General features: G+C 37.7%; 3 protein-coding genes and 4 pseudogenes across 3 annotated transcripts; 3 read left to right on the top strand and 4 right to left on the bottom strand.

Annotated features, from left to right (window-relative positions):
- LOC122143689 overlaps positions 1-7,479 on the top strand; it is a 12,783-nt pseudogene extending 5,304 nt beyond the window's left edge.
- Positions 7,480-19,054: 11,575 nt separating this feature from the next.
- Positions 19,055-20,448, top strand: LOC122143686 (annotated as a pseudogene).
- Positions 20,449-25,979: 5,531 nt separating this feature from the next.
- Positions 25,980-27,750, bottom strand: LOC122143688 (annotated as a pseudogene).
- A 74-nt stretch (positions 27,751-27,824) lies between these two features.
- On the bottom strand, positions 27,825-30,887 carry LOC109099799. The gene is made up of 3 exons (XM_042754275.1): positions 30,739-30,887; positions 29,360-29,563; positions 27,825-28,444 (listed from the first exon to the last, which is right to left on the bottom strand). Exons 1-3 carry the CDS (start codon positions 30,776-30,778, stop codon positions 27,825-27,827), a joined length of 864 nt encoding a protein of 287 aa, XP_042610209.1. The 5' UTR covers positions 30,779-30,887.
- Positions 30,888-31,706: 819 nt separating this feature from the next.
- LOC109099810 (proteasome subunit alpha type-7) lies at positions 31,707-40,519 on the top strand. Its single transcript, XM_042754273.1, is given in 12 exon segments — positions 31,707-31,724; positions 37,326-37,442; positions 38,198-38,293; positions 38,296-38,314; positions 38,522-38,646; positions 39,764-39,802; positions 39,804-39,821; positions 39,823-39,849; positions 39,851-39,894; positions 39,981-40,109; positions 40,223-40,286; positions 40,406-40,519. Coding segments are annotated over 12 exon segments (810 nt in total).
- A 6,384-nt stretch (positions 40,520-46,903) lies between these two features.
- Positions 46,904-56,809, bottom strand: LOC122143687 (annotated as a pseudogene).
- A 1,537-nt stretch (positions 56,810-58,346) lies between these two features.
- On the bottom strand, positions 58,347-71,125 carry LOC109099821. Its single transcript, XM_042754272.1, has 5 exons — positions 69,467-71,125; positions 63,891-64,081; positions 61,249-61,393; positions 60,584-60,891; positions 58,347-58,644 (listed from the first exon to the last, which is right to left on the bottom strand). Exons 1-5 carry the CDS (start codon positions 70,979-70,981, stop codon positions 58,479-58,481), a joined length of 2,325 nt encoding a protein of 774 aa, XP_042610206.1. The 5' UTR covers positions 70,982-71,125; the 3' UTR covers positions 58,347-58,478.
- Between the last annotated feature and the right edge of the window lie 964 nt (positions 71,126-72,089).

Genomic DNA, 72,089 nt, shown 5'->3' with positions numbered 1-72,089 from the left:
TATGCTGTTTTTAATAAATTGTATATTATCAGGAAACACTCATCAAGGGGCCGAAACGAGGGAGCGTATGGGGAAGAAAGAAACCGAGGATGATATAGGACTGTGACGTTCTTGTATAACCCAATTTGGACCAGTATCATGATTCGTCACGGACCGGTGAAAATGTCTCATATGAGCAGTAGATCGGTGACAGAGACTTTGGGGGTTTAAAGCCAAAACAGAGGGCACTTCTATTATTATATCATTTCTCTTTCTCTGCCTCACCGTTCTGCATTTAAACCAGCCTTTAAATATTCATGTTTTAACTTCGATGTTTCCACAAAGATAATCTAGTTCATCTTATCACCTGGAGAAAAAAAGAAAGCAACAAAAAGGGCAGACTTTACATAGAGATAAGTGTTTTTAATAAAAATAACAAAGGAGAACAGCACACCGCTACAGCGATTCATAGGATTTCAGTAGTTCCTCTTAAGCTGCTACTGCGGCTTTGTGTGCGTCTATATAATAATAAAAGTTTAAAAAATATATAATGTGATAAGGTTATCTCTCCATAGCCCATGCTCTGGAATTCTGTTTTATTATGTGTGACAACAAGGCGAGCACCGTTTGTGCGACCATCACTGTTGAAGACATGCTTAAGATCCGCATAGCAGTATCCAATTAATCTACTCAAGTGTGCCTTCAGTGCCAACTTGTTATAACCAACTGTCCTGCTAAAGCATGTTCAGTGTTTTCGACCGAGGCTGAGTGGGGTTAATGATATTATGTTGTCCCCTAGGCGCCCTTCTGAAACACTGTAAGACACTTGCCCACTTTTTTAGTCTAAAGGAAATGATTTTGTGTGAATGGTTTTTCCTGTACGCTCCGTTTCTCCTCATTCTTCAACTTGGTCTGCTTCTTCAGATGGAAGTTATTCCTCAGAACACTACTGCTTTTTACGTTAAAAGAAAGAAAAAAAAAAATGAATCACAGGTTGAAATCTTTGTAATTATGGACTTGTTAGCCACATAAATTTGAACAAACAATAAAAGAGTACCCTGTTGTGCTTTTTTGGGGAGTTTGTTGTGTTTTGAGAAAATCAGTTCTTAATCATTCAGTTAACATGGAAGTCAGAATTATTCATTAATTACTAATTTTTTTTTGGTCATTTTGAGTCAAAGTTAAAGGTTGTTTACACTCTTCTCATATAGAATACCGTACTGACACTTTAGGTAAAATTTACATTGTTTTGACAGTTTTTATTGATTGTGGGGGGGGTTTTTTGTTTTACGTGGTCTTGACTACATCTAATTTTAAGGAACCGACTGTTTATTTTTTGCATACTCCTAAAAATTTAATAAACCTTTCAGAGTCAATTAAATTTTTTGAAGAGTTTCTATTTTAAATGTAACTAATTTGTGTAAGTCCCTCAAATTAAATAAGAATCGATCAGAGATATCACATCGCTGTACCACAAAGTAATCACCACTGGGCATTTTTCGCCTTTCTTTTTTTATTGTTTTTTGTTTGTTTGTTTTTTTTTAAATCTTGTGGACTGCAGAACTGCTTCTGCTGGCTCTTTATTTTCTAATTGATGTCACATTATTATTGGTCAAGAACCGCAGCTTATTATTTTACTATTATCAACACATGTTTGTATGTTGCTTTATATTGCAATTACAAAAATCTTTGGTGATTTTTATTAATCTCCAAGGGGGTAATTTAGATTTTAAGTATAACAAAACAGTGGGAAACTGTACATAGCTTAAAAGGTAAAGGACTCTCTCTCTCTCTATATATTTTTTTCTTGAAAAACATAACAATTTAATTTTAAAGTGAGAGCATGAATTTATTTAGGGAAAAAAAGCTAACAATAATGCCTGAAAAACAATATTGCCATGGAAAATTATCCCTGTAAATTTGTTTAGAAAAAGTTGAGTTTTACATTAAATACCAATATTATCGATATATATTATATATATATATATATATATATAGATATATATATCTTATTATATATATATATATATATATAAGACAGGTCCTGCTCAAAAAATAGCATATTTTGAAAAAAGTTCATTATTTTTTTCCATAATGTAAATATAAAAATTAAACTTTCATTATTTTTAGATTAGTTGCACACCATGAAATATTTTTTTTCAGGTTCTTTTATTGTTTAATTTATACGTGATGATTTTTGGGCATTAACAGCTCATGAAAACTCGGGCAAATCCTTATCTCAAACTATATATTAAGCATATCATGAAATAACGGGTTCTTGCTCCTGTCTAAACGAGGGGTTTGCTGATTCAAGGCTGTGAAACAGATATGAATTGTCAAGATCTTAATGGAACTCCTAAAATACACCTGCAAAAAGGATTCCTGAGGCTTGTTTTTAAACTCCCAGCCTTGTTCAGTACGCAAAAACCGCAATCATGGGTAATACTGCGCCCGACCTGACTGCTTTCCCAGAAGGCCAGCATTGACTAACCCTCAAAGCTAGAGTGTAGAGCACACAGAAGAAATTTCTGACTAAAAGTCTGGTTCCCGACTGCTGTTATCAAGGCACCTCATTGGTAAGGTCTGGTGGAAAAAAAGTGTTGCAAACAAAAAACGCTGCACAAACGAGAAGAGGTGACCGGACCCTGAGGAAGATTGTGGAGAAGAGCGCGATTCCAGACCTTGCGTGGGGCCCTGCGGACGCCTGGACTGTAGTCCTGGAGTATAACCTCCAGAGGCACCGTGCACAGGCTTGTGTCTTTTAAACCAGAAACAGCCGCAGAAGCGCCTGACCTGGGCTACAGCGAAGCAACACTGGACTGTTTGCTCATGTCCCAAAGTACTTTATTTCGGAGGAAAGCAATTTTGGGCATGTCATTCGGAAATCAAGGTGCCAGAGTCTGGAGGACGACTGGGGAGAAGGAAATGCCAAAATGCCTGAAGGTCCCGTGTCAAGTACCCACAGTCAAGTGATGGCGCTGGGTGTGCCATGTCAGCTGCTGGTGTTGGGGTCCACTGGTTTTATCAAGGGCGAGGGTCAATGCAGCTAGCTATCAGAGAGATTTGGAGGCACTTCATGCTTACATCTGGCTGAAAAGCTTTATGGGAGATGAGAGATTTCGTTTTTCAGCACGACCTGGCACCTGCTCACAGTGCCAAAACCACTGGTAAATGGGTTTACTGACCATGGTATTACTGTGCGCAATTTGGCCCTGCCACTCTCCTGAACCCTGCAACACCATAGGAGAAATCTGTGGGATATTGTGAAGAGAAAGTTTGAGCGACGCAAGACCAACACTCAGGATGAGCTTAAAGGCTGCTATCGAAGCACTCCTGGGCCTCCATAACACCTCAGCAGTGCCACAGGCTTGATTGCCCCCATGCCACGCGCATTGAAGCAGTCATTTCTGCAAAAGGATTCCCGACCAAGTATGAGTGGCATAACTGCACAATTATTTGAAGGTTTGACTTTTTTGTATTAAAACACTTTTCTTTGTATTGGTCGATGAAATATGCCAATTTTTTTGAGATTTTTGGGTTTTCATGGCTTTATGGCCAAATCAATCAGTATTAATACAATAAAAGACCTGAAATATTTCAGTTGGTGTGCAATGAATCTAAAATACATGAAAGCTTAATTTTTTATCATTACATTATGGAAAATAATGAACTTTTTCACAATATGCTATGGTATCATTTTTGAAGGACCGATGTATATATATAACATATATTACATTTAAATAGAAAATTATATATACGCACATGTATATATAATTAGTTATAATAATATATATATTTTATAACTAATTATCTATAAACTATTTGTTAATTATAAAATGCTAATATCTAAAATACAGCAGTACACACACACACGCGCAAACAAACTTCTGGGACTTTTATTTTGGCGACATTTTTAAACAAGGAACTAGTAGGAAAGAAAACTGACGTTTATTTCATGAGTCGATTTTCACTGTAAAATTTCGAAGGTAAGTCTGTTACATCGTTAACTATAAAATCAGATTGCCATTTTTTTTTTGTTTGTCATGGTCTAAGAAGGCAAATAATGAGATGCATATGCTTCTACAAATCTTAGCGAATCTCGAAATGCCACAGTGTCAGTTTACTAGATGACAGCAGCAATCATGGATAAACAGAGAATGAAGCTGCAGCTGCACCTGTGTGTGTGGGTGTGTGTTTTCAGATGACACGGGGCCAAACCAGAGGATGATGAGTACCTGGAAGCCGCTCCCAAATTTTAAAAGTGCGTTCACATTTGATGATGAAGACGATGAGTTTTTTCACAGGTCAGTTGATTGTAGCTTCCACTGCAGCCCTACGGAGTCCGAAGCCTGTTTACCACCTTATACATTCCATTCAGCCCCTAAACCGAGGGGCGTAGTTTTGTTTTGAAACATTGTGGGGGGTTGAGTGTGGTGTGTTTTTAAGTCGAATGCGGGTACCGCCCCCTCCATAAGCTCATATTTCTATGTATTTGTTTGTTTGTTTATATATGTTATAATGCGCTGTGAGGGCCTCTGCCTCAGGACCGTGTTTTATTGCTTTACAATGGACATTAGCATTTTTCTTATAATTGTATTATATTTCTTTAACTCCTTAATATTCATCATCATTCTTACGACATTCTGTTATAAAAAAAAATAAAATAAGGCCTAGCTTATTATCATACCAGGGGCCAAAAATCATTTTTAGAAGCTTTTAGCTGTGTTATTAACAACCCCATCTTTGCACATTAGAAGCATATGTACAACATGCACAGTTGTAATATAAATCTATAGGGAAAAAATCTATTCCTTCAACAGATTATCATATTTATCAATCTAGTTGAAGTAGAGAGAGAATTCACCACACATAAATAAGCTAGTACACAAACCGTGATCAATTCGAGTAAAGGGTGGTTCCTTAATATATGATTTTTAAAATATGTTTGTGAGTTGCTGATGCAAGATTATTTGTTCTTCTCCTCTTTTCATCAGCCTTTTTAGTTTATGTGCCTTTTTTTTTTTTTTTTTGTTTTTTGTTTGGCCTTTCTCCATAGACATTTTAAAGTGTCAGTGGTCCTCAATAGAAATTCAAATAGATCGCAGAACATGAAACTAAGTTGCTTGGAAAATATTGGCCTTTATATGTAATATAAACAATGTATTATATAATTTTGTATGTGAACATAACGAACATGGTTAGCAGAAACATGTTGAAGTGGGAAATTAAAGGAATTAAATTAAACAAGGTGACATAGAAATTGTTAAAAATCTGTTCTTACAAGTTAATATGTATTGTAGTAATACAGTTGTTTATATGTGCATTTTTTCTTCATCTTCATACATTTCCTCTTACAGAAAAAAAAAATACAACCCACCGCTGTGTGACCCTGGCATTGTTGTGTTGTTATTCTCGCGAGCTGAAAGAGTCAAAACGGGCCGTAAATAAAACATCACTGGTGGATGAGGAAGCGAGGATGAGGATGATGTTGAGAGAGTCAGCTTGGAGTGGGGAGCCTGTGGGAAGGTACGCAGTCCTGTCTCTGATCTCCGCCTCCTGTCTTCTACTTTCTGTCTGTCCTCCTTCATCTGGATGCTCATCAGTTTATGTGTTGTGTTTAGGCATTCTCTTGGTCCGTGAAGGAAACTGCTCTCACAGTATCCGGCTCCGCATTGAGCAGAGCTTTCCCAAAATAGACCACTCACCCCCTTCTTCACTGTCCAACAGGGGTCTGGATCCCTCCCTGAGCTCCCCCTGTTTAAAGGTAATCTACAGTGAATGGTACGTGAAATGTTTTTTAGTTCAATCGTTGTAGACTCACCAATCTGATTTGTGTTTATGTTCACTCAGCAAAGAGCAAAACCTGGTGCTTTCCATCCTTCTCTGATGTGTAAGTTCAAGTCATCTGAAGCATTTAGAAAAGATTCAGGCGTACTGGTATATAGAAGTGTGTGTTTATTCACTGCTTTCTAGCTTTTAGTGACACGTCTTTTTAGAACATACGCACCAGAACTGAGGAAGCCCAAGTCAGATGGAAAGGTAATCCATATGGACAATGTTTACATCAGCATTCAAACATCATTGGGGTCGGTGAGATTTTTACTGTTTTTGTGTTCATCATGGATACATTTATTTGCGATTAAAAACACAGTAAAAATACAGTACATTAGCGTACAGTACCAATACAGTAAAAATAGTGTAATATTGTGAAGTATTATTACAATTTAAAAATGACTGTTTTGTATTTGAATATATATTTTTGAATGAAATTTAATCCGGTGATGGTAAAGCTGAATTTCCAGCATCATTACTCCAGTCTTCAGGGGTCACATATTTAGCCGTCAAATCAGTCTAATTGTCTCCGGACTGTTTGATGGATAGAAAGATCAAAAGAATGGCATTTTATATTGGTTGAAAATGTAACATTATATATTTTTTACTGTCATTTTGATCAATTTAATGCATCCTTGCTGAATGAAAGTATTATTTTGAATGATAGTGTAAGCTTGTCCAGAAATTCTCACTGTGTAATTCATTTTTTTATATATATATAAGTTTCTAACATTGATTTGTTCTCTAAATGGTCATAGGATTTTGTCAGTGACCTGAGTCCTGAGGAAACCGTGAGGAGAATGCAGAAAGGACGGGTAGGGGGCAGCAAAGAGCTGTATATAGAAAGTATATTTACTGATAAAATTACCTGAAGATATACTGCACTAGAAAGTCAGTTTAAAGGTGAAGTCAGGAGGTCTGATATAACAGGATTAAGCCATTTTGTTTATTTCTCAATAGAAGTTGATAAGTAGGTGCAGGCCCAGTTATTTCCATTTCACATTTTTAAGAACCACACACTTGTAAAATATTTACTGTAATATAATAAAATAATTAGTCACGTATTTATATGTTGCTTGCAAAAAAAAAAAAGAAGGTATTTCATCAGAATATATGACCACTTTTGAATGCTTGTACATGGAAAAATATGCTTTTTGCATCTTATTAAAATGATTCTTTTACAGCCATTTTCCCTAGAAAAGTTCCGCTCTCTACAGGACAAACTTCTGCTGCTGGATGAAGCAGTCGCTGTTTATGATGGCAATGTCATCACTGCTGTGAGCCGCACATCTCTCACATACCCTATATGAAAGCACTGCTATGATTTTATAATGCTTCATATCAGTAGTGTGTTTATTCACTGATCATTTACATTTTCCTACTGCAGGTCTTGATATTTTTAAAAAAGTCATTAAGTAAAGGTGAGATGTTTTGTGATCTGTCATTGCTCACCAGTTCCTTCTCTTTTTTTTTTTTCACAATAAGTGAAAATATTTTATAGAAAGTCATGATTTTGTTTTTTTGTTTTTTGTCATTGTTGCAGAAAATCCTCTTTCGAGTGAGTATAATGCAGATAGATGTGGCTTCTTTGGCGTCCATTATGTGCACTATTTAAAAAGAGATGGGAGAACAAAAGCTTTTTTGGTCGAGTTACTGAAGTCAGTTTGATGATTAGATATTTAACTCTTCCCCCTCGTAGTGAGTGCAACATATTAAAAATAGTTGTGTCTAGTGCTTTTTGTGCTAGGAGACGGTTGACATCTTTCCATATTTTGCATTGGTTTTTTTGATTTTGAAGTGTTTTGTATTGCTGTGTGTTTTATTTGAATAACATTGATCACGTTGGTCAAGCATGAACTGTATTTTTAGGGCTCTTGGCAGACAGAAGATATGGCGTAGGTACCCAACTGCACTTTACGTTTAATTGTATGACACACACATCAGTACCATTAGATGGACTTCATATGTACTTAACCCGTCCCTACTCCAGGTCAAGGATGACTAAGTTTGACCAGCGCTTCAACAACATGCGGCCCCTCCCCACTTCATGGGGTGCTTTCTAAACTTGAGGGGAGAGCCCAGTATTAGTACTGAAATGCACACTTCCTCCTCTCATGTTTACACATGTACTTCAGTACCAAATTTCCCCTGAAACCAAGATTCCCCAAACTTTTTCTCTAGATTCAAAATGTTTGATTGTTAAGATAACATTATCTAGATAAGGAGTCCTACTAGACAGGTCAAAAAGTATTAGGTGCTAGTACATTGCATTTTTAAAAAACGGGGTCTTGTATTCCCCCATTTTTGATACCATTTCTCTGAAGGCAAACAACTATAAAACTGAAAATAGTTTTATTTCCGCTATTGGACGCTAGTTACCTGAAGACCAGATTAGAAATGATATATATATATAAAAAATGTTTGATTATATTAAAAGTCTTCTTTCCCCTTTTTACGCAGAAAAAAAGAGAAACTGGTACATACTTTTTACTACATCATAGTAGGGTTAATGTCAGCTGAAATAAGTTTTATTAACTTTACATTTCATGTAGAAGTGAGAAGAGAGAAACAGGAAGACAATTGCTCAAGTAGAATTAACATCGCTCTGCTTTTGACTGATTGATATTATTTGTCTAAAATGCAAAGTGTAAGAGAGGAAGTTGGACATTCTAATAAACTTTTTGGTAACCCTTTACAGGAAGTAGTAGGATTTACAATAAACAGTGTTTATTCATCTTTGTTCAATGCGAAGGCTAATATAAAATACACATTGTTCATTGTTAGTTCATTTTAGCGTCTGGACCATTAAATAATATTAACAGATGCAGCTTTTGGATTTTTAATAATGTATTAGTAAAAGTTTGAAACAACATTTACAATTATTTCACAAATGCTTTCTCAAAGTATTCCGCATTGTTTTCATTTTCAACTAATGTAGTTAACTAATGTTAACATGTGGAAACTTTTTTTTTTTTTTTCTTCAGTAATTTGTAGTCATGTTTCTGTTTAATCACACCCTATTAACTGGCTTCATTGTCTTTTAAAACAAGTTGATGCATTACAAAGAACACTTAAATATTAAGGATGAAAGGTCCGAAGAAGAGCGACTTCCTCAAAAAGAAGTTGCCTCAGGTAAAAAGATCTTTCAGAGGATGCAGCGGAGAGTTCAGAGTCATTTTCCTGCTGACCTTTTAATGATCTGTGTGCTCTCTGTTTTGTTCTCAGCCTGCCTTTTCTCTCAAGATGACGCCACTCATGTTCAAGACCACTATACACTCCTCGAGAGGCAACTACTCATTAGAGGTGAATTGTTTATTATTCCCTTATATTATATCATTATATTATTCCCTTATACACATTTTTATTCATTAAAATTATGAAAATAAAAAACTGAATGAAAGAATATGAATTTTTAATGTGATGTGATCAGTAAAGTCGTCCTCCATAAAAAAATATTAATTTTAGTTTCACTATTTTAAAGTATCCTGAGAAGTGTATGAAGTATTATGAGTAATGAAACAGGTTACTGGTTACTGTTAATACATGTACTATACTACAACACATAATAACTATGTAATCTATGAATAGTACAAATAATTTCTCTACTGTTTGCAAATGGAATTGGAAAAAAGAATGACGGACCCATCCCAAATGTACCCTAAGCCACCATGGACAGTGCGGTTCTTTTTTTTAAGGCGAAACGAAATGAAACCAAAAATAGTTTTTCTGCATTTCTATTTCTGCCTCACCTTACTATGCTGATAAAGGGAATATTTCCTCTGCCCCTCCCTCGCTCTGCCTCTTTCCTGAGTGTGGTGTGGTAGGTGTAGCGCGACAGATGTTTCGTAGATACGAAACCAAGTGATCGCGTGCTCACTTTGTTCTTATGGCATAATATGCTGCACATTATGAAAGAGTGAGATTCAGTTTGCATCAGTCAGTTAAAAAGTACTGTGAATATAGTCTGGTTAGATATTGCTAAATCACGTCATTGTCAGAATGTCTTGACATGTATTTTCTGTTTCACATCCTATGTCTGATTCTGGAGTTTACTGTATTGGGCATTTCTTTAATATATGGTAGACAATAAAGTGTACAGATTTACCTGATAGGAAATTATTTTGTAACTTGGCATGAAGCCCGGATTAGAACCTTTTTTTTCTAAAAATGGCAATATTAGGACCATTTTAGGTTTTTATTTAGATTTTTTTTTTTCATACGACACAGAGATGTATTGATAAAACATTGGTGTGCTTTTTTTTTTGTTGTTTGTACTGGTTCTGCTATATTCTTGCCTTGACTGTCATTGTTGCTTCTGAAAACAGCCCATCGTGCACACACTTGCCTGTGATTTCAAATCTGCTACTATGATCACTGATATGACATAGTGCCGCAGCTGCAGGATGTGTGAAGCAGCCTAAGTCTTGACAGACCTGAAAAATGCCCGAGCAGAACTCTCTCTATTATATTTTATGACTCTACTAAAGCATAAAAATACCGTACGATGTTTTCAATGTTAAGAAACATGCAAGTTAACATATTGTTTTATCTGAAAAACATTGCTACAGTCAGTTATATCTCCTTTGCAAATGTGGCGTATCCAGCCCAAAATGTCGGTCTCTGTTTTGGTTTGTGAAAACCCGCCCCCCAGGTTACCAGTTGGCAGAAACACAGCCTATTTCATTTCAGTCATGGAAACTGGCAAACGAAAGGGTCAGAGCTGTCAATCTGGCAACCTGCATGTGCTTCAGTCTGAGGAGGAGGGACAAGGTGGAAAAAAATAAACCGTACTGTAACAAAGTTTTATTAATTCATTACATTACACCACTGGTTCTGTTGCTTTTATATGAAAATAAATATTATAAGTGTATCAGTTTACAGCGGTCATATGATGCTTTTTTTAAACACCATTATTTTGATAGTGATTTGGTGTGTACGGAATATGTTAACATGCTTTTAATGTTAAAACACATTATTTTTTCAAATACTGGTTACATTAATTTGTAGGTCCTCTATGCCCCGCCTCTCAATGCGTCGTTTTCTACAAAGTACCCTCCTTCCTGACAAGCGCAGTCTGCTCTGATTGGCCAACTGACCCAGTGCATTGTGATTGGCCGAAGAACACCGCAAGCACTCACTGGAAATGTAACGCCCCTTTCCATAATCGCGAGTTTCATCTTTCAAAATAAATGTAAAACAGTTAATAATTTTTGTGTCCTTAGTTTTACCATCAGTTCAGCCTGCAAAGGTGAACAGGAGTCACGTGACAGACACAGTGATGAATGCTCATATGTGTGTTGCAGTACCTAAACAAGCCACTGACGGTTAAGAACATGCTGACTGTCACTGTGTGACCCTGTTCTCTCTCTCTCACACACCCACCCACCAAACAATGTTCAAAACTCCGCATTTGAACATCAATAAGCAAATACTTAACTTAATAACAAAACATACTTACAGTAGCTGATCAGACAGCGCCAGATTGTTGTAGCAAAGTCAGAATTACCTCCTCTCCCAGGTTTCACGAACACGGTCGTCCATAAAATGCATTGCTGTTCTGGGTTTGTGAAAGTAATCCGTAAAGATTCCTAAATGCATCTACTTTCGACCTGCCTGCTTCAACACTTTTGCTTTTGCCTACAAACACACAGCATCTCCCTGACCTGCCTGCTTCAACACTAACTGCGGTTACTGAAACCAGCCTTCTCTTCTTGGTGGCGTGAACATTTGGGCCGCATTACGCAAATATTTCCACATAGTGACCTAGACATGTGGGGGGGCGTGTTTGAATGAGTCTAACATGTGTTTCATGCTTTTGGGGTTTTTTTAAAAACGCATGTAATTTTTCACATATTTTTACCTTTATTCCACACTCGAACGTGTCCCTTCTCTGACAGGACACCTTCGATTTTCCTGTTTTTTAATGAACCCACTCCCTTAGAAATATGCAATGGGCTAGGATTGGTCCCAGCTGGACTCAGTGTGTTTGGGATTCGCTAAACCGCCTCTAGATCGTTGTCTAAACATCCCACCACTCAACTCAGAATGTGCCTCAGGTTGTATTTAAACAATGGACGTCCTCTATCATTGCTACATCAATTTGAGCCCGATTGAGATGCGACGAGAATAATATTAAATGAAGAGGATCGCACAGAACCTGTGCAAGCACGGCTCGAATGGTATTTGTGTTTGTTGTTGTTCTCATACTTTAGATACACTATTGTTTGTAAATGCACTGCTTCTGTTAGCTTTTAATATTCGGTCTTTATTATGTATTAATGCTTTAATAAAGCACAGCAACCGTCTACGGGCGTCAATGGATAACGCTTCTCATTGCTACGTGTGACATTAAGTAAGTGTGTATAAATGGAACGAACGTTTGTTTTGGAGCTAGACTTCTGACGATCTGAATGGCGAAGAGAGAGAGATGCAGATTCAGGCGGCTATGCGAAGGAACAGGAATTAAGAACTGGCTGCGTGAGAACATGGGTTTTGAAACCTTGTGAATCCGATTAGAATCCATTAGAATCATTAGAAGAGAGAATCGTCGATTTATATATGAAACAGACGTGCACTCGCTATTTTTCGCTTCCTCGTCTCTAAGAGCACCATCAACATGGCCGCGCCCCCGTGTGCAGTTCCTGGGGAGCGGGGTTATCTGGTGGTTGTGACGTAACGGGACACTGGGAAGAGGCTAGGGTGGTAGTCCCTACCAGCTGTTTTTGTAGGCATTTAAATTTAAACACGACAATCTCCGTTTGCATTGAAAGCTTTTTAGCGCTGAACGTTTGCAGATATTGTTTATATGCCAAAACAGCAATACATGACCACTAGACTAATGTTTTTAAAAAGGTGCAAATCGCAATCAACTCACCCCGTTTAACTTTGGATGAAGTATCATTTTCTTTGGGTTTGATGTGCACAATTCAGTTGTAACACGCCAACAAGGAAAACTTGAAAGAGCCTCATATGACCCCTTTAATTAGGGTGTATCGAGCTTCAATTGATACGGTGTGTTCACTGTATTTTATTTTATGTGTATGTATTTTTGGCAGGCCTAGGGACAATCAGGCCGATGCAGAAATCCTGAAGAGTTCCCTAGAAAAGCGTCCATCCTTTATACTCCTATCATCACCACCACTGTACGTACTACCGGCTTTTACATTCTGGAGGTCAAGAGGTGACACGCGCATGCTCCACTCGGTGTACTGGTGTTGTAAAATTTTATGCAGACAAACTGAATATATTCTGTAATATATCTAACTATAGTTTTAAGAAACTTAAATCCACACTTAAAAATAACCAATCATAGTCTATTGTTTTTCTGTTATCTGAAACCTAACAGTGTTCATTTTTGGGGGGGCATTGGTTGATAAAAAAGTGCTATGGTTAAATAAATGTCCCTGGTTTGATAATTTAGGGCATTTGTAAAGTGTTTTAGACTCTCCAGTGGCTTGTTGGGGCAACTGTAGTATCAAAGTCATTTTTGATCATTGTTCGTGTACGTTCTCAGGGAACTTTTTTCAGCAGCACCTTCGCAACATTCGAAAACCCCTTATCAGGGAAAATTGGTCATCAAATTACTTGGTAGTTTAAGATAAAATTGTACTGTAATTGTATTTAAACATTTACCATCTTACAGCACCATGAAAAGCTGACCACCACTAACTCATTCTGCACGAATACTTTTTCCAATAGTATGAGTCATCAAACTGGTAAGAGATGTGGGTGATGTCATAGTGAGCCAAAAAAACATTAAACACAGCAGGAGCTATTCTTCAAATCATCTTGATTACTATTCTGATAGTATAGTTTCATATTTGTCCCTAAATGAACACCTACACGTTTTAGAATGTTTCTACAGTCCATAAGAAACACAAATATTCAAGTGTGTCTAGACCACTTAGACTAGTCTTAGGTTATTAAATTTTAGGTTTTTTTCGCCCCAAACTGTTGGTCTAATTTGAATCTTAAGATTGGTCATAACGTTTTCAAGGGAGAATGGTCTAATTTGAATCCAAAACGCTGAGGCCTAGCCTGAATAGTGAATGGTGAAACTAGGATCCTCCAGAGCACTTTTAACATAGTGCCACTATGTTTACATGGCAGCTGGACCCCAGTAGTGTATAAACTGCACGACTGATAGAACGTTTAATAAAACAGTCTATGTAAAAAGTTTCCTTTCCCTTACTGACAATCTATAAGATACTGTAAAAACTGTTCTGTCATGTCTGCAGATTTCGAGAAAAGTCAGTTACTTCCCTCACAGCTCTTGGTGCAATGAGCGAAGTTGAAGTCGCTGGTTTGATGTGGGAGTAGTCTGGTTTCAACACCAAGGAAATGGCGTGGATACACCAAGCAAAAATCTCCCATTGGGCTTTCACAGAGTGGTGGACATCCTGCATAAGAACAGCGCCCCTGGTGACAGGTATCATCAGTTTCAATGTTGTAATAAACCTGCTCCGTTTCCTCGCGTGCACTTCATGGGCTTTCCGACATGAAATACGGCAGGTGCTGCAGGAGTATGTGAACCTCATCGTACGACCACAGACCTCGAAACTCAGCGGGCCCTGAAAAATATAAAATGGCCATGAACGTCGCATCAATGGTGGATGTTCAGTTCTTCGAGCACTTTGTCCAGCGGTATACGGCTTTCTCAGTGTAAACCACTGTGTTGTGGTTTTTGTTCATTCAGGACAGTACAGAGACTGCTGACCAGGACGGCTAGCAGCCTTATTGTTTACCGAGGAGAAGCTTAGAACGAGACTCGCACTGAATACAGGACGATCCAGGAACTCTTAATAATGTACATGGATAAGAGGAAGAGAGCCCTGTTACTCTTGAGTCATTTTCTGATTCACAGTGTGTAGTCTGAGTATGATTGAGGGAGAAATCTTGAGAAACATCTTACAGTAATTTCTCAAAGGTAACTACCGCATTTTGTGCACTGCATAAACTGATTGTATTGCCTGAAGTGATTTTTGTTCATTGTTTGCCTACTCCAGCACACATCAGATGGGAAAAACTGATCACTTGGCTCCTGACACCGACGGGCAGTGGTGGGCAGCATGCTCTTGAAACAGGACAATATTAACACACACAAACACTATGAAGCTTCTGTTAAGTTACTGAGTTAATCCTGACCAAAACGGAAGGGGATCCGCACAAGGAATTGAACACTGTTCAGAGAGAAACCAGTGGAGAATCAAGTGCAGTCATTGAGTGACTTCTTTTGCAGATTTATCTGTTTCAGTATGATTAAACCTGCCAAGGGTCACTTCTGCCATCTACAGGTTGACATTATAAAGAAATAAATCAGCGAGGCTGAGCAGTGGTTCTGATGTGAACAACAATACTCGTCCAACCCCTTACACCTTTTTGTGCTTGCGTGTATTGATGTGATGGCCTTATACAATATCTCCCCACTCTTTTTTATTGTTATTAAACATAAATCCAATACTGAACTGTTTATAACACGTTTTCTGGTAAATATCTGACTGAAGATTTGAATCTTGTTGAAGATGTATTTACTGTTTCGACAGTAGAACGAATTTGACTCGATTGCAGGGTAACGCACACAGTTTCTGTAAAACGGATGATGATTTTTAACCGAAACGTTGATTTGTGATACGTCGCAGTATGAGCCAGGAAGTTACCTGTGGCGTCATTTTGGTTCATTAACTAACCGGTGTGTCAATAACTTTTTCATTGGACTTTCCACACATTTTTTTTGGTCTACTTCGTTATTTTCGATATGATACCACAAATGTGAGTAAACTTGTATACAGCTTGCATTTCTAGTTTGTGGTATTTGTACCAAACCATAATAGCAGCCACAGGTACACTGGGTTTCCAAAGATAATAAAATAAACTGGTATTTTATGACGGACAGTAGTTCTGACAAATTGGATCTAAACCAAAATTCCCAGTACCTTTCAAAATATTCGACTCAGTTAATTCAAAAGTAAGCCCCTTTATAATGTTACAAATCGATTTGTTTCAGGATCGCGACAACTATTATCATTGTGGTCTTTCACAGAACTATTAGCCAGCACAAATGTTGTTTTTTAACATTTGCTAATGGCAAGAAAGGTTCGTTGAAGCCGCAACCACAGCATTCTTAGAATGATTTCTGAAGGATCATATGACACTAAAGACTGGGGGGATTAATGATGCGGCTGGGCCAGCACAAGGACATTTACCTTTATTATAAGTAAAAATTATTTAAAAAAATATATACAAGTATGAAAACAATTATTTTTACTCTTGTAAATTTTAACATTTGTACTGTATTTTTCTGATTAATAATTGTGAGAGTACAACCCCATCGTTGTCTTAAAAAAAATAAAAATAAAATAATGGTAGTGTATACTTCCACCAAATACCAAAACTAGGCCTACTAAAACCCAGCCCAAAACAAGGTCCAGGTCCAGCCCAAGACTTTTCAGTCCAGGATCAAACCTGTCTCAATATAGACAGTTTTGCCCGATTTATTGCAGAAACATTTATTTTAATTTCATCATATTTCATTTATTTGTAATCAAATAAAACTTAAATGTATTTAATCATTTATGTAAATGATTTAATAATGATGTGTTTTAAAATTGTCCTATTCTGCAATCATTTTAAACTCAAAATTATCATTGATAATAATAAATTTTTAGTTCTAGATTATAAACGTTGTAACAGGTAATGAAAACACATAACTCTTACAAATTATAGACCAGCACTCGCGCGCGTCGCTGGCACACAACCCAGAAACGCGCCGATGATGCTACTAGATTAGGCGGCTGCGTCCATGGAGGTTTCTTCCTTTTCATTTTCATTTGAAACAAAAATGTGGTAAGATGTGCGTGCGCACAAAACCAGAAGCGTGAGGATCATAGGATCATGTGATCGTGTGTTGTGGTAAGATGTGCGTGCGCGCGGCACTGCCCCTCATCAGTTCACACGGCGCGCTACATCACTGTAAGTTGTCAGTCGTTATGGAAATAAAGAAGCGGACACATTCTTAAACACCATTTAGAGGTAAGAGCCACGCGATTTTATACGCTACATTTAAAGAAAATTATAGTCGACTTGCTTTTACTATATGAGAAGTACCGCTTTTTGTGTGTTTTTTTTTGTTTGTTTGTTTGTTTGTTTGTTTGTTTGTTGGTTTTTTTGTGCAGGTCACCTAGAATCTGAAAACAGTATGTGCATGTGTGTTTTCACGTGTAACATGACTGGCTATGTGTTTTAATTGTTTAGAGCAGGGATCTTCAACATTTAACCTTAATAAAACACTCTATAGCTAAATATACCTTACAATAATAAGCAGGGCGATCAGCAGATCAATCATTAAGTAGAAAGTTGGTGATATTTGAAATTAAAATTTAATTTGGTTTCTTCTCGGGCGGACCCGATGGAGTACCATTTTCAGGCAATTTAGAGGTTTTAAAACAGAGGTCTAAAGTGTTAAATGTCATATTTCTAGCAAATAAATAATAATACTAAAAAAATACCTTGCGAGGTTTAGTATGGGTTTGGTTTTGGTGTCAGCATTATGACAAACAAAGGAGTCATACATTTTTAATAAGATGTCAGTTTTAAATTTAGACTCAGAACATATATTTTTCTGTTCTGATACATTAAAAGCACATTTGATTTTAAAATAAATACATTTTCAGATAATAAAAGCAATGGTATGTCTGGGCATCTCCTTGCTGTAGAGCATCATGTTTGAAACTTGCTTCCCCAAATCAGCTTGGAGAGTCTAAAATAAAGGTCTCATACACTTGACTGAGCATCGCCAGTGTCTTGACGCTAATGACATGTGACGAGGGAATAAAAGGTTTCATCTGAGCCAAAAATCACAGTGTCTGTCTTAACACCCGTACAGTGATTTAATGACTTTAAAGAGGTCACGGAACACAGTGAAGACTAGTGCTGTTGGTATTCTTCTCCTTCCTTTGTATCTGTGTCTTTCTTGACACTGACCATCAATGCAATTATTGCCAGTCCAACTGTCTTTTGTAATGTCACTAGGTCAAATACAGGACTTGCACTATTTACTTTTGCCCAATTCCTCTGTAGAGTTCATGTGCAAGGTCAGGTTTTTTCTCAGCGTGAAAAGCAGACGCAACAAAGAAAGGAAATGACTCTTAGCCAGCTATAGTCTGTAGTTGCATAAACCTATGGGTGGGTTAACTGTCATTACTCTCTGAACTTTAAAAACATCTTACTCAATTACTGTACCTATTCAGTTTGGTCTCAATAACCACTCAGTTTACCCTGCTCCAGATGTCTAGGGCTAGACCGTTACACTATGATTCATATAATTCATTTAGCAACTAATGTGTTTTCCCACTAGCATGTTTCTGATGGACTTGTTTTTTCCCCCCTCTCCCCGAGGAAGATGGGGTCTCTATGAATATTTCAGCGGCTGTCTTGTGTAGCTGGGGAAAAACGTAGGAGTTTGGTACAATGTGCTGTGTGGAGATGAAGGAATGTGGCGGTTTTACTATGAATGGACATGGCAGAAACACTACATACAGTACAGTGACATGCGGTTTTAGATTGGATAGTTTTTACCCTTTTGCTGCTCAATAAGCAGTGGTCAGGTAAAAGGGAAACTACTGTACTTTTATTACATATGCCCAAAATTTTAGTATAAAAATTCAAAGCACACCTATTCTGCTGTTTAACGTTTAGTGTTAGTGTAGAAATAGGCTTTTACCTTTTGGTGTCCTGTTGTTATTTTTATATTTATTTTTTCATTTTGAGGTCTTTGCCATTTTTTTTTTAAAAACTTTTTTTTAATATATATTTTTTTTTATTTCAAAATGTGTACAATTTCTACAGTTTTACCTGTACCTACTGCATTTTTTTAAATTAAAATTAGTACATTTTTAAACTTTTTTTTTTTCATTTAAATTCTACAGAGCCCTACACATGTTAGGGGGAAAAAAAACCAAGATATTGTATGTACACAAACTAAAAATTTGTTCACATTGCCTCATAGCAAAAAATTTAATTTATAACAATTAAGAGAAATGCCTAGTACAAATGTGGCAGCTATTTAAATAAATGAGGAAACAAAATAGTACAAGGTGGATACGATTTAACTAAAAAATTAGGGAAACGTATTTAAAAGTAAAACAGGGCCACAAAATAAGGAATCATGGGACTTTTAATTTTTTTTCTTCCATTTCCATTTTTCTCGTCCAATGTGAAGTGCAGGGCTCCCACATTGTTGTGTTTTACCCCTCGTTCTCATTTCTCTCTTTATCCCCCCCAGATATGATGCAAGAATCCACTGTGACTCCAAGCATCTTGACGACCATGAACCAGACTGTGAAGGTGCACTGTGAAATATATCCTTGAAGATGACCGCGTTCCACTGATGGTGCTCTATATTATGGTTTTTAATCATCGGCCTGCCAGCCAACCTGGCAACGGTCTACCTCACCCTCCACCAGGTGTGTCATAAGAACGTCCTCGGCATCTACCTGCTCAGCCTGTCCGTGTGCGACCTCACTACCTCTTCACGCTGCCTTTGTGGACGGTTTAAAAAACTGTACGTCAATAAAAAACCACGAGTGGCCCTGGAAGCTCCATGGCCTGCAAAGTGACTGGCTTTGTGTTCTTCAACAACATGTACATCAGCATTCTTCCTGCTCTGCTGCGTGTCCATCGACCGTATATGTGGCAGTGGTTACGCCATCGAATCTCGCCGGTCTTCGCCAGAAAAAGATTGCAGCTCTTGTGGCATTTTCGATCTACATGGTGGTGGGCTTGAGTCACACGCCTGTCTTTTATCATGCCTGAAGGCAATGCTGCTCATGGAAATCGCCGTTGCTTTGGAGCCCAGCCAGGAGCTCAGCGGTAGTTACAGGATTCAGCTACGCTCGTGTTTGGTGCATCGCGCTTTTGCATCCCCCTTGCCATCCTGGTCTTCACCAATAGAGCCATTCTTGCCAACGTTCAGGCCAGAGTACAGGCCTCAAGCCTCATCAGAAAGAGAAGGTGCGCTACCTGGCTGTGGCAGTGGTGGTGCTGTTTTTGATCTGTTTCGCTCCGTACCACATTATCTTGCTCTTGCGTGCCATCACCTTCCACTTCCCCAAGCTGCAAGAGAAATGTCATTTTGAACAGTACATCTACACGCCTTACAAAATCTCCTTAGGACTGTCCGACTTTCAACAGCAGCGCCTTCAACCCCATTCTCTCTACGTGCTGGTCCAGCAACAATATCCGTCAGGAGATCAGAAGAGGCATGGCGTCGCTGTGCAACAAAGTCAACTTGAGGCACAGCAGCCAGCACAACATGAACAGCTCCAAAACCAATTCAGACCCCATCCCAACAAAGGGCGATCAAATGAGGACAACTTGTCCCACTGCATGCTAAAATTTTGGATGCACTGGACATTTTTTGCTTGATTTGCCATCACTTGGAAGACAGGAAAAAATCAGGGTTGTTACATCAGTACAATGATACCTTGAAGTTGGACAGATCTGGCAAAAAAAAAAAGTGAAATTCCTGTTATTATTGTGGGTTTTTTGACTGAAAGGATATCACAATAAGATTGTCTCTGTGTGTTTCACACCTTCTACATTCATATTTTTTCAATGTTTCCGTAACACCCCATTTCTGAGCTGCAGCTTCTGATTATCTTGGACTCATAATCTAGGCCAGAGCATTCTCCAGATCCTCAAGTATGCCGTACCATAGTAATATGTACCTTAATGTAGTAAATATGTACACTTATGGTACTATTATGAACCCTTTAGGGGTAAATAAGTTGGCAAGGTGCTGCATTTAGGGTACTGGCTCAGTGACAAGCTGTTGTACCACTAAAGGTACAATTTTTGTACGTTTTTTTCTCTGAAAGTATGGCAAGTGATTGCCTTATGTGTGCAATAAAGCTTCAAATGGTCGATGGATGGTGTGTTTGCTAATGTCTGAGACCGACTGTTTCAAACAACATACCTGCTTCACTTTTTTTGTTTTCACATAATTTACTGTAAATAGAAAAGTAGTGTTTTGTTTTGTAAATTAATGTTAAACTGTATATGTCTTTTTAGTGATGACTGTTGTTTGGCAAGTTTATAATGTACAAACTTAACATGTATATATTTCTTTGTTCTGTGTTTTTTATAATGGATATGTTTTGCATTATGACTTGTTTTTTTTATGTTATTTAATGAGTGTCACAGTTTCAGGACTCATAAACATTGTATTGTATGCCCTTTTTTTTTGCTTGATTTTTCATTTGTCCCATTTTCCCAGATTTCATTTATAAATTAGACCAAATAATCAAAAAAAAATTGCAGTCAAGGCTTTCTCATACAGTCACCAAATATGTATGGACAATTTGCACATATATTCTCGCTTCTTCTAAGAAACTGTAAATAAACTCAAGTGAGATTACAAGGGAAGCACCAACAATTTTCCTCTGAACTTGCCCATGGTTTTCAAGAGTATGATACTACATTGTCAGCATTAAAAATTTGAAAATTGTTTTTTCTGTGGTCTGATGATTAAAATTTGGGTCGCTGAACTTTCTCTCTGATGTGTTGACCCATGTGTGTGCTCTTTTAAGTGATGAGAGATGTGTAGCCTATAAATCACCACAAAAAGAGAAAAAGCCGACAACTACCTACCTCTATTTCTGATTTTACATCTTTGAGCAAGTGCAACAGTTTTTATTAATAATTTTTTTCTTCCCTCATTTTTTACAAATTTTGAGTGCAAATTATTTTTTTTTTTGCATATGACATTCTTGGCGTCTTTCATGATAAAAAGCCAAAAAGCCAGATTTATTTTTTTTTAAATTCATGGTCTCCATCTGGTATGTCTGCCCATTTCTTCACTCCTTCCACTGTAAACATCCTGAATAATTGACTCAGTTCCTAAAATTGATTTGTTTTTTCCCCTCCCCAAACAAAAACATCAATGAATACAATTAAGCAGCCAGCAGCTGTCCTCAGCATCAATAACAACCAATCATCTTTATTTTAGTACTGGTGCCCAATTTTTTTAGCCCCCTGTTGTGATGCGCTGGGCATCTGGCTGAGACAGACAGACAGACAGACCGTATGTGTAAATAAAATTTTTCAACTGTCCGTGCTCAGTCTGCGGGCACGTGTTCATAAATCATTTCCACTTGGCACATCACTTATCACTCACAGTCTACAAAACTATATTTTTTTTTTTACAGAGAATATGTGAGACCACAGAATGTGAACAATATCCTGTGAAACAATACATTATTTTTGTGAAATATCTTTGCCACTGGAAATTCACAGATTAAGACCATTCTTTATTCAGTAGACAGTACAAATGGCAGTTAATTATTATTATTATTATATTCATCCTGATTATTATTATTATTATTGCATTGTTTGGCAACGAAGACTGATATGATTACATTGATGTACAGACTATGCAGTTCTCTTCAAATAAATCTATAACAAATTCCTAAAGTTTGAATTTTTTACTTCAAAAGCCATTTCCTTGGCAGGCGTTCGGTTGTTTGCACTCTATTGAGTCTGTCTGCTGCTTTCTTTCGTACTATCCCTCTTGATATGTTTCATGAAATGTGAATTATTAATAGGCTAGGCTACATTAAGGAAGGAAGGCTCCACAGAATACATCCTGTATTCAGGCACTCAGTCCTTAGACCTACCTGCCTTTTTCCATCTGTAGGAATTCATCTCTCATTTTTAGTCCCATGAACTTCTCATGTAAAATATGTCACCTACTATTTCACCTTAAGAGCCACCAAACCATGGTGTAGGCTAATATTTAGTTTATTTCAGGTTTTTTTTTTTATTATTATTATTCTCTGTGCCATGCATGCACACTGAGACTGTATCGTCTGCTAGCCACTATACCCTATTCCGTATTTTCGGAAGAACATATCTTGAAACAGGTATTATAAATCTATGGGAATTATGGGTCATAACGGGAAACAGCTGACTGCAGGAACATCTAAGTTTCAATCTCAGGTGATGACAACAAGGCCTCATCCTGAGAAATAAAGGGAAACCGTTGAACTAACTTTGCCACTGTATTTAAACAGAAGCTCGACAAAATACAGTAGTGTGTAAAATAATATGTATACTGAAAGACATTTTGGGTTCGCACACATTTATATTTACACATATTCTCGCAGCTCCATCTACTGGTCATTATGCAACATGCGAAATTGTATAAAAGCTTTTTCATTGATTTTAATTCGGTCTTTCCACTAAATCACCGATGCCTAAAAGACTAAATGTTCTTTGTAATATTACAAATACATTTGAGGTATTACTACAATATTTTATATTACCTTATCTCAAATCCTATTCGAATGGGCATATCATATTGTGTTGTGTGACATCACATAGAACTTTACACAATAGGATTGCAATAATACAAGTGCAAACAGTGTCAATACAGATGTGTAGCCTATTAGTGTTTATAACTAATGCACACTACTGTTACAGTATTTGACAACATCGTTTAAAAAGAAAAGATGCTGAAACAAGTCCAGTTTAAAAACAAACTAATCGGGTACTGTCACATTTCCAATCATCAAATAGGGCGCGAGTGTTTGGTCCACTTTTCACCTTCATTAATGTTTCTTCACCATCTAATGTATCAGTATTGAAAACCCCAGAATTTGGCCAGGCAAATCCTGAACACTGACATCATTTTCTCACTGTTTGACTGCGTGCCTGACCTTGTCAGATCATGTGAGCACACTATCTCGACCCCCATCCCCAGAGGGCCATCATAGCTCCCTTCCTGTTTACTCTTTTTATACAACAGATTTTTAAAATACAACACTGGATAGTCACTTACGGGAGTACTCAGATGATGGATATGTAATTTTTTTGCATATGTGAGACGTGTGAGAGAAGGGTGAGTGCAGAGAAATGATTAGTGATGCAATGTGGGGGAAAAGAAAAACAAAGGGAAATGATGTTGTTGGACATCAGTAGTACCTTTTCACCCCGGTTCTCCATCCTGGGAGGATGTTGACATGGCAAAGTCCCACAGTTTCTTGAGAGTGCACCTGGACAGCAGGTCAGGACTGCTCTGTTAAACACCCAGAACATAAAGGATCTTAGTCAGCATGTATAGTTTGAGAAGGCTTAGGTGTAACACCTCTCATACACAACAGGTTATTCACAAAGCGGAGCACTTCTCAGTTCTAGACTTATCATGCCTTGATTTATATTCACTCTTATCCCTTTAAAAGGAAGACAAATACTGTGTATTTTCACTACTCGTTGGCACATCACTATGGCACTGCACTGTGTTATACTTAATTTAAATTTGAGTACATTTTAGACTTGTTTAGTAATTTCTCCTCTGCACTCGACCCACTCGAGAGACGCTTATGACAGATGGTCCGGGCATTACCCGGCATCATGTTTTCACAGCTGACTTTATCTTGGCCTAAAGCCATGGACACACAAAGGAAAACCAAGTTCATGTTTTAACCCAAACATTTGCTGGGATGATCACTATGTCTCTATAGCATACAAACAATAAATTTGTATTATGATTATATAAATTCAGACTGGAGCTGACAGTTCATTGATCCTGTCAAGTTTCTAATACAGACTTTTATGTTCTTGTACAGATTCAGTAACACCCTGCACTCGCTGGTAAATATATGCCTGGGTGTATTTATAATATTTTTTCTGGAAAATGCATTTTTACAGCACAGGCGTGCCTTAAAATGATGTCGCTTTTCCTTTCTGTGTGTCTACGGTCAAAGCCCAGCGGCGGTCATGGTGATTGAGGGGTATTTCCAAAAGAGGTCCTGGTGGGCTTCCAACTTCAGGGCTCTATTACCTCACTTCCCTTTTCAGAAACATGCACTGACATCATGTTAGTTGGATTTTTAAAGGTCAAGAGCAAATCAATGGGTAGTTGTTCTGCTTATAAAATGATCAGCAATGCACAAACACTCTAGTGTGAGGAAACACCATAATATGGGAGGAAGTCAAATCATGCCATTCAATTTTATTGTTCTCCCAAACGTAAAAATTTCTTGCCAAGATGTATTACTGAACCTTGATACCATACATAACAATATCAAGTGAAACATTGCCAACCTCTCTGTAAAAAAAAGTGTAATTTAAAAAGCTAAGAAATATTCAAATGTTTTTTTTTCCAACTGAACAACTTAAATTAATAACATTAAAATGTATTACGTTTTATAATCACTGTATTAATTTTTATCTATTTATGATTTTGTTTACACGCACATTTACCCACGAAAGCAATTTACTTTTCTGCAACAGAATATCATATACAGATGCACACAATTAACAAGACACAGATGAAATTTTGAGTCAAAAAATATCAAAAAGGCAGAGATGAAGATATTTTACTAAAAAAGACAAAATACAAAATAAAAATACATGACATTTCAACTGTTTTGTGATCATCAGATGTCAATGTCCAAAAACCCTACATCTAATCCATAAAGTCTACCAAGAGGCCTGCTTAGATTTCAATTAGATAAAACACTGCTAATGATTCTTTCCCTCAGAACATCAAGTCCCACTGCCCACATCTCATCCTTTTTTTCTGCCCCTCTGCGCATCTGCAGTTTCAGTCATCAGCAACTCATTACTGTCTAGATCCACCAAGATCCAGTTCCATTTCTTAAGGATCGAATTTATCTTAAACCACAACAAAGATAGAGGAAATTATCCAAATATGGCAGTAAATCTGAGCTCATTACCTCAGAAGTGCCCAATGAAGATTAGCCTTGCACTTGGGAGAATTAGTCATTTGCAGAGCATCTCAAAAACAAAAATAAATTACTTTTAAAACTGGATGGGAGAAAACAGCCTCTCAAACATCTTTATGTCTTCACACATTTAAGGCATAAATACATCATACACAGTACAAACAGATATTCCAGACCACAAGCAATCAGAAGAGTACATCTATTGTCATTTACAAAGTGAAGTCCTTTATTATTGAATCAAACTGGTGTGGTCTGGGTGAGAGTGTTCTTATTGCTTCTCTCCTCCGGTATGAGAGCCGTCGCCGAACAACCAATTGACTACAGAAAATGCTAGTCTTATTGTCTCTGAGTTTATGCTTGAATGTATTAACGTTCACAGTCACAGTTTCCTGCTGAGCAACACTTGAGGAGATTTTAAGGTCAGGATTAAGGTTGGAGGGATCCGTGCAGCTGGTGGATCAGATCGTCACCCTGGACCTTCTGCATGTGGAAAGTTCCATGAATTTTCAGCTCAAGAGTGGAGGTGACAGTCTGCATGCACACGACACAGCGGAAGCCTGTCAGTGAGTTGTGCAGGTCTGGGTGCCTCTGACAGTGTTCCAGGAAGTCCTCCTCACTGTGAAGTGGAAGCTTGCAGATGCGGCAGTTGCCTGTGTCCAAGCTCCTGCTGTGGGTGACCTTGTGTTCAGTCAGAGTTAGCAGTGAAGGGAAGCGCTCCTCCACAGATGGGGCATTGGCAGTGCTTGGTGGGGCCTAGATGAGTCTGGACGTGCTCCCACAGTGCCATCTCAGTGAAGAAGGTCTTGGAACAGTCTTTGCATTTGTGGCTCCCTTGGATTGCCTCCACTTTGCGCTTGAGAGTGCCACTCACCCCGGGCTGGATGTGGTGATCTCGCAGCTGGTGGTTGGCGAGCAAGGACTGCATGGTGTAAGAAGCTCCGCAGATTTCACAGGCAAACATAGGATCATTCAGATTCGCCTTTCCTTTGCTTTTGGCTGGAAGGCTGAACAGCGATTCCACCTTACCTTCTCTTATTTCACTAGTCACTGGCAGCATTCCAACACTGTCCTTGCCAATTGGTTCAGAGACAGGTGGAGGGGTCACGTTGTTACCTTCAGCGCTCTGGCTCTTGGCACAGAGTTTCTCGTGTAAGGGCACCACGAGGGGAGATCTGGTCTTTGTACAGACGCAGGGACTGTATTTGTCGCTATGTGTTGTGATATGACACTGCAGCTCTATGTCTGTGGTAAAGGACTCTGTGCAGAAGATGCAAGAGTACACATTGCACTGTTTGTCAAGATGCTTCTGTTTGACATGCAGGTGCAAGTCATGCTCTTGCTTGAAGTCCCATTCACAGGATGTGCAGTGGAACGTGGTTCTCCTGTTACTGTGCTCGGAGGCCAGGTGAACCTGAATAGACATCTTGGAGCTGAACACCTTCTGGCAAAGGGAACAACGGTAAAACACAATGGTGTGCATCTCAAGTAGATGTCCATGTAAGTCTTTGACACTGGGGAAGGGCTTACTGCAGCTTTCACAGATGTAGAGCATAGATGTGTTGCTAAAATGAGAAACTCCGTGTGTTTCTTAAAAGAGTCATGGTTTGGGAAAATCCTTGAAGCACTCTGGGCAGGTAAGTTTTGGAAAATATACTTTTCAGATGAGAACTCAAATGAGTTTTGAAACAAATCCAGATCGTTGTATTTAGCCCCACAATGGTCACAGATGAAAGTCGGTTGAAGATAATGCATTTCTTTTGCCTGGACTCTTGATAGACTGGGGTGACATCGAACCCATTGTCATCCTTCCCTCTTTAAGGTTCATCAAGTTAATGTTCTTGTGTGTCTCTTTGATATGCTGCATCAGTTTTAGCTTGCTGTTAAACGTAGGCAAAGGAGGAGTGCAGTATGGACAGAAAATCAAAGACTTCCGTTCTGCTGTTTCTTCTAGATCTGGATCAAGTTTCAGGCTCTGGGTTTTACAGTGGGTCTGCTGCACGTGATTATCTAGCGTGTCCTTTGTCAGGAATCCTCGGAAGCACTGTGAGCAGAAGAAGACGTTGCTTTCAATTAAAGCGTAGTTGTGCGATTGCCGAACATGCTCTTGAAGGGCCTTCAGGTCTTTTAACAATGTGGGACAGAAGCTACACTGAAGGACTGTTTGAACGGCCGCCGTGATTGCGGCCTCAAGAAAAACTGAGTGGGCCTAGCATGACATTAGCCTCTTTCTGGTGCTCTGTTAGTTCAGATGGAAAAGTCAGGCTTTCAGAACTACAGCGGATCTTGTTTTTCCATGTTTTGGGTCTGTGGATGTGCTCTGGGGTTCATGTGGTTGTGACAATGAACACAATGACTGAAAACCTTGGGCTTTTTGGAGATTCCTGAACAACTGTTTGCGTTAAAATGACACTTTCTCTTTTCTGCAGAAGCCATTGTCCTAAATGCCACCTCTGCAGTATTTTTAGTGGCTGGGCTGGACATGTGTGAGGTGGCACAGGTGCGCTCTGTCATTGAGAGGGCTGACTGATCTTGTGCAGCACAATTTGGAGGTTGTCTTTTCTTAGTGTCCCCCATGTAATTCAGTGGATCATTTGGAAGAGAGAGATCTTGGGAGGGTATAGCACTACCCTGTTCATATTGATTACTCAAGCCCTGTTTGCTGTTCATGAAGGTCTCACTACTGATATCTTGTTGGGATATTTTAAGAGCTACTAAACTGTTGCCAGGCAAAGGGGTGTTTGACCTCCCACACTGACCAAGACTCTGATGATCTTTATATGTGTCTCTCATGAATCCAAGGTCACATCCATCTTCATGGTCAGAGGAGGAAGGACCAGGGGAAAGAAGCAAAGCCAAACAACATGCTTCATCTTTCTCCACATTATGATTTGCTTTGGACAGAGAAGAAAGGAAAATGTGTTTACAACACAAAAATATTTTTGCTACAAAAAAAAATCTGAAAATACACCAGCACTGTTGAGGAGTAACACACTAAAAGCAACTAATTTAGCAGTGCTTCTAAATTAAGTACATTTGCAGTAATTGTCAGACAGGTTAATTATATATTATATAATTTAAGACATCACCTCTTATATAACTTCAATATAGTTTAGTAAATGATAGCTGCAGTTCTAACAACTTTAAATAGTGAATTGTAACACTATGCAATATAACCAGATCTGTTAAATTCTACAAGAGGGATGTCTTACTAAGTCTGACGGTTTAAAATATAATTCAGCCACAAAAGATCAAACTAAACACCAAAAATATGAATTGGATGCTCTTTATCACACTTTTTTAGATGTAATTAGCTCGGTATGTGGCCACATAATGAGCAGTCCCACTGTGACTAAAATTGCTGTCAGTGTGAGAGGACTAGATTCACAGTTTGAACAAATGGAGTGCTGCTACTTTAAAGTACAGTACATGTACAAGAGAAAACTAAAAACGAAACCATGGTACCAAACTATACACTGAATTAAAAGGATTAATGTAACTGCTTTAAAGGATAAAACATATTAAAAACATAAAATGTGTCTTCACACGATTAGCAATTGCAATATCATAAATCCAAAATGATTTGTAAAGGCATGATTCATTCTGTTAGTGTGCAAACAGGGAACTGAAAATATACCTCATTTAAAGGTCACAGAAACATGCAGAAACACTAAACCCTGAATATAAAACCCTAGAAGTCTTTATTCCTTTTAATCCGTCTGTGGAGAGATAGAGAGAGATGGATATATTCACAGTTTATCAATGTAAAGAATACTGTAAAATGAAGGATAGTGTGGGAGTGTGTGTACCTGTACTGTGGCAGTACTTCAGTCTCTGTTGGGTGAATGATTCTGGTTGTTGTAGGCTTGCACATTTGTGCTCTTTAGCATCTGCATCCTTCTCTTTTTCAGTTCTTTCCCTCTCCTCATTGTTTTCTTTTCTCCTCTCCCAGGAGCAACGTTTCTTCCCCACTATCATGCTATCTTCCTCTGTATTTAACGTTCTATCTTGACCTGTGGAGAAAAGATTGCAAGCCAGAAAGAGTGACAGGTACTGTAGTTACAAACCCATTCACATTTAACACCGCATTTAACAACCTACCAATAATAGAAACAAAATAGTACACTATGGCACCCGTTTGCCTCAAAAGGGCAAGGTGTGAACAAATATCAACATTTTGATCTATTTTCATCCAGCAGGGGAGTACCCTTCTGTGCACATTTGCTCTTTAAATGATGCACTGAAGACAAGTGAAATGCTTATCTTTCAAAAGTTTCATAATGCGGTCTTTTTTTTAGTTTTTAATAATAAAATGCTATGAACTATAATAAGTGGAGGAGTGAATCATCTCTAGGGAAAACTAAATAAGCAAATAAAGCGTAACTGCTGTAAGCGCACAGAAAGAGAAACAGGTTCACACCAAGCTCAATTCAATTCTTCCTTATTATTTATACAAAAATGCTAATTATTCTTTACTCATTTCATTCTTGAACTCCATATCTGTATTCTGTGATTTCAAGGTGACATAACAGAGCCACATGACACGATGACAAGAAACAGAATAGCTTTTATTCTCAAACCTGTGGCAAACTTTTAAATGCTGTAGCTACACGCACATGGCTTTTCTCTTAAGCTTGGGACTTTGCTTGGACCTTTATTGTTTTTATACCTAGCTAGTAATATTTTCTGTTCCCTACTTAATTTAACCCTCAAATTAATCTTTATGGATGTTTAAAATTTCATTATTTAGTAAGTTTATCAAGCCGTTTTCCTCATTCAGATTTTACCTTATCTTGGGACATTCAGTATTCGCGATGTAGGAAAACCCATAGACAAGTTTAGTTTTAACTTAAGATGAAACAACTTTGTTGTTCTAGAAACACAATAGCCTACTAATATCACAGTACATGACAAATCATTCTTCAATAGGCTAAATCAATCCGTATTAATGTGCATCACACACAAGAGTGATGCCAAACTCCTCTCAATGAAATTACATTACTCAAAAACGCGATGAAAGTTCTGCTCCAATACAACTGGTCTCCTGTTTTGATCTTTCCCGAAACATTGATTTTCAGCCTAATGATCTGCAAATAATTACTATCTATCAGTCGGTTTGTCCCGCGGACAGGTTTCACTTCAGACAACAAGGAAGCAAGTGATTAAATAAATAAAAAGCCTTTCGTACCTTTCAGATATCTGGGCTTCGCCTGCTTTCGACGAGACATTGCACAGGACTTCAGCAGCTGTCAACACAAACAGGTTAAGTTGCTGTCCAGTGTTCGCAAATGCAGGACAACACAAGCGGCGAACGAGCAAATACTTGCGAACTGATTCGGGGATTGGAAACTAGCGGTAAAAGATATTAATATCACGGGCAAACGGGCTCGCCTCCGCCTACAGCGGCGGGTGACACGCTCTGCGCCACCGGGGAATCACTCTAGACTACTAAAAACACAAACATAACACAAAAAAAAAAAACACACACAAAAAAAAAAACACACACACACACAGACAGACAGAGTTTAGTTTGAGACGTTGTTGAGATCACTTCTGAAAGAGACACATGTAATGGGTTATTTCGTCAGGATCAGGACGATTGACCTGCATTTATACTGTAGTTCACCATAAAAATAACTAAATAAATAAGAAAAATAAAATAAAATACAAATTAAAACAAATAAATGCAAATTTGAAATTTAGCATTGCATCACTACATCACCAATGCATTCTTTGCCGTCAGAATGAGTCCACAAGTCCAGTCTAACGGTTAACGTCTTGTGAAGAAAAGCTGTGTATCTGTAATAAACAAATCCATCATTAAGATAGGCTATTTGATATCATTTACAGTTCTACAGAAATATGTTGGTGGATTTTTGATGCGAGAGGACAACAGGGGTTTGACTTTTCACTGGAGGAAGCGTTATTATGGACAGTCTGAAGTTAAATGCCTTAATGATGGATTTGTTTACTACAAACAAACAGCATTTCACTTCACAATATGTTAATTGATGCACTGGATTATTACAACAGCTTTCATCACCCTCATTCACACTCAACCCGACTTAACCCATATAATCCATAGAATACAAAGATTAACAATACTAAAATACTCAAAATCTCCAAAAATAATTAAACAGAATAAACAAACTCAACATGTTTTATGGCCGGAAGGTGAGTACATTTTCAGCAACAAATTTCTTTTCTTTTCTTTTTTTTTTTTTTTTTTTTTTTAGTGAACTATTCCCTTTAAACTTGCTGACTTGCTAAAATTGCATACATTTAAGACATTCTTGCCTTCTTAGAAAAAAAAAAAAAAAAAGGTATTACACCTGGTCTACGTGACATTTGATTAATTTTATCTGTGTGTTTAATTTATCATTGCTTTCATTTCTTACACAACCTATTAAAGAAAAATGTTCCTTTAACATCCTTAATATATATAATATACCATCATACATATGGTACTGTCATAATGAAATCATCAGAGGAGCGTCTCATTTCATAATGGCACCTCTGTTTAATTTCTCTGTGGAAACGTAGTTATGAGCCGCTCTGTTGGATGGGCTTTGCAGTAGGGAACGTTGATTAGATAGCTGGATCCCTTTGGGATCTGCTCTGCAATTGCATGTTTCTAATGAGTTTTGAATTAGCTGCTGAGACACTTGTCTGTGACTGTTTTGTGAATAAAGGAGGGGATGTTGCATTGAAGACACAACAGCATAACATGTTCTTAGGTGGTAACACTTTGGGTCAGTTATGTATAGTTTAAGATGACTTTAATATTAAGGACCCATAGTGATTTAAACTGTCTTAGGTAGGTAGGTGACACTGTCAATCTGCATCACTCTCAACCTGAATAAGTCGTATGAAGAGCTAGGCCATTTGTGAATATGTGTATAGACCTATAGTGTAGCTTTAAATAGACGGTATTGACATGCAAAAGCAACCTTGCGCAAAGGAGATCCTGAAGGAAATAATGTATCAGCCAGTCAGAGTATCTCAAGGGAGAAGAACTGTTAGTTCTGATTCATATCCTCAGGCATCCAGTTGGTCCTAAAACAAATAGTTTATAGTGAAACTACTATAATAATATAAAAAATTATATTTCCCTAGATTGTTCTTTTGATTGATTCACTTTTTTCAGAGGGAGGCAGATGGTTTTTCTTCTGAGGATTAAAGACAAAATATCAAAAATGACTTTTTCATCCTAGAAAAGGCTTCCACAAAACCATAGAAACTAATTTAATGTCAGTTTCCAGTGTCCTTTCTTTTTTTTGTGACAAAGAAAGTCCATAAGGATGCGTAAATGACAGGTTTTAATTTTTGGGTGAACTGTCCCTTTAAAAATAGTTTTCTCAAGAGATTTTCATAACACATTCCAACAGAGGGTGCTCATGAGGGGCATTATTATCAGTGGATTCCGTCTTTTGAGCCAATTAATCTTTTATGAGCATTTTACCACTGCCAATTCAAGGAAATGAAAAAAGAGTTGGGGCATTTTTAAATCAGGACATAAAGATTAATTATTGTGTGATATTAATGACCTTTGAAGGTTAATTTTTATTAATCAGCTAATTACATAGTCAGCGATGAAGCTGATTGCTAATGATGATGATCCCAGCTCAGTCGGTGAACAAAACTGACTGATCTAGAGTGGATCAGAAATGAAAAAAGACTTCAATTTAGTGCTTCTCTGGTTGAGGTCAAGGTCAAGCAGTTGTACGTAAACCTACTCGTGTTGTGTGGTAGCAAGGTATTTTTTTTTTTTACCTAAAAAAAAAACCTGAAAAAACGTTTTAATTTGTAACTGACCTCCTGAAATTGTTCAGCACCTGAAAAAAAAGAAGAAAAAAAAAAAAAAGATTGTGCACAGAAAATGTTATTTTTAAAATGGACAAAATCTGCATTACATTTGCAAAAACAAAAAAAAAAAAAAAACCCAAAAAGGGCAAACCCATAAAGAGACATCAGAAAATCAATGTAATGCTATTATCCATCTTATTGGGACTCAAATAATAGTTTCATGATTTTGTTTCAAAACTTGACTCTTATATTTTTTATTTTAATGTTTGTATCCCCCGGGATACATTGCTCCTTTGGGGGTATAAATTAACTGGAAACAGAACACTTGTTTATCAATGCTTGCTACAGCATGGTTGTAATTCCTGAATGCTTTGGAGAACAGACCTAACGTTGGTCTCTTTTTAAAGAAAAAAAAACGTATGAAAAGTTATAACGGTTTTAGTTTACAGTAAAGATAATGTAGTATACTAATTTATATATATATATATATATATATATATATATATATATATATATATATATAATATATATAATTAATATTTTATAAAATGTGTTTGCACTCTAAAATTGCTATAAAATCAAAGCCCCTATGTCTAACCGATTTATGATCCAAATTTGAAGTTGAAAGTATCACAAAAAGATTTTTTTTGGGGGGGCGGGCTCTATACCAAAAACAACCACTGGGTACACCCGAAACTCTATTAGTCAAATATGACTTCTATTACAAAATTGGAATCTTGACTGTCAGACCTTTCCAACGATATGTGTTTTGTCAAGATTACAAAAAGATTTGATTTTCTCAAACAAACAAAGTCACAAATATATAGATATATATATATGATATAGGTATATGAGTATATACATAACTATATATACAGGATACTATTATACAGTATGTGTTTATATCTTGATTTATACCCCTAAAGGGCGACGTATCCCTGAGATACAAACATTTAGAGACAGATTACAAAAGAATATAAGCATTTATTTGAATAAAATATCAATGTAAACCTAATAAGCTAATGCTGAACAAAAGCCTTTTAAAGGTAAATCCCCTCCAACATGTGTAAATATATGAACTAGATCAACTTTTATCAGAGGGTGAGCAGGTGGCCATGCAGGTTTAAATGCTGCCCGTGAGCTAAACAAAGAATTGAGAAACAAAAGTCACCTCATCTAAATATTCACAACAAACACCCTTTCAAGATGAAACCATGAAATGAGACCTACGCTTTCACTGCTTGTCCCCGCAGCTTCTCAGATGTTTGTATCCCCCAGGATACGTCACCCCTTTTAGAGTTAAATTACAGACTGAGCACTGTGTGTGAGATTTCTACTTTAAACACAATATGCAGAAAACATCAGAAAAATCATTCTGAACAGACATCCCCAATGCACTTTTCCATATGTTTATATCCCACACAAGCTGGTTTACTTCAGAACAGTCATATATTGGGTCATTAGCTAGGTCACACTTGCTCAGAGACCTTATGTCCCACACAGGTGACTACCTTAGAAATGCTGAGGTTGTGAAAGTTAGCGAGCACTACAGAAGGTCCTCATTAGCTTGGTTTGAGGGAATACACACGCTAAGGAATCCTAGTGGGTGGGCATTTCTGTCTCTTTGAACCCCACACTGCTCCATGGTCTCCGAACACAAACCCCTCTATCCCAGATGCATCATATTTAGTTTAATGTATTCGTATTTGTTGAATTTAATTAAAAGGACATTTTTAATAAGGTACGGGAGACTTGTGGCCTGTTCTCTGCAGGTTTACCGTGCTCTTGATGAAGCAGTGATGAGGGCAGGTTTGGTGGGCACCAAGATGGCCTTTGAAGTGTAAGCATGTGTTGGTACTTGTAGAGGTACTTGTCAAAGACATCATGCTGTCTTCCATTTGTTCAAACAATGAATTGAGGACTTGGAACATCAGTTACATTGTGTGGCTAAATAGCTCTGGAGTGGTAATGTCTTTAATATCAGATTTTTTCCAGCTTCTTCTGGTTAATAATAATAAAAAAAAGCTAAAATAAAATATTTAGACTTCTAAAATGTTTTCAGTATTTATTTAAATGGGCACTATTTTAATATAATATATACAGTGTGTGTGTGTCTGTGTGTGTGTGTATATATAATTTAAAGACAATAATAAATAATAATATGTAATTATTATATAATAAACAGAATGTTGTCTCTCTCTCTCTCTCTCTCTCTCTCTCTCTCTCTCTCTATATATATATGTATATATTAGGGGTTGACATAAAGTTGACATTTATGTAATGAAAGTCACGTCGATGTCGACTAATGCTGCTGATGATGTCACTTAAACTAATAAGCCTTAAACTTGAGCTGAGACCTTACTGAGACTCGCAGACTATAGCATGTGACACAGCGCTGCCCACATGTTTATTGCTCCCTTACATTATATACAGGGCTGTAAGCGAGAGAATTATGGGCCCCCCTTTAAAAATATGGGCATGGCACCAGATGTGGGCCCCCACTGCCCTCTATACTCAAATCATACAGTCTAAGATAAAGGGCATGGAGACTCACATCTGGTGCCATGTCGTTTTTATTTATTTATGTTATTTTTTTATGAAATAACAATAATTACAAAGAAAATAAATAGATACCATACATACAAATAATGGTTCCTTGATCCAACATACACCACGGAGATGTCAAACTGACGTCTGCATTTACATCTGCATGATGTATTTTTGAATAGTATTTGCTCCTCTGCATACGTCTCTAATATATTCCTATCAGATGTCAAATAGACATTTAGAAGGTGGTCTTTAAGATGTTTATGATTTCGAATGTAAATGTGTTTGAGCACGCAATCGTTCGGCCCGATGCAAGCCAGTATAATGAGATATTACGGATTCCGGCAGCAGGCAAGGGACGGACTGAGAGTAAAAATGGCTCAATTATAATATCAGTATAATAATTGCTTGATACTAATTGTTTCAGTTTATATAACTGATACTTTTGACTCATGCCTTTTCATGCTTTTCTTAAAATTGTTTAAAGGCTGAAATGTGAAGTTTATCATTTTATAAAACTTTTAACTTTTATTATAAAACCTGTATCTTAACTGTAAATCATGCTTTTTACAGTAAGTTTACAGTTTAATATGTGACTATAGGACATTGCCCTACCTCGCTCCTATGCTTATCCACTTTTTTTATTTGTTTGTTTGATTTAAAAATCCTGCAGATTAAAAATCCCTGTTATATTATGATACTATTTGGAATAAAATATTTTTTGGACAAGCACTTCTCTAACTGTCCTCTTGGGTTGTGTTGAGAATGTTCTGTAGGCCACTGATCAAAAATAGGACCTCTGTACAGTTGTTTTTTGCAAATTTACAATGCAGTTGAGCTGTTTACATTTGCTTGTTGGGGTAATATTGTTGTCAACTGACTACAAAGTCTCCAATTTAATTTCTGCACAAGTTTTATAACTAAGAAAGTCTTTAAAAAACAGATATCATTCATTATACTTTGATTTCCTTACATAAAAACGAAAATTGATTGATTAAGAAGAGGATGTGAAAAGGTGTGTGGACGTGGATTAGTAATCTGGACCTTTGGTATAAAGGAGAAAAAGTGCTGGCCCTCCTCACTATCAAAGTTGTGCATCTCTGTCATTTATTCTGGCAAATAATTTGTGATCACAACACAATCTCAACAATAAAAACTGACTTTTAAATGAATGCATAAAAAATAAATGTGTTACTAGAAAAAAAAACTATATTTAAAGCGGGAAAACCGGCGGACAAGTTTTTATAAGGGTATAAGGAAAAAACGGGGCACGAGTTTCGTGCTTTGAAGATTACAAGTCCCACCATTCAATGCGCGCTGTTCCTTGCCTGCGCATGCGCAAATCATTTTCGAAAGCTCCTGTGCTACGAGTCGAAAGTCGAGGCAACCTATTTCACCCCCAATTCGAGCTTTTGTGTCTAGTGTGCGAGAAATGGCAGTAGATATGACAGAGCTATAACAGTTTTTTCTCCCGATGGTCATCTGTTTCAGGTGGAATATGCTCAGGAAGCAGTAAAGAAGGGCTCCACAGCTGTGAGTGTGTTTATTTGGCTAACGTTACCAGTTTTGAGCCGCAGTTTTAGCACGGTGGCTACCGGCTACACAATTATACACTCATGACCACTGATCGATGATTATAGCGAACCAGCGCTGGATACACGAGTAAATACTGTGATCAAGACTGTTATAAAGCAGCTGGGTCGTTGGCTTTATTAGGAGCGATTTCATTGATATGCTTCAGCTCAGCGTGACTTGCATGTTGCATGTTGCTAATAATATTAGCATGGACTGTCCTGATGTAAACTAGATATATTCATAGCTGTATTTATTTTGATCATATATTTATGTAAAAGACTATTAAATACTGCACTTGTACATTGCTAATTTTCTTTAAAAAAATGACTTGAACATGGGATTTAATCATTTTGCGGATTAACTAATCAATGAAATTACAAGTCTGCGTTTAGTGGGCTCGTTTTAAACTTCACGACAGTTAAAGGATCCCTAAAATAATCAAAATGCAAAAGTGTTTCAGCTTATTTGTCATATTACGTTTTATTGGGCTTCTAATGTAACATGCATGATTCATGTAGTTTCCATTCTTAAGGCTGTGTGGGTGTGATGGACTAAAATTCCGGCAGAGGGCGATGTGCCCATAGATATCAATATATAAAAGTTGTTTTCACACTATTTTTTTTTTCTGTAAACGTTAAAACTATTAAAATACTACAAATTCTGCATATTAAGCTAACCTTGACTATTTTATTAATATTATCATTCAAGGTTGGCATCAGGAAAAGGATATTGTTGTCCTGGGTGTTGAGAAGAAGTCTGTGGCAAAGCTTCAGGAGGAGAGGACAGTCAGGAAGATCTGTGCTCTAGATGAGCATGTGTGTGCATGGCCTTTGCAGGTAAGATTCACTCTCTTTTACACCTGCACTGTGCTTATAATCAGTGGCATGAAGGGATAGTTCTGACATCATGATGTCTCGACTGGGGCCACTAGATAATTAATTAAAAACCATTGACTTGACAGAATTGGCAGTTTAATGGTTCTTAATCTGGAGTCTACATTGCATATGAGTGATCTGTAAGTGTGTGTGTTTGTGTTTGTCCAGGTCTGACCGCAGATGCCAGGATTGTCATAAACAGAGCTCGAGTAGAGTGCCAGAGCCACAGACTGACAGTGGAGGACCCCGTTACTGTGGAGTACATCACCCGCTACATCGCCACACTCAAACAGGTGACACCCTCACTCCAGTTCACAAACAGGCTCAAATATACACAGTTCTGTCATTTACTCACCCTCATGTTGTTCTGGATCTGTATGGCTAAATGTTTTCTGTGGAAACACAAAAGAAGACTGTGGTGTTTTTTCATCTGTACAGTGAAAGTCAGTGGTGGTCCAATTTTGTATGAACCCCAGCGTTCTTCAGAATATTATCTGTGTTCTGCAGAAAAGGGAAAGTCATACAGGTTTTCAATGACACTAGAGTGAGTTAGGGCTAAATGATTTGGGGGAAAATTCTTGATAGATAAAAATATAGCGATTTTAAAATGATTGCAATGTCATAGCAATTTTTTTATTTATTTATTTTTTAGTAATAACCCTTGTTTCAGTGTTCTTGCTTGTAGGGCTGCACATTTGACCATCAAAATTTTGTAATATCAATTATGTTTAATAATAGGTTGTTGTTGTTTAGTATATTGCTGTTATACTTTATTATTATTACTGTATAAAATATTAAACAAAATCAGAAATTTTACTTTTAAAATAATTGCACTGTAAAAAGTTTTCAAAAAAAAAAAAATTTGAATTGGAAAAAGGATTCAGTACAAATGTAAAACTACAATTATTTATGACTATTAATTCATTTTCAAATATTAAACCAAGCTTTTTATTTTGGCACACAGCATGAAACTGTCTTCTTCGCAGGGAAACCTTAACGTTTCTCTTTTGTTGACAACATCTGGTTTTAACCTGCTTTTTTATTACAAGTTTGGAAATAGCTGTACATTATAAGAAACTCAAAATCAGAGCAAGTGTAGAGAAGAGTTTGTGTGACCCAAGCCGCTCAGAGACACTAAAAACACCAGATCATGAGCTGCTCATGTTTCAAAGAACACAGTAAAGCGTTGCACACATTTAATTATTTAATTCAATTGCAGCCTTTGCGATTTCGATAACGGCAGAGATCCAGTAGCATATTTTTGTTTAAATCGCGATAAATCATGGAGCCCCTAGGGTGAGTAATCATGAATTCACAGAATTTACCTTTGCAGTAGTTTAAACTGTTACAGTAACTCACTGTTCTGGATACTTTGCTCTCTGTATTCATTGTGTTTTGCTCGTGCATCAGCGCTACACTCAAGAGCACGGACGCCGTCCCTTTGGTATCGTCAGCCCTGATCGTTGGTTTTCGACTATGATGGGACTCCACGTCTGGTATCAGACGGACCCCTCTGGAACATACCATGCATGGAAGGTAAAGTGAGAGCCGTTTGTTTCTTCTAAACACATTCAGGTGTTACTCTTTTTGTGACTTTAATTGACCCTCTTCTCACCTGGGTCATCAGGCAAAACGCTATCGGGCGCAGTGCGAAGACAGTGAGGGAGTTTTTTTGGAGAAAAAACTACACAGATGAAGCCATCGCGGCAGCGATAATGATGCCCAATCAAACTGGCCATCAAAGCAGCTTACTAGAGTAAACAACATGTAACCATAAGTTACATGCATTCAAAACACTCTCATATCATGTAAGCTGACATAGGATGTAACACTTGTTTGCCAAACTGTATCCGATTTGTGATAACACAGGTTGTGCAATCCGGGGGCAAGAAACATCGAGCTGGCTGTGATTCGAACAAATCAGCCCCTAAAGGTAAACATTTGATTTATTGATTTGTTTTTTTTTTTTTCATCTATTTACAGTTGTCTTGCACAACATTCTTGCCATTCGTCTAATGTTGGAACATTTCTTTCATCTCTCTTTGTTCACAGATTCTGGAGTCCAAAGAGATTGAGACGCTGGTCCGACCGAAATAGAAAAGGGAGAAAGAGGAGGAGGCAGAGAAGAAAGAAGCAGAAGAAATCTTCGTAAAATCACTCATATAGTATTGTGTAGCTCCTGTCTTAGTTTTGTTTATACTACGGGCAGAAGCTCAGGCCCACACTGTACACCTCCTCCCCTCCTGCCTCTCATCTGTTAAGAGCACAGCCTCTCAGTCTTCTGCTCAACCCCACAGTATCTGTTAATATGTTTTTGTTCCAGGAAATTATTTTTAAAAATCAAGTAATAAAAGCATGTTCAGGTTTGGGGGGTTTACATGCAGCATGCACTGAATAGGTCCGGTCCAGTTTTCATACTCTTTTTGGTCCATGCAGCCACTGCAGAGAATTCTGGGGGAATGTGCTCTGACTGATGTCTTCCTAATAAACTGTTTTGGTTTATACCAATGGACTGATGTCTTTATATTAATGTGATGAGCACATCTAAGCACATCTTTAATTGGGCACAGGTAATGTTCAGTAAATGATTTTGTGATTTACAATATTAATATGGGATGTATGCGATTGAGCTCATGTACTGGTTGCTACCTAATGGTTTTTTATCAAGACTGGGGAATATATATCCAGTATATTTTTTTTTTCTACAAAAATATTAAAGCATCCATCACAGGAATAATGTTTAAAAGATGTTTTATAACAAGTAGAATACAGATAACTATAATATTTAATACTGTTGTACAATATATTGGTCTTACGGTAACTGGTACTCTGGAGACCTTTACAAAATATAGCTGCTTTACCAGTTTGACAGTGGGTTTGTGCTTTTTGTCAGCTCAATCGGATAATTATGAAAATAGGTTTTAAAAAAATCCAATCTTTACTCCTCAAAGACTCAATATTTGACCTGCTCCTGAGTTCAACAAGCTTAGCAGGTTCTGTGTATACATACAGGGGTTGTGACAAAATATCGTGTGAATGCCTGGCTATTAACTCTCTTAGTATAGGCGTTGTATACTAACTTTTGAAGTAGTCTCCAGTTGAAAGCTGCCTATTAAACATTAACCCCAGTCCTTGCTTCAGTCAGAGGATGTAGGGAATCTGCCGCTCACATTTCTCTGTAAGGGCTTGTGCCCCCTAGTAGTTTTGGCCTACTATTCTTTTTGCATACAGTCATAATCATAATAGTGATAATAGCTACTGCATTTAATAACACATTCACATTTTAAAGTATATGCAAAATATGGCTTGTTTTGTCAACATAATATTTTCTTTTGACAGTTCAATAGATGGAAATGGTGAAACCATACTGGCAATTCAATTTATTAATTGAAGTGGAACGCTAGATTTGGTCAATATTTCAATAAAAAAATTACAATACAAAAAACAATATGTGACTTGAATCAATCTTGAGGAAAAAGAAACAAATGGATGCTGCCAATCCCTACATAAACGCCTCTAAACATGTTGAACTGATCAATCCGGCAGGAAACAATCCTTGATGCACGTAAACCCCATTTCCCAGGGGCAAATCACTTTAAGGATGACAATACACTGAGCAGTTCCACGGACATGATATCTGACATCTGGCATGATTTCATTTTGTCAGAGGACTCTGAATTACCCAATAAGCGGAAGTTTATTTTCTTAGTATTTACCTGTAAAATGATTTGACTGGAAAATGACTAGGGAAGGCGAGCAGATACAGATGGAGCAGGTGTGTTAATTACTGGTGAACATGTGACGGTATGACCAACGGCCAGACTGTGTTACCTCAGCCTCGACCTACCGCAAGGAGAACGACAGGTCCCCCCCGGAAGACGGGCTTACAAGTGTAGACAGGGTCAGAGCAAGTCGTCCCAAAACTGTTGTTTAACAATGTTCAGGCCTGTTTTCGGCTGAGAGGAGTTTTGGAGCGGGTGCGTTGCGGGATGGAAAAAAGGCACTGTGTCCCACAGAGTATGAATCGAGACAGGCCTCAGATAACATTAAAAACATCTTTGTTTTCACGATGCGCGAGATCATGCCCTCAATATTACAATGACGGTAATTCCCCTCTGTCTTCTCCATTTGCACATTCTGCCAGAGGACGGCAAACCTAGAACGCCAACATACTCAGTGTGCTTTGATCTGAGGCAGTTAGCAGTCTTCAGCGCATGCGATGATGGTCCAATCAATAATTAATTGAATGTGAGAGCTGCGTCTGGAACAATTTCACTGGCTGCTCAATGAGTCAAACAGCGAGCACTAAATGTTTAATGCATTAGTCAGAATTCAGGACCATGAAATGCTTGTTTCAAACATCCTGACTGGAGAACCTCAGTCTGATTCATGCTAAGTATGGTTACACATGTACTTCAGAAGTTCGATCTCAGTTGAAAACTATGGGGATAATTTTTAAATGTCCTCCAAATACTTTAGTATAACTGAAAAGTGCCAGGTCTGTTCAGGCACATTATCGTGCTGTAAAAGAGGCCATAGCCAACCAGTGGCCTGCTTTTGCATGAAATGGGTGTGGCATGGTCTGCACAAGGTTTAGGTAGGTGGTACTTGGTCCAAATATTTACATGGTATGGCCAGACCCAAGTTTTCCCACCGAATATTGGCTCCACTGGCTTCCTACTTCCATAGTTCATCTTGGTGCCATGTTTATCCCAGTTTAAGCTGACACACATGCACCCTGCCACCCGGGTTGATGTAACAGAAATCTTCTTCTTCCATTGCTCTGTGGCTGCTGTTGGCACGTTCGGCAGTGGACAGGGGTTAGCATGGGCACCTCTAATTGGTCTTGCGCTAAGGATGCCCTCCTCTAACGTAATAACCGCGAAGTACCCGTGCTCCTGATACCTTTTTATCAGAACTGCGCATTAATTCTTGAGTCATTTTGAGCTGCAGCTTCTCGCCTGCCGGATCGGAACTACACTGGCCACCTATCACTCCTGTCGCCGGGTTCTACTGTTGTCCTTCCTTGGACTCACTCTCTCTTTAGTGATACTGACCCCCGCGGTACGTCACCCCTACAAGAACCGCAATTTTCCTTGGAGATACTCTGACCCACTCGTCTAGCCATCACAATTTGGCCCTTGTCCAACGCGCGTCAAATCCGTATGCTTGCCTATTTTTCCTGCTTCTAATTGGAACGCAGTAAAGGATTTTCTACGGTTTGATGTTCGTGTTAGGTTAAATTCTAAAATTAATCTTTTTGTGCATATATTTTCCCTGAGGATTACTATTTCATAAAAAGTGTTTTCATTGTAATGTATAAACAAAACCTGGCTTTTGATTAATAGCAAATGCACACATTCTGTGCGCTTAAAGTACTCTCTCTCTTCGCCTACATTCACTGACTCTTCCTAAGCCTTTATCATGGCATGTGAGCCCGCTTGTGCTACCATCTGAATAGCATCGCTCCACACTCTCCACCCCTGAGGGGATGTTAATGCTGCGGCATTCCATCTTTAGCTCCCAGCTTCTGCATTCATAATTATTCAGAGGCAATGAAGGCTTCAGAATCCTGTACTCCAGGCAAGCACACAGAGTATTTAAGTTTGAGGCTGAGGCGAGGCATACAATCAAGCGGGTCTTTTTTCGAGAACTTCCATTCACCTTACAAATGCAAAGGCATGCATGACAGTTGAGGAAGCCTGGCAATGCTAATGAACGGAGGTAAACTCTGGAATTATGACATTGTGGGATACCTTTTATTTTTCTTGGTTTAAGAGTGATGATCGGGCAGCAGTGAATCATGCCCCTGATCTGTTGATTTTGGCACTTGTTATCTTGATCTTGTTGCACAAGAGACCTTGAGGGTATCTATTGTCCCATTTCTTTCAGCTTCAAACCCTCTGGCTGTTTGTACTTTCTACTGGTCCGCTTTTCTTGGTGGTCACATACTGATGGTTGGTTCATCTCAAAACGAACTTCACTTTCATTTCATGGCTCTGAGGAAATATTCCTGCTTTGATTGGTCAGTAGTTGTTCTCTAGCTGTGATTGGTGGATGTTTGTCGCCTAAAGCTGTATTTGTGTGAGTGGTTAGTGGTGTTTGTCAGGGATCCACTGCCGCCGGATGCTTATATACAGACCTACAAAGTGGCAAAAATAGTGCAGCATACTGTATCAAAAATAAAAAAAAAAAAAAAAACAGTCATTTATAAGGAGTAAAAACTGGGCAGACAGAGTCAGAGGTAAAAAAAAACAAAACCCAAAAAACCAATATCAATACTGTTTAGGTTTCTTGCACAGACCGATCGTTTCGTGTCTTTACACATCAATGGGATCGGTCACGAGCCACCGGGTTGTAATTTGGTTTTGTTTTGTGTGTCTTTTTTTGTACTCTCAAAGAATGTGATTCCCATTCAACTCCATTTATATGACTGACAGATTGCGGTTTTGAGTTAAAAATCTTCGTTTGTGTTCTACTGAAGAAAACAAAGTCACCTACATCTTGGATGCCTTGGAGGGCTAAGCAGATAAATCATAAAATTTTTCATTTTTTGTTGTGAACTATCACTTTAACTCTGAAAACACAGGTTTGGCGTCTTTTAACTAGGGATGCAACAGACACCATTTTTTTCGGAAACAGATCCATACAAAAAGGCAGAAGGTTTTTTTTTTTTTTGTCTAAAAGGCCTGTGTAATTTAAGCCACAAAAAACTCAAAACATTCTTTTCACTTATTTAGCATTCCATCACTGCCTAAAGGAAAAGGAAATTCACAAATGTTAAAAACATCAATTGAAAAAAAACTAGAACTAATATAAAAATCCTCTGGTCTTTTGTTCAGTCTTTTCTTGTCCTTTTTTCTCATGTATTTTATACAAACACTCACACAATAAGACACGGTATATTACAGATACCGTTAATGTCCTTCCCTTTAGGCCTTAAAACAGTACAGTACCATCAAACGTTTTGGGTCGGTAAGGATGTTTTAAAAAATGTTTTTGCAAGAAGTCCATGTATGCTTCACCAAGACTGCATTTTATTTGATAAAAATGACAGTAATAGTGTGAAATATGATTAAAATTTAGAATACACCATTTTCTATTATATTTTACATTTTTATTTAGTGTCATTACTTTTCAGCAGTCATTACTCCAGGCGTTCAGCGTCACATGATCCTTTCAGAAATAATTCTAATATGCTGATTTGGCAGTTTTTTAATATAACATTAAAATTTCTTAATTTTATCAATGTTGAAACAGTGTTGCTGATAATATTTTTTGTGGAAACGGTACATTTTCTTTCAGGACATTCTGATGAGCAAAGTACAAAAGAACTGCATTATAAATAAACGTTGCTGAATAAAAGTACTAATTTCTTTAAAAAAAACAAAAAAACAAACAAAAAAAAGTCTTACCCACCCACAAATCTTTGAAACAGTAGTAGTATTGATTTGCTTGGTTGACAGTTAGTCGTGGCCTCAAACTCAAATCATGAAATTAAAACACAATATACCAATTTATATACCAAGTGGAGTTGTACTAACTATTTAAGTGACATAAGAGCAAATGCACAATTTAATACAGCCACACAAGAAGACTTACACAATGTACTTAATAAAAACCAAAACTGCTGAAATTTAAAAATGACCAAATGCTCTGTACTCCAGACTGTTTATATATGTGATTGATTTTGAACACATATGTGAACATTTCCTGCACATCTGCACAGAATGAAGTATTAAGACAGTACACAGGATAACTCACAACAAAGGTTGACTGTATTGATGTGTGCGGGTACCTTGTTGGCCCTGGAAGGGAAAAAGCCACTGACCGGGGAGCCTCCAGAGGGTGTTCCTCTTACATGGCCCCAGGGCTCGCCAGCGCTGCCAAAATTTTGGCAATCTCTGTGCTCCATCTGGTGCCAACGTCCAACTGCTTGCATCTAAACAAGGCAAAAAAGAGAGAATGTGCGTCTGGAGAGGCAACGTCAAAAAAAATAAAATACAGTATTGCCATTGGCTTCACACCAAATCATCACGTGGAATGTTGTAAAAAAAAAAAAAAAAGCTGTTTATGTGGTTCATGAATCATTCAGTTTTAGGCACTAGTGATTTTACCGACAAAGAACCCAGCGTCGGAGGCCTGTGCAAAAAACCACAAACACGTTCCGTGCTTTCTAACACACGACTAGATGAGCGTTACCCCCCCCCTTGTTAAACAGGACACACAACTCATCCACAGGGCTGGCATTACATTGCTGTTCCCTGTTTAGGTAAGGAGCCGCAGGCTTCAATTCCAGACCAATATTAACCGTCACATTAAAATGAAGCCCCCAATTAGAGAGCCTGTCTCCGGGGACGTTGTGTATGTATGTGTTTGGATTTGTTCTATGTGGGTGTCACAATGGTGACTTTATGAGAGTATGATCGTCCTCATTGCTATACAAGCGCGAGTCGAAGGAATGGAAAACAGGTTGTGGAGGAGGGAACTTATGTATTTTTATTAACACCAACACAGAAATTCTCTCTACCCCCTCTTTGGCTCTTGGTCTTATGCTGTTTGTGCAACACGGAAAATAGAGTAAAAAAACAAAACAAAAAAAAGTCAGTACATTTTAAATGGAGACTGATTCCTGATGTTTTTTTTTCCTCTTTTGTTTGTCTGCTAGGTTTACCGGTGCAATGTGGGCAAGTGCCTCTCACTCCTCTTCCTCCCTCCTGTTTCTCCAGTCTTTGCAGTTGCTCCAGGAACTTCAGCTGAGAGCAAATATCATTGGTTCTGACTGTACTGCCAATCATCCTCACCACAGAAAATATTAGCATCCAAAAAGACACACACTTGGAGACTGTCGTTTAACATCGGTTTATACATCAGTCAACATGAAACAGCAGGAACTACCATTTTGCATCCATACTGCAGTGTAATTGCAGGAAAAAACAATAGATAGTGCCTCGATAACAATACTGCATCCAAAATCAAAACTTTCTCTGAGTTGGTACTTCTTTTGAATAAGTACTTTGCAACCGTTAAAGTATGTTTCTATATAGTATGAATGTGCTATAAGAATTTTATCTGGATGTACAACATTGTCATGTTGTACTGTCATGTGACTTGTGTAATCAGTTGTGTCGCTTCAATGTCATTTACAATTCCTCTCCCATGGCCTCATGGGATAGTAGTTAAGCATCCATTTGATGTGCACTTCAGAATCTCTGTGGAGGTCGGTCATCATTTACATACTGTTCTTCGTCTACTTTATAACAGGGAAGCATGCATATTAAGACCCAGCTATACCGTAGATATTTGACCATTTTGTGGTGCTGATTCCAAAACTAGCATGTCACACTTTGTGCATTTCTTAGCATTTTTTTCTTTCCACAACCATTTGTAAGTTAAAGTCTTTTAATATCCCTTAATCCAAAAAAAAAAAAGAAACATATTTTCCACAAACTGTCACAAAAACATGATTCCTATCTTCCTCGGAGACAGGTTCTCAATTCTCAGACAATTTTCACATGTAAGAAAATTTAAATGATACTTATAAAAATGTTGACTACTTTTGTTATTTTGCTAAGTGCATTAAAGCTGATAAATATGTAACTTTAATTTTCTGGAAGAAGAAAAAAAAAACAGCTGTACATTAAGGAAAGTTTTTATTGAAATTTTCTGAACTCTGCATCATCAAAATAGGTCATTATTTATTTATTTTTAAGATGCAGGGCTATATTATATTCCTGCCCATGCGGCCTAGGTGATGTCTTAAATGAACAGCATCTAACAACTCTCTGGTTGTTCTAGAAAGACTGATATGATATCAAATACTGCTCAAGCTGCATGATAAGGATCCATTCTGATTTTCATGGCATCTTCTCTGAACCCAATTTTTTTGGTTCCACTTTACATTAGTTATCTTTAACTACTATGTACTTATGCCAAAAAATGTATTTTTTTAGGTACAGTGTACCTATTATGTTCATGTTGAATTGCAAAAGACTTTTGCTGCTATAGAGGTGGGAAACGGTTAAGGTTAGAGACAGGTTTGGTAGTATGAGTATATTTAAGTTATAGAGGTAGGGTCAATAGAGTAATTACAGATGGAACTACAGAAATTGATTAAAGATATATTTACAGGAAGGAATTTTTAAGTACAATGTAAAAATGTGTATGTGCACAACAAGTGCACTGTGTCACATATTAATCTAAATAAGTACACAGTAGTTAAAAACACTTTATACTAAGTGGGTCAAATTTTTTTTAAGAAACAAGCATTAATTATGAAAGTTTTTTATTTTCTCAATTACTTTGTCTACTGCTTTTTTTTAGTTAAGTTTACCTTATAAGAGATTGTCGATGTTGTGCCACAATGGTTATCTTCTCCGGCATGTCTCAAAGCCTCTCTTGTGTCTCCCGAGAGAGCAATTCAAAAACATCAGGACAGATCTCTGTGATACTCAAAGATTTACCTAAGCACACACAATCACACATGCGGATGCGGGACATGGGAAACAACTTTTTGAATGGCACATTGAAATTCTGTGGGCACAGATAGCATGTGGGCCTGATTATCACAGGGAGTTCTTCAAGAATCACATGATTCCTCCTCTAATTCTGCATTTGTACAGACCTATTTATTGCCTGACAGAAACAGAGATTGTGTAGAATTAGAGACAAATGTCTTCATCAAGCTGGAATCCAGCTTATTTTGTTGTTTTCCTCTGCTGTTTATATTGTATTCACATTTCCATAATGTCAGACATGCTTTGTTCCTGTTGGTCTGTTACGCTTGCCGAGTAGACAGACATCTGCAAACACTCCAATTCCATCTCATTTTTGCCCTTTCTGCTGATGCGGAATGAGTTCCTGCAAGGCCCAAGTCTGTCTCTTTCATTTCCACATTCTCTCTTTTCGTCTCCTCCTCCTCCGCACGACTCCCCCTACCTCCTGGCTATCTCCCTCTCTCCCTGCCTCAGCCTCTGTCGTCCTTTCTCTCCCTTGTTCCGACGCTTTTTTGATCAGTGCAGCAGAGTGGATTCCTGCCACTCTGGCAACTTTGCGCGGCTCGGCAGTCATTAGCATACTGATTAAGCAGAACAGGCTCGTCAGAGATAGCACTGATCAAGACCGAGACTGCACTCGTGTGTCACAACACAGCGCAACATATGCCCAAAAAAAAAAAAAACACAGACAGGATGCATGCCGTAGAGGCAGAGCTGAGAGAGGTGAACAGACTGGACAAACAGAGATGGAGGGAAATGCAATATCACTTTCAGTAAAGATACACTGATGTACAAAAAAAAGCAGTTAAGATAGTGAGGTCAGTGAATCATGGAGGAATACAGCGTTCAGGAGTGTTAGTTTTAAAACATTTTGCAATATTGAGTTAATAATTACTCATTTAAAAGTAACTAATTACGGTACATGAAAATTAATTTGTTTAAGACCCTTTTGTGTTACATTTTCTTACCTTAAGACTTAAGGGTTTAAGCTAGTCTTAGCTGATTTAAGATGGGCTTCAGCTACTTTGTCAGTTGGTTTTAGCTGGTCGGCAAGTTTTCCCCCAATATCATATTTAATAAATAGGGTACTATTTGATGTGACCTAATGTGTATTTAAAAAGAAAATTACAATTGAAGGAGACACTGTATTATGTACCAGAAAAATGCTTAATTGTTCATTATTATTAATCTCATGCTCAACTCAAAGTCAACAAGACACTGATTGTCATAACGGCCAAGAGCAAATTCATTTAGTTATTCTGTCTTCTGTAATAAATAAATAATAATAAATAATAAATGAAAAATATATTTGTCAATAATGAAACGTGAGTGTGTGTGCGTATGTAATTTGAGAAAGTAATTAAATGGGTTGGGTGAAGTTACTGATCTGCAGCAATCGTGACTGAAGGGCTGATGGGAATAAAAAAAGGGCTCCTCTTGACAGGAGCAGATCACTGATCCCACAAGCTCGGAGGCAGAGGCCAAAATACGAGTGTTCTTCTCACTCAGGTTCACGCCAGCCATGGAGGCCACATCATTAATGTCATCATCATCTCTAAACGAAAGTCGATCAAGAACACAAAAGGATAGAATTTCAGTTTTTGTCTTAAAATTAATATGCTAATAGCTCATCTAGAAATCTTAATCTATAGCGACATTGACTGCCTTCTATTCACATTCATTCTATAAAGAACCAATAAGCACATTCACCCGCTGTGCAGCAGGGAATGGCCGCAGGTCAGAGCTATTACCGGAAAGAGCCCGAGGTGCTGTCCTTGAAGCCGTGTGCCTGCACTGGAAGGGGCGGCTGGGAAAAGTGTGTTTTAGATGCCTGAAGGATGGACTGCCGCACAACAGCACCTGTGGGGACAGAAAAAAAATACAGATATTTTTATCAGCTCAAAATGAATTGGGACACTTGGAGGTGAAAAAGACACAAAAGTAATAAAAGATCATCTAGTCTTTCAGTGTATTGAGCTGTAATCAAAATGATGTTCATGTAACCCATATACACATATATACTGTACATATATATATATACTGTATATATACATATTTCTTTTTTTTTATTATTTATTATTGAAGGTTTCATTGATCAACAGTTTAACAGAAGTGTCTATGTGTTGAGGTCAGAATTATATGCTCCCTTGTTAAATATGAGGAAAAAAAATTAAAATCACAAAAATCTAACCTTTCATTTACGTAAAACAATTGAAAGTGGGCATAAAAAAAATCACATTATGAAATAAATGTTTTTCCTCCGATACATGTTGGCCAATTATTAGCACCCCTAGACATTTTTATGAATAAAATATGCATAGAGTATTTCCATTCCCAAGTGTTACATGTAAATGTCTAGCCATGACTTGAATATAAATAAATATAAGGTAATCATCCATCACAACAGAAAGAGAAAGTGGCTGTGAGAAAATAGCTAAAAGCATTTAAAATCCCCATTTCCACCATCAGGGCAATAATTAAGACGTTCCAATTAACTTCAGATATTATGAATCTGCCTTGGATGAAGAAATGTGCCTATATTATCCTAATGCATGGTGAGGAAGATAGTTTAAATTGACAAAGACTCTCCAAGGATCACAGCACTCCTTACAACAGCACAAATAGCTTGGGAGGGTTTCAAGAAAAAATATCTAGTCTGCTCTCATCCCCCCCAAACTTTTGAATGGTAAAACTACAGCTTATACCTGCTGGGTGAGTGTTGGTTTGAATGACCATCTGTTCGGGGTTAAGTTTGGTTCTGTGCAGGTAAGCCTGCCTGAGCTGATGTCAAAGACTGTTTGATGATTACTCCTTTAGGTTGCTGGATCACCTGACAAGTAGTAAATAAAAAAAAAAAAAAAATCAATAAGACGACAGCAAATATTCATAGAAGGTATGCTGGGTTTAGTCCACCTCGAGGACATTGTAGAAACCATTTTAGACAGGAGCACGTTCTGCAAACCCTCAGAGCACTTTCTGATTCTGAAGTAATCAAAACCTCTAAAGTCTATTCAGGTGTATGGGAAATGAGCTTCTGTATTTCAGTGGAAATCCATCAAGACGTCCAATAAAATGGTGATATTAGATTACAGAAAAACAAATCATGACATTATTTGAATATGATAACATGACATTCCTGGTAAGAAATGGGGTAAAGACTCATGCATCTTTGTCTCTAGTGGAAAACTAATTTGGCTCTGCTTGGGCTTGTGGGATACTGGTGGTTTTTAAGTGAATTAGCCTGGTACACCGTGGGCGGTGGTGAGTTAACCAGGAAATGAAGACAAAGTGAAGAGAGGCTGTCATAAAAATGAACCAGTGCGCTGGGACGGAGGCAGTGTGAATCTCACACAAACACACACAAACACAGTCTACTGAGTCTACTATTACATAAAACATCAAAACTGTGTATTCAGGATCCCCAAATACATACCTGAATTCCAGACACCATATGGTACTCTAACTATTGATAGAGGAATCATACCTGCAGATTAGAAATAAAAACGATGCACATCCAGGTTTGTTTCCCTGGTGAAAACACAAACACCGAATGATCATTTGTTTTCATATTATCAAATTACTCTTCCGTTGTTTCATATAGGCAAACCCCTGAAATCATCATGATGAATTACATTGCCGGACTAAAACATGGGCCGGGGGTTTACCAGCTGAGCCGTTCTGGTTGGCTGGTTGGGCTAGAGGGAGGAGCTGACCGATGCAGTGGACTTCTGGTTTGTGGCCTTGGTTGATGCTGAATCTGAAGGCTTGAGTTGGTCACACTGCTGAATGAAGAGCTGTGAGTTTGGGGTGAGCTGACGGACAGCTGGCAGGCTCCTCTCAAAGAATTAATACATCAGCATCTCTGGTATATGTCTTTAATTTAGCTCATACCAAAGAGGTCCTGTCTCATTCATACATGAGCTATGAAAAACTGATAATAGATTTCATCTTAAAATCAGGTCAGTACCCTCATATATACCAATATGACTTTGCTGAAGTTGTTAATAATATCTAAATGAGTTACTACAAGTGAAGAAACTGCATTCACCTTTAGGAAGGCACTAGATATGGTTGAGGGGATGATTGAGCTCCATGTTGTTTTTTAGTAAACGCTTCTGCCTCTAGTTTCCCATCCTACATGTAGAGAAGAAAACAAAAGCCCTTTCAAACACATAATGTATTGTGATATATTGATTTTGAAAGCAGAAAGTGACATCACTCCAGCAGGCCTTTGACAAGAGCTCTGACGTTCAAGAGCCATGTTAGCCGAGCGAGTGCCACTCGATGCTAGCTTCATAAGAGTGACCAGAACATTTCTACATTTTTAATTCCGTGTTAATGATAAAGAAAATTCAACATTACCAGTTTTATGATGCACATATTTAAAATATTAAAAAACATTGGTATTGACTGATGATGATAATATTTAATTTCAAACATCAAAATGTACTTTTAGATCATCTAATATTCAATTAATCTTTGAAAACAACTTAAATAACAAAAAAGTATATTTTTAGCAAATATAAATTTTTCATACTGTACATACAAGTTGAGATCCCTTTATTCACTTGTAGCATTTATAACAACTGATTATTATTATTATTATTATTTTTTTTTTAGATTATTTAGACAAAACTGCAAAATTTTAATATCTGCCATTTATTGGACATAACACAAAATAATGTTTTTTCCGTATTGGCCAAATTTTATCCCTACTTTTCAAAAAGTAAAAGGAGGAATAACTTGAATATTATTAGCAATGTTTCAAGATGAACACTGACTGGATTGAAGCAACTTAGACTGATTTGATTATCCGTTCATCAGTTTTTCGTCTTGTGAGTATTAAATAAGTTACATCAGGCTTTTGAGGAACATTTATGTGTTCTTTTCTCAATCACCATTGTATTGCACTGCACTAAATGTTCTGCCCCATGCTTAAAACTAAAGAGCTTTGATAAAAAACTGAAAACATTAAAATATCATCTAACAAAGACATAATAGGAGATATTGTGTGACAAGTGTTATTTATATGCATTTTTTCTGCAAGGAGTCTGCTATATTGTAATAAAAATCTCATGGATTTACATTACAAGCAATTTCAGAATTTCATCCTACTTGCTGGGCATATAAATATCAGCAATCTCCATATTCTCATATATTTCATACTATATGAGCCATAAAAGCCTGGTGTACAATATATGACACAACAAAAATACTTTTTCGATTTCTAAAAAATATTTGTCTTAAGTTTCTGTTAAAAGAATACAGGCTTTCCAGGTTTAATATTAGTGTATCCTACACATAACTTGTAGCATGAACTTACAGCTGTAACAGTGACTGAGGTTATTATGTGTTTGTGCTAGATCTGGTCGGTACATTAGGAGACACCATATGTGGGGCATTACGCTGGGTGGAGAGAACACCTTTGCCCACAGACTGCAGAGGAAATGAAACATATACATGATTATGAATCAACACAGAATGACCTACATTTCTATTTAAATCACTGAAGGAAAGCTAACAATGCATTTCAGTCAACATCTTGCCCTGAAGTCAGAGTATGAATCATTTTTTTGTTTTGTTGTTTGGATCAATAATTGATGCAGCCAAAGTGAGTAATACCTTTACAGCAGAGGTATTAATTATGGTAGTTGCAGTGACAGAATTAGTCCTCTGGTTAAAGGTCCCCAGTGTGCTGCTGTTTGGAGTCATTTGACTGGCTTTGATAACAGGCCCGATGGTAGAGCTGGGCTTTCTGATGGCTGTCCCTGTAACACCGGCTGGTTTAATAATGGTAGCTCCTGTTGTACATAATGGTGTGAAAATAGCAGTCCCTGTAGCGGTGGGTGGTTTCTGAACGGCAGTCCCTGTAGTGGGGTTAAAGTTTAATATTGTTAGTAGCTGATGCACTGGAAGGTGGGAGAGAAAACTCTGATGACTGGTGTAGTGGTTACAGTTGCCTGTAAAAAAATGGTGCATTTCCATAATAAATCAAATGCTTGTAAGATATCTTGTATGACGGCTTTTCAAGCTTTTTGTAATGCCAATGACAGATGCATTTATATTGTGACAAATAGTAAGCATGATATTAAAGTTTTTCCAACATAATTAGCCTGTTTTCCCCACAGGATCAAAAAAAAAAAAAAAAAAAAAAAGGCTTTTTCTCCCACAATTCCGAATCGTGCAATTCTGACTTTTTTCTCTTATTTTGAGCTTACTTTCACAGTTGTGACTTTTTTCTCAGAAAAAGAGATGACTTAACATCTCACAATTGTTTTGTGTTTCTGCCACAAATTAAAAAAAGTAATTTCTGCTTTTCATCACACAATTCAGATTTTTTTCTCTCAATTGCAAGATTATATCTCACAATTCTGACTTTTCTTCTCACAGTTCTAATTTTAATATATCTCACAAATTCTGAATTTATTTCTCTAAATTCTAAGTATGAATAATCAGTCTGAATTGTGAGATCAAACTTTTTTTTCATATACAAGCATACTTATTGAATACTTCTTATACAGCCACATTACATTTAAATGTTATGTAAAAAAATATATATTTGCATTTAAATATGTATTTTTATACACAGTTAAATTATAATATAATCTATTATTAAAAAACAATTGTATTAATATTAAAAAAATGAATATTTTAAGATAAAGGCTAATATTCAAAATATAAAATAGGAATTATAATATATTACATTTTAAATTAATTCAAAAGTATTTGTATGATGCTTTTCATAATGAAAGATAATTATACATAAAATCTGAAAGAAAAAAGAAAAGAAAAAACAAAACAACTGCTCATGCAAAAAAAAAAAAAAAAAAAAAAAAACACTCAACCGACCACATTTTGGCCCTCTGGTGATCCAAAGACCCTAGTCTGAAAACCATATTTATCTCACTGGATCTTTGTTTCTATTCCCAGCATTAAAAATAAGTGACAAAAATAACACACCTGTGAGGATGGGGTCTAAGCAGTGGCACTGGCTGGTTTTGGCAGCATTCCCTTAGCCTGTGCCAGCCTGGTGAGAGACCAAGATCAACTGCCCGCTGTCACTGCGGATTAACACCATTCCTTCAGAGGCAGGGGAGAGAGAGTAAGACATCGCCAGGACTGATAAGTAGGCTTGGTTAAGTACAGTTCGAATACACTAATATACCAACAATTGAAACAGTGGATCCTGAATCCACCCGTAAAACTCACGGTGTGGGACCTGGAAGTTGGCAGGCAGCTGCAGTGGCACAGTCTGAGGGCTGCGTGTCATTGGTACACTTTGTGATGTGGTGGAAATCCTTGGCAATGTCACGACTGCCCCTTTGGCAGTGGTCAGTGTGGTGACCCTGGGCTGGCTTATGGCCACAGAGCTTACAGAGACCCTTTCCAGGCTGAGGAACCAGTGCCAAACTGGTGGCCCCTGCTCCCTGAATATTAGACGTCATCACCCAGGCTCCTACAAGCACTGGTGTGGTGGATCTGATCTGTGCAGGGCCTGATATGATCTTTGGAGCAGGTTCAGATGAGGCTGGAACTGGAGCTCATGACTGGTACAGGACGCTAGGATGAATCAGCCTCTGCCTTTGGTTTCGACTGTTCTCTTTCCCCATTAGGGGAAGCTAAATCTGGTTTGCTGTTTTCAGAGATGTTAGCATTAGCGTTTGAGTCTGACTTTTCTCTTTTCCTGTCTAATGAGGTGTCCACAGACTCCTCAGTGTTACTTGTTTGCGCGTTGTTGTTGTTGTTTCTCTGGTCACTGTCAAATTCATCTGAACCCGATGTTTCTGACGTTATGTAGTCTACTTTCTCGATGGATTAAACACAGTTTGAATAATTTGGTAGAGAGGATAACCATGAAGCGTTTTTCCATCTATTTAGTCGAATAATCAAATTTACGTGTAAAAACAATTTTGATTCACCTGAAGGATCCGAATCATTAGAATTCATTCAAACTCTTCATGATTCTTCGGTTCTTTCATTGAGTGTTTCTGTACGCTATACAGTTACGCCAGTAGATGAGATGGAGACAAGAAAATTCTTTTTTTTTGGTGTGTAAGCGAGTCAGTGAATCACTCAACAGATTCGCTAATACAGAGTCATTCATGAGGGAAACAAGGGTTTGTGAATGAGATGCTTTGTCCTGAATAAATTGGCCTGTCAATCATCTTTTCACAGTTAACATCCTATTTTAATTTAATTTACACTTCCTACTGTATTGGAGAGAACTAAAAGTAGCTGTTGATAATCTGCCAGCTGTGGGTCTCTATGCAGAGAACTATGATCATTCATAATGATGCATTTAAAAGTTCATGGCCAAAATGGATGTTTATAAAAGTTCACATTGTTGTTGCAGATGAAATATAACACAGATAACATAAATAAATATTTTAATAAATAAATCTACCTGAAATAGTAGACCATCTGTGCACTTCTGGCATACTCTTTTCATCATACTATGCTTTGGGACATCCTTATTTTAATCTCACATACTATTTAGGATGGATAGTATGAACATTGGGACTCAGGGCCAATCTTTGAAACAAGAGAAAGTGAGCGCATGGAGAATGATTCACGAACAAATGTCATAAGAGGATCTCGCCAGTTGAATTTAATACCTGAGCACTGAGCATGAATTAAAATTAATTTAATTGTTGTAGGCCTACTCTTAAATAAATTCTTTAAGAAACAGACATTCCCTTGAAACTTGGGCGTTATGTTGTAGGCATATATTTCATATGTTAATACACAAGTCTTGGTGATTTTTCAAAACTTTTATTAACAATGTCACATTACATTCTTCTAAAACTTTAATCTCATGGATTATAAACCAGTTTTAAGTGTAGCCAGACACTGTAAATTTACGATGATAAAAAAATCTTCATTTTTGTGTGATTTTTAAAAGAAAAAATACTGAAGGTTACAACATATATTCAACTGACTGGTTTGACAGTTTTTTTTTCAATTTGAACTTGTCTGCTAAAATTATAAAAGTGAAGAAAAGATTTGGGGAAAGAAATATACTTTATAATGAAATCTTTCAGATCATTCAGTTTCATGACTGCGTTTGAAAAAATTGGGGTTTGTCTAAGTCATACCACACAAAACAAAAACACAAACTTAACCAATATATGATATTTTTTTTTATATGTGTGTGTGTGTGTGTGTGTGTGTGTTTCTGATTAGTGCTGCTATTCCTCTCTGGTGTGATATGCTATTTATGAGAGAAACACTTGAAGATTTGCAACATAAATAATTCATCAAACAGCTTATTAAATAAGTATGGCAGTTGAAATTCTTTACAGGATGTTATATATAGTGTAACATTTTTTAGCCTCTTCCACTTCTAGCAGTCACGGTGAAGACAAATCCAGCAAAAGCAGTCTGGCAGTCTTGAAGTTTTAAAACAAAGCTTCACACAGCGAATCAAATGGAGACCACTCAATATAGCCAGAGAAGTTCAGAAAAAGTTCCCATTTGAATTTCAACAATATTTTTCCTTATTTGAAATGGTTTATTTAGGGACAGTACCAATGAAAAAATGTCTCGGAGGATTACAGCATAAATCAAAACATCCCTTTATAATCAGTTAAAAATACCACATCCAGTTTATTGTTTGTGAGAGCGGGCAGCTAATCCAGCGGTTCCTGTTTGATTCGAATGACGGAGGTCGTGACCCCACGGTGACTTCTTTTGAGCTCTCTCCTCAGAACGTACTCACTGAACTGGGTTGAGTCCACACCACCTCCACAAGAAGCAGCAATCTCAAAACCTCTTTGCTGCAGTCGCTCCAGAAACCTGATGAACACAGAAAAAAATCCCAAACACACGCCAAATTATTATCCTTTCATATTCTACAAACAGTAACCAATTAATATACACTAGTGTTCAAACATTTAGGGTCAGTAAGGTTTTAATGGTTCTGCATGAAGTCTCTTATATTTTATTTAATTGATTAAATTATTTAAAAATGCAATTTATTCCAGTGTTGGCAAAGCTGGATTTTCAGCAGCCATTATTCCAGTCTTCAGTGTCACATGATCCTTCAGAAATAATTCTAATATGCTGGGGTTTGGTGCTCAAGTCAATTTTTTCCAGTTTGCTCAATAAAATGTATTAATTTCTTTCATAAAAGAATTAAAATCTGACAATAAAAAATATGTAGTGAAAATATTTTTCTCCACACACAATAGTTAAGATGTCTAGAGGTACAGACGTTGCTCTGAATAACCTCTGAATTGGCAGGTTGTGTTTACTTTCTCAAATTGCGATTCAAATTGTCAGAGAAATGCTTTTGTTTGTTGGGATGCACATGTACTTGCTTTAAAGATGCTATACTATAAACAATCACTGTTTGAAAAGAACAGTGTGAAGACATTTGTGTCTCACAGAGAAAAAAAAAACAGCATATGGATTTAGAATGACATGAGTAAATTGTGACTATTTTCATATGTTTGTGTGAACTATCCCTTTAATTGAACACCCCTGGCACAAAATCACTGTTGTCTTCAGTTAGAAAAACAACACAGCAAAAAAGTGTTATAAACCATCTGTCCCAGCAGCTCTCTCAACTTAATAAAATGAGATACTTAAACCACTTGCTTATTCTGTCTTTCTTTCAGTCTGTTTCTACGTCTCACTCTCTCACAGTTTCTTCCAGTCCTGCAGATATTCACTCCACAGAACTGTGAGATCACATTCCATTAGTGTGCCTTAAGGATGTCCCTTCCTCTTTTTCTCTCCAGCACTGCCACACTAAATTTCCCTTCACCCCAGCCCCCACCACCAACCTCTCATTTACAGGTCAAAGTTTCTGTTTGTCTCCACTGTGTGACTTTCCATCATGCTTTTGTCCTTCAACCCTCTTTTCCCTCATTTTTCTTTCCTGTCTTCTGCCTCTACTTTTCTCAATCTCCTGCTTCCATTAGTGTGACGGCAAGTGCCAGGGGCCAAAAGATTTAATAAGCAAACAGGATTAGACAGCCTCTAGACACACACACACAGTATGAAATGGTTACAGAGCACAGTATAGGAAAAATTGAGCTCATATTGTACATTCATTCCTGACATGAATCATAGGCCAGTGTTTGTAGTTTCTAATGCAACATTTCTGGATGAAGTTGTTTTAAAAGACTTTCGTTTGAAGTCGTTACATGTGGTGTAACCATAAAGTAAAAAATAATATATTTTCTGTACACTGTAGATACATGCGAGCATACACTTCTTGATCAATTAAAGTTTTATTTTTTTATTTATTTTAGAAATAATGTTAATTTTGTGTTATGTCAAACTACACTGTTTTACTGGTGTAAAAACAATTTAATTAAACAATAAACTAACATTATATATATATATATATATATATATATATATATATATATATATATATATATATATATATATATATATATATATAAACTGAAATAGTCTATTCTTTTAAAATGTACTCCAATAATCTTTATTTACAACTTAAAAAAAAAAATTTTTTAGAGTGTACTTGATGTTTTCTTTTCAAGAATTGAATTCTTTTAAAGACAGTTTTTTTTTACTTCAACATGATATAAGGACAGTTGTAACACATTTTTGTGTAATATTTTTGGCTGTTTATGGCTTGCATGGCTCATGAATTCTAAAAAATCTGTAAAAAGTGATCAATACTTCCTAAAAAAAATTTAATATAAAAATAAGTAAATAACTGGATTTGGCTAGTGTGTGAGTGGTGTTTAAGGTGTCACGCACCTGTACAGAGTTTAGGTGGCAGTATCCATTTAGAGGGAAGCGTATGACGTGAGTAGAATCGTGGTTCCAGCCTGCGTTGACGGAGTTGCACATGACGTCTCCTATCTCTGGAAAGATGTCCTCGATGAGGGCTTTATCACCGCTGAGTGTTATCCTCTCTCCCAGCTCGGGGGCCACGCGCACTACCACACACTCACACAAGCGTGATGTGTACCTAGAGTCCTGCTCCGAACGCCAGCGCTCCAGCTCAGCCTGCAGAGGCTGCAGCTGGAAATAACGGGCCTCCTCATACAGCAGAGAGTAGTCCTACACACACAGATACACAGAGAGATGGCACAACTGTTAGGAAGGATTCACCTAGAAATGAAAAATCAGTCTTTGTTTATGGCTGTATATTTATTTTGATTTTGGACAGACTTGGTCACTATGAACTGTTGTATGGCAAGAAATGTGTAGTGATCCTTCAAAGTACTTTTACATCTGTTTTTCATTTTTTCAAAAAAAAAAAAAAAAAAAAACAGCATACGGGTTTGGAGCAACATGAGGGTGATTAAAAATGGACAGAATGTTAATTTTGGGGTGAACTATTCTTTTTTTTATTTATTTAAAAACATTCCTCAGTATAACATCAATAAAAATGCAGCATAAGATTTTAATTCCTACCTTAAAGTCATCTGGAATGAGCAGTTTTGAGGTCCTGAGAAAGTTTAATATGTAGCGGAACATGTGTCCATCACGATCTATAAAATAATGTTGCTTCAGGCTGTCCAATACAATGGGCTCCGTGCCATCAAACAAACGACCAATCCTGTAAGAGGAACAGCCAGATGTTAAAATATTTAGATGTAATCGAACTGCAACAACGATTTGCAATCAATGCAAGGTTACCCTCTCCTCTCTCTCTCTATTTCTCTCACACACACACACACACTCACACACACACAACACACACACACACACACACACACACACAGGTCTTCCTATCATCTGGGGGTACATTCCATCAGGACACATGAATGTTTTTATACTGTACAAACTGTATTCTCTATACCCTTACCCTAAAACCCCTAAACAACAAAAACTTTCTGTAGTTTTTACATTTTCAAAAAAACTTAAACTTAATTCTCAATGATTTATAAGCTTTTTTTCCTCATAGAGGACAAAATGTCACAAAGGTCGATGTTTACTGGTATTTACTATCCTTGTTGGTCCCCATAATATAGGGAAATACAGGTACACACACCACAAAACACACACACACACACACAACACACACATTAATTACAAATATAGCTTATTTTTTAATCGCAATAGTTTTCTGTTTTTTGTTGTTGTTTTTCAAAAATCTGCAGTCAAATCTTGGAGTTCAAAAGCTTTTTTTAATGTTTTTGGTACTCAAGAAACAAATATTATATAAATTGATATGATTTTTTGTTCTTTAATTTTTGGTATTTTAATACTTTTTTTATTTGTTGGCATTTTTTTATTTTCCCATGTTTTTCCTCACATTTTTTTTCTAATTATGATGTATATACAATAAAAAGTAACTATAATCAAGTATGTAAGACTAATTCAAAGTTCACATTCTCACATACAATCAGTCTGAACAGCAGTTTCATGTGCTTCTAGACAGAGTAAGTTTTAAGATAAACTGCTCTAGTCCAAATTCCACAATATACTTCAATACAAATATACAAATGTTGTCATGTGAAAATAATACATAGTGATCCTTTCCAAAAGGCCAGTTAATGGACTAATGTCTCTTAACTGCAATAACAATGGTTTTACCAATGTACTGTTTTTTTGTTTGCGCTTAAAGAGATGTCAGTTTGCAGAAAATTGTAGTGACTAGGTGCTGCTTTGATGTTCTTGAATTTGATAGAAGTTTGAGAACCACTGTGCTAAAATATTCATTAAAAACAATCATCTGAGTGTGCTCATGTAAATACATGAGACTTTGACCATTTTTTCGGTCAGCACAGTCTGCTTGAACTGCAGCCTGTGTCTGCATCAGCATCACGGAGGGCAAGGCTGGAGGCGGCGAACATCATTGCTCCTGACGACGCAAATGTCATCATCCAGCGCCCTGCTTCCTGGCTCTAAGATGAGTGCGTTGTCAAACTGATGTTGTTTGTGATCAAGTAGCCATGAGGAGAAAGGATCACAACTGTCACTGATGCCAATGCTCTCAGAAACATCTATTTGACAATTACAAAGGCTTTCCAAGGCCTATACTAGATTATACAAGAACCGTTTGATTCTACATGAGACAATATGTGTGAGACTCAGTATTTCTATGCCACTGTAAGGGACAGTGGGAGGCAGAAACTGTGTGAGACATGTGAGCAGTTGTGAAACATGGTGCTAGTCTGGCTCAAAGCGCTTCAGGCTCCTTTTGGCCTGTGCTCTGATGTTTGACTCAGTCAGCAGCTACAAGACAATAATGCTCTTTGGCATTGCAGAAACATACCGGTCAGTGAGCTAATGAGCACAGACAAGCCGCACATACACACACACTCACACGCAAAACACACACATATGGAGCTAACACACATCATAACAGACTTGTGTGTGAACAGACGCGTTCAGAGGATGACATGCGTTTCAGAAATTTTAGGCGGACTGCCAAATGAATTGGAAGACAGTAAAATAAAATAATATTTTGATTGGTAAAAAGAACACCTTTTCCTTTGAACACCTCCCTCATCTATTATTAGGGCAGGTTTCCGAATTTTTTTGGACTCTCATTCAGATTCCTGGAATCAACTCTGGAATCAATTACTGACTGTTGCTTTCAATTCTTTTCTTACTATATGATATGAAAGCTAACATCCTTTTAAACTTCCTTAATAATGGATGAAAAGATAACAGATGCTGATAATAATCATTCATTATCTTTTCATGCAGTTCAGAACAGTGCTTAAAGTTTATAAGATGAGTTTATTCTTTTTATATAATTTAAAGACCTAGAACAAATCCATGTGCATCAGTGTCTGTATTGTGTGTTTTAGGTGCAAAACTTTAAATTAGGAAACTTATCCAAGACATAGGCTAATCAATATTTGTCAGTTGTATGCTTTTCAACATGCTGAATCACAAAATGAAACAACTCATTAACTTAATTAAAGGTAATAATCGGCAATATGCTTTATTTGAATGTTTCATCGTGACCTTGACATTGATCTGTTAGAAACTCTATTCGCAACATGCACCTCAGAATTCTTTTCTGGAATCAATTCCCAGCCCTATCTGTTACACTATGGTGTCCATTTTTATATAGTTTTGTGTCTATGTGTGAAATGTACCTGGACTCTGGGTATTTGGTTAATGTGGCCAGGCTGCTGGTATACATGTGACCCCCTACATCAATGTGGACCGGTGCGTTGGCCTTCGTGAGCTGTGCAGGTGTGGGGATGCCAGCTGTACCAGGCGGGGAGACCGGCGAAAAATTAAAGATCGGCCGAGTCGACATGCCCACACTGTTACTGCGATTTTCCTGAAAAAAAAAATTGATGATAGGTAAGATAGGCAATTTCAAGATTAATATTCATATTAGGAGGTTAAATGAGTCAACATAAAACGGCATTTGAAACCCACTTTACTTTGTTGAAAAAAAACATGGGACTTGAGTTTATGGATCAGGATTTGATTGGATCATGTAAAGCAGACACACACCAGAATGGAACGAGGTGGTTGGAAGGGATGGGCTGAACAAGTAAAAGGCATTTGTGACGTCAGCAGAAAAGAAATTTCACAGGCCCATGGGTGAAAGTTGATGGCCTGCGATGACCCTTGATTTGGCCTGTCGTGCCGTGTCATAATATATTGTTTCAATTGATTCATGCATTCATGTACCATTTATCTGAGTCACTTGTGTATTAACTGTTACTTGTATTAATTACCTGAAATACTTACCTGAGATATTTATGAGTAAAGTCAGATGTGTGGAAGATTTAGAACATTTCTGTGCATATGGTTATTTATTTAATTGCTTACTGTGATTTGATTTAAGTATCTATATGTATTATTTGTTTCAACATGTTTATGACTATACTGTGATTTAAATGTTCTTAATTAATCTGAAATACAATGTTTATTAAAGACAACAAAGAAGACCACTTGGGCAACCACTAACTCTTGTCTCTCTCTCTCTCTCTCTCTCATTTCTTTTTTTAAATGTCTGTTTTAATATTATAATAGGATTTAATGTAAGAGATTTACCTTCAGACCTTCGTAACAAATGTTTGGGCACCACTGGTTTAAATTTACCAATTTTAAATTTTTATTTTATGTCCAAAAAGGAGTGTGTATTACATAAACAGGTGTCAATTTTAATTTCATTTTGACTTGATCTCTGTCACTAACTGAAACCATACAGAACTGCAGGCTTCCTCAATACTTCTATAGGCCCTTTTGCCTCCAACTCCCTTCATCCATTGTCCTGTGTTTCTGGGAATCAACTTCGCTAACTTATATCACTCTCTGGCTGCACACTGAACAAGAATGGGAAAGTATTTGAACAGAAACACCTGAAGCAGCCTCTTCATTTGGTTACCGTGCCATGAGTGTGGAATGGGAGCACAACGCTAAATAACACATACATAAACACAGATAATCATTTCTACCTTGACAACTACATTACAACATAAGTGGAAATATTTAAATTGACCTGTTACGACATTAATGGTGATTTGGCTGTCAGCACTACACAACATTACAGCAGCGCCACTCTCATTAGCATCAGTAGGGGCTCGTTCCATGGGCTTCGTCTGACATAACACTGCTTGTGCTGGGAAATAACTGTTTGCTAAATCTCAAAGGTCTTGAAACAGCCATGGGCAGAATTTCCTTTAAAGATGAAAAACAGAAAAAAAAGTAAACTGTAACATAAGTTATACTTGTGTACTTAGTGCACTATCAATGCATTTTTTGCCTAGAGTGGAGTAACGCTATCTGAGTCGACTGTCTTACGGAATGAAACTTGCTGAGAGAATGAGTTCAGCGGACTGGCTTATACAGCGACCTGAAAAAACAAGCATCAACCCTTGGTAATACGCAGAACATGTGCAAGTAAACATGCATCCAGGCTAGCACATTAAAGCACTAATGATAAGCATCTCTGGCACAACTGGGTGTTTTAGCGGCTACAGATTTCTAATGGTGGCTGAATGGGGAGTTATGCCTAGGGGAAGAAAGAAATAACTTAGATCAAAAAGACATTTTCTTATGCATAATTAAAAAAAAAAAAAAAGTTGAAAAAAATTATATTTGCATTGTAGACAATGAGAGAATGAGAGCATGTGGTGGAAAATGTTTTCTTTTATTGATTTTAGCAGGGGATTTTGACAAAATATAAAAACAAAATTGTACAGTCAACAAATATATACACAAACCAACACACATATAAAAAAAAGTCATCTATTTTTGCCTAAAATAACAAAGCTGGTTCAGTGAAACTAAGCAGTAAATAAGTTCAACCCAATAAAGTTAAAATATGTGTTACATGTCACGGATGGTGCGGCAGCCAGAGCAGGGTGAGCGATTGGCTCTCTTTTGCTGCTGCCATTAGTTAATTGAAAAGATGTTGACACCAACTTATACTCTGGAATTGAGGATGCTCCAAATAAACAAGCAGGGTAGGTTAATTATTGTAGTACTTATGTGAGAGAGTGATATTTATGGTGATGTGTAAATGTACATAATGTAATATTTTTTGTATATTATTTGTGATTTGAGAGTGAGAGGCAGAAAGAGAGTTGGTAAGATATACAGTATACAGGTCTATAGATCTAGCCAAAAACATCAGAATAAAAGTGAATGAAAATGTTTCAATGGATGTCTACATATCACTGTTTAAGCAGAACCTATAGTGTTTACTAAATAAATAAATACATAAATAAATGTTTGATTTAAGAAAAATGATTAAAAAGAGGCCATACGTCATTGCTTGCTTTTGAATACGAGTATGAATACATCTATCATAATGTGTCATCAGTGGTTTCTTGAACAGTAGTCAGGGTTATAATGGAGTATCATTTAAGCAACATGTGTCAGAAGCTAGTACAGTGTTGGTTTACTTAGTGTACATACTATCCTTCTAAACTTCTGATGACAAAAATAAATTTGTATGTTTAAAATAACTGTTCAAAGGATTGTGGTTAAAAAAATGTTACACACTTTTTTTTAAAAATAGTTTTTGAAAGTGACAGTAAAGACATTTATAATGTTACACAAAAATTTCTATTTCTAATAAATGCTGTTTTTTGATATTTTTTATCATAATCATAGAATCCTGAAAAAAAAATAATTGTATTACGGTTTAATAAATATATATATGATATATATATCTCAGTGTTTCCCACAGGTTTTTGGTGCGACTGTGGTAGGTGGTCCTCGAACCCTCTAGGTGGGTGCGGGGTGCGTGCTCCCCCGTAAGAAAATTTGGGTGCACTTTGAGAGTTTCTTAGTAAAATTCTGAGAGTTCACAATTAAGAGCTGCCAACACAGGTTTCAGTGTGCAAACTAAAAGAAAAAAGCTGGTGAATGTACTTGATCTTGAATTTAAAAAGGGGACTCTCTTTTTAGTTGTGATATAGTGTCTCAGTCTCACTGCTGAATTTGGAAGCCAAACAAATTAGAATAAAATAATAATAATAATTTTATATTATTTTTCCTATGAGAGTAATAGCCATATATTGTAAAACAATTACACTGTGAAATAAATGAAAATGTTTTTTTTTTCAAGTATATTATTTTACCTTATACTCTGCAGTAGGGAAATTGCGATACTTTTGTCCTAATTTCTACAAGCAGGGCCTAAAACTAACTTTCACATCTGCCAGTGGCTGGTAACTCGAGAAAATTCACCAGCCATAAATATTTTTCCTTGCCATGAAACTGTTTTTGCAAAAATTTAACTAAACTAAACTAAACTAAACTAAAAATTAGAACCAACCACTGCATTTTAATCACCATACGAACAAAGATACAAAGATGAAACCTGCATGAAACAAAAACAGGCTGAATGAGAACACAAATTCACTCTCTGACAGCAGGTGGCGCTTCTGGATCAGCAGTGATAAGAAGGGAAAAAATGCCAGCGAAACTTTTGTGAAGTCAGTTCCCTTCATACATTCATAATAAACCCCCACCCCAATATTTATATTTTTCTTCCAAACAGTGAGCTTGCTGTACCTGTACAGTATTGTCTCTGTGCGCGGGCTGTCACAGTCTAGTTAATGAATGGGAAACACTGTATATATATATATGCATCTCAATAAATTAGAATGTTGTGGAAAAGTTTATTTATTTCAGTAATTCAACTCAAATTGTGAAACTCGTGTATTAAATAAATTCAGTGCACACAGACTGAAGTAGTTTACGTCTTTGGTTCTTTTAATTGTGATGATTTTGGCTCACATTTAACAAAAACCCACCTATCCACTATCTCAACAAATTAGAATATAGTGACATGCCAATCAGCTAATCAACTCAAAACAGCTAATCAACTCTCTCTCTCTCTCTCTCTCTCTCTCCCACACAAAAAAAAAAAAAATCTCTCTCTCTCTCTCTCTCTCTATATATATATATATATATAAAATTGTATTAATAATTGTAACGTTCAAGTATAATATATATATATGTATATATAATACTTGAATGATAAAATTCATAATGACAATATAGCCAAGGTTGCATTTAAAAAAAAGCACAGGTATAAACTCTTCAGGATGAATATTTTAGTGTAGTACAGGTACTGTTGAATCCTGTTTAATTAATGTAGTGTAATGCAGCACATTACACTATATTAATTAACACACTACACTCAGAAAAAAAAGGTACAAAAGCTGTCACTGGGGTGGTACCTTTACAAAAGGTACATTTTTACCTTTTAGGTACTACTATGTACACTTATACTTATATGTATCTTTAAGATACCAATATGGCCTGTTTAGGTACAAAGGTGTGCCTTTTGAAAAGGTACCACCCAGGTGAAAGCTTTCGTACCTTTATTTCTGAGAGTGTATAAACATCACACTAAAACAGCTCACTGCAGGCATTATATTTAGGAGTCGTTGGTTTTTGAGCCCAGCACAGGCGCAATATTAGCTCATTCCTCCGCAGGCAACGAATGCTTTTATTTTTCACACTCACCTTCATGCTGAAGGGTGAAGAAATCAGTGCCTGTTTTAGTGCAGCCTACTTACAAAGCATAAAAATATTCACCAACATATGAAGGAATCAATCTTAATCACATCCCCAAATGGACCACTGCTGGCAATTTGTGTTACTGCCTCTTGGCAAAGATGGAGATGATGGACTTGTTTATAAAGATGGGGAGTTAGTTAGAAAAAAAGGACAAATTCATTAAATGTGTATTAATCATAGTCTAAAAACAGACTTTAAAAAACACATATAAACTCAAACAATTATACCAAAACGAACATGAAAACGTACAATGCACTTGTGCATTAACAGGAACCAAGTGACACAATTCAAAGGTGAATTTCAGCCTGAAATCGCACTCTTTCACAAAATAACACCATCATAACCAAAATGACATTATAATGAAGTAAATCAGGGATTTGCTGACAAATGTTCCATGCAAAATGACACACACACACACACACACACACACACACACACACACACACACACACACACACACAGATGAGTCAAATTTGACATCCCACGTTGTTTTAAATCATTCATTTGCATAAATATACTCAGTGTGAAAACTCAATTGTCCTCTGACTGATGTGATTGACAGACAGCAGAGCTGCTTGTAAAACTAATCTGAAGGGCTATTCTAAGCCCGTGTCACGTGTCAAAAACATTTCGTCTTTATACCGACGTGCTGAAGACATGAAACCGCTATTACCTGTGAGGGGAGCATACGAGGACTCTCTCCGTTGGGTTCGCAGTGAGTGGAGACCAGCGCTGTGACAGTCAGAGTGTCCGCGCACTCCACGGCGGCGCGCGCGCAGAGTCTTTTCGGCGATGCCCCCGGTCCCGAAACGCTTACCGGATACACGAGCGTCCGCGGGCGTTTGATCACCTTCTGCGGTTTGAGCTCGGTCTCTTCCTCGCAGTGCAGCACGTGCTGAAGTTGCGCTCCTATGTTGGACGTTTCCGGGGATACGTGGAGAGGCGCTAACTTTGACCCGATGCCCGCAATGCCGTTGAGCGTTGCTATGGAGACGGCGCCGATGCAGTGGTTGGTGTAGGTCTTTGACAGTTTGGCGGCCCGCGACAGCATCTGCATCCTCGTGCCCAGCAGGTTCTTGCCGATGGCTTTATTCTCGTACCACGTCGTGTCGGTGTCGCTGCAGTGATCCCGCGGGCGCTGGAAGAACGCCTTGCAGAGAGGATTGCGCTTCGAGAGGTACTTCACGAAGCTCGCGTAGGGACAAAACTCCGTGGCGGTCTCGTACATGCGGGGCAGGTTGTCATCGTCCGTGTCCGATCTTTTTTTCGTCCAGGACGCGGAACGAGACTTGTGGTACGGCCCGAGCGCTTTGAAGTACACAAACTTGCGTCCGTCCTCGTCCACGGCCAGCCGAAAAGAGTCCTCCTCGAGCTCGCGCTGGTTCTCCCGCCCCCTCGTGCAGAAGTACATGCAAGTCTCGAACCACACTTTGTTGAGCAGCCCGAACGGCGAGCTGGCGCTGAACACGACCGAGTTGTAGAGTTTTCTCAGGTCGGAGCGCGTGATGGCTTGCTTCTGCACCACGGGACCGGCGCCCTGCTCCTCCAGCTGGCGTATGACCGCGGCGAGCGCGAGGTTGGCGCTGCGCAGCTCGGGGTCCTTGGTGAGGTCCAGCGTGCGGCAGAAGGGGGGCTCGTTCAGGTAGCGGTTGAGCGAGCTCCGGATGCTGATGAGGGAAGACTTACTGTACAGCTGTCCGCTTTTGGAGCGCGCCTCCGAATAGAACGAGCGCAGCACTTTGCAGAGCGCGTGCTTGTCCATACTCTCAAAGTCCGTACTTTGCGCCTTCTCCGTCAGGTATTCCCGGAAGATTCGCACTGCGTACCGGGTGGCCAGGCGCGTGTTCTCGCTGAGCCTGGAGCGGTGCATGTCTCCCTCAAGTCCCGAGTCCAAAGCGGCGAAGAGCGGGTCCCCCGCCGCCGCCGACTCGAGCAGGTCCGTATTCCGCATAAGGACCGCTTCCCCCGTTTCCACGGCAGCAGCGCAGCTGTCGGGCTCCCCGCACTCCTCCCACTCTAACTCGGCTTCTTCTTCTGACACTTCTCCCTCTTCCCCTGTGATCTGGATCTCCTGTATCTCTTCCTCCTCTTCCTCGCTCGAGCCTCCATCTCTCTCCCGTTCCCCCGCCAACGGGTCCGGTTCATCATCTCTACAGCAGTGGTCCCCGCTGCCAGGCATTCTCGCCATATTGCAGTCTGACAGTGTATGAGTCCCGAGGCACTGCGCATGCGCTATATTGGACCGCAGAGCTGAGAGCTTTTTGTGCGTTTTAGTGACCTTCAGCTACGAAAACAGGCACGCGCTCTTAAAGGTGCAGGGAAAGGGGAGCTAGATTGCCCAAAATTAAAACACACACACACACACACACACACACACACACACACACACACACACACACACACACACACACACACACACACACACACACTTGAATGGAGAGCTAAAGCAAGAGAAAGAGGCAAACGGTCAGCTATACTCTGTATTGGACTGCAGCAGAATTAAGCACTAAATTATGCCTTTATTACACCCACACAGACACACACCTGCTAATTATTAAAGGGCTATGCAGCTCAGGCAGGCTGACTTGATTTGGGAGTTTCCAGTAGCACATGTGATCATGTCTAACCCGAGGCCACATCCATATACTTGCTAGAGTGTATACAGCCTTTTGTGTACGTGTGAGAGGAAGAGAGAATGTGACAGATTGGAGGGAGAGAGAGAGATGAATGTGTGGTGAGCTAATTGAGATTTCTGTGCATGGTAAGAATAATTTCAACAGAATAAAGTGCACACCGTGGGTTTGTGTGTGCAATGATAACCAGCAGCAGGCAGAAAAAAACTCTAAAAGGTGAAAAATCACAAAAGGAATAGTTCACAAATAAATAAATAAATTGTCATTACTTTCACACTCCAACGTCACACCATAAAAATGATGATGAGTTCTAAGTAAAGATTGTTAGAGGATTTGTATTTATTTTTTTTTACAAGAAAATATTATTTCATTTTTTTCCACTTGAGGAGTTCATGTGTGATTCAATGTGTTACTTGGCATTTCTTTATGTTGTTTGTGAAGTTTACTAGCAATTTCTGAAAAATGCTGAATGAAAATTTTCTCGACACTTTTTTTTTTTTTTTTTGCAGTGTACGTCAAAGAATTTCCTGCACAATTTTTATGTATAATGAAAGAGAATGAGGACTGGGGCTGTCAAGCTACAAATAAAGCAACATAAAAGTATCAAAAACATGTTCATACACATCTTTAAGTCTTTTGAAGTCATAAAATACCTTTGCAAGG

The sequence above is a fragment of the Cyprinus carpio genome, unplaced genomic scaffold, assembly GCF_018340385.1.
Source record: "Cyprinus carpio isolate SPL01 unplaced genomic scaffold, ASM1834038v1 S000006482, whole genome shotgun sequence".
Taxonomy (NCBI): Eukaryota; Metazoa; Chordata; class Actinopteri; order Cypriniformes; family Cyprinidae; genus Cyprinus; species Cyprinus carpio.
Note: the sequence above shows the minus strand (reverse complement) of the source record. Positions and strands in the feature narration are given on the sequence as shown.

Bases quoted from the DNA above. Each gene is read 5' to 3' on its own strand.
- LOC109099799 (XM_042754275.1), bottom strand. From the start codon at position 30,778: ATGTCTCGTCGAAAGCAGGCGAAGCCCAGATATCTGAAAG. The intron at 29,564-30,738 runs GTACGAAAGGCT...TTTTCTCCACAG, and splicing joins GAAGCCCAGATATCTGAAAG to GTCAAGATAGAACGTTAAAT. The intron at 28,445-29,359 runs GTACACACACTC...CTCTGTCCAAAG, and splicing joins GAAGTACTGCCACAGTACAG to CAAATCATAATGTGGAGAAA.
- LOC109099821 (XM_042754272.1), bottom strand. From the start codon at position 70,981: ATGGCGAGAATGCCTGGCAGCGGGGACCACTGCTGTAGAGATGATGAA. The intron at 60,892-61,248 runs GTAGGAATTAAA...CTGTGTGTGTAG, and splicing joins TCATTCCAGATGACTTTAAG to GACTACTCTCTGCTGTATGA. The intron at 58,645-60,583 runs GCGTGACACCTT...TGTGTTCATCAG, and splicing joins CACCTAAACTCTGTACAGGT to GTTTCTGGAGCGACTGCAGC.